Source organism: Patiria miniata, unplaced genomic scaffold (genome assembly GCF_015706575.1).
Source record: "Patiria miniata isolate m_02_andy unplaced genomic scaffold, ASM1570657v1 HiC_scaffold_3, whole genome shotgun sequence".
NCBI classification, from domain to species: Eukaryota; Metazoa; Echinodermata; class Asteroidea; order Valvatida; family Asterinidae; genus Patiria; species Patiria miniata.
The window spans coordinates 2,669,577-2,730,524 of NW_024037069.1; the positions used below are offsets into that span (position 1 = coordinate 2,669,577).

At 39.5% G+C, this 60,948-nt stretch overlaps 1 protein-coding gene across 1 annotated transcript; it reads right to left on the reverse strand.

Moving 5' to 3' along the window:
- Positions 1–15,825: 15,825 nt before the first annotated feature.
- Positions 15,826–60,247, reverse strand: LOC119737538 (prestin-like). The gene is made up of 16 exons (XM_038211970.1): positions 60,112–60,247; positions 53,463–53,804; positions 52,379–52,489; positions 49,214–49,377; positions 45,604–45,768; positions 43,585–43,788; positions 40,778–40,860; positions 37,810–37,957; positions 35,432–35,545; positions 32,656–32,733; positions 31,017–31,112; positions 28,922–29,098; positions 24,936–25,103; positions 22,609–22,822; positions 20,987–21,111; positions 15,826–18,844 (listed from the first exon to the last, which is right to left on the reverse strand). The coding sequence occupies exons 2-16, from the start codon at positions 53,776–53,778 to the stop codon at positions 18,737–18,739; spliced, it is 2,271 nt and encodes a 756-aa protein (XP_038067898.1). The 5' UTR covers positions 53,779–53,804; positions 60,112–60,247; the 3' UTR covers positions 15,826–18,736.
- Between the last annotated feature and the right edge of the window lie 701 nt (positions 60,248–60,948).

Here is a 60,948-nt window from a genome sequence, read left to right on the forward strand (position 1 = left end):
CATCCATTTTGGGTTAGGAAATACATGTAAATAAAAAGCCAAATTTCAACTGTTTTTACCCCAAATTTCGGCCAAATTTTCTTTTCAAAGGCACATTTGTTCCCAAATGGAATTGGAATGTGTTCAGGGTTACCTTAGGCATCTTTCTTCGAAGTTTTGAGGAATTTTATTTTTTTTGCCAAAATTGAAAAAAATACAAGGGGTTAGCCTTACATTTTAAACCAAATTTGGCCAAAAAATGACTTTTCTCCAAACAACGCAGCAATACCTCTGGAGACGAGTTGAGCATGAATCAATATTCAAACACCCAAACTTTGGCAGATTTTGACAAAAATCATCCATTTTGGGTTAGGAAATACATGTAAATAAAAAGCAATATTTCAACTGTTTTTACCCCAAATTTTGTCCAAATTTATTTTCAAAGGCACATTTGTTCCCAAATGGAATTGGAATGTGTTCAGGGTTACCTTAGGCATCTTTCTTAGAAGTTTTAAGAAATTTCATTTTTTTGCCAAAATTGCAAAAAATACAAGGGGTTAGCCTTACATTTTAAACCAAATTTGGCCAAAAATGGACTTTTCTCCAAACAACGCAGAAATACCTCTGGAGACGAGTTGAGCATGAATCAATATTCAAACACCCAAACTTTGGCAGATTTTGACAAAAATCATACATTTTGGGTTAGGAAATACATGTAAATAAAAAGCCAAATTTCAACTGTTTTTACCCCAAATTTCGGCCAAATTTTCTTTTCAAAGGCACATTTGTTCCCAAATGGAATTGGAATGTGTTCAGGGTTACCTAAGGCATCTTTCTTCGAAGTTTTAAGGAATTTTATTTTTTTGCCAAAATTGAAAAAAATACAAGGGGTTAGCCTTACATTTTAAACCAAATTTGGCCAAAAATTGACTTTTCTCCAAACAACGCAGCAATACCTCTGGAGACGAGTTGAGCATGAATCAATATTCAAACACACAAACTTTGGCAGATTTTGACAAAAATCATCCATTTTGGGTTAGGAAATACATGTAAATAAAAAGCAATATTTCAACTGTTTTTACCCCAAATTTTGTCCAAATTTATTTTCAAAGGCACATTTGTTCCCAAATGGATTTGGAATGTGTTCAGGGTTACCTTAGGCATCTTTCTTAGAAGTTTTAAGAAATTTCATTTTTTTGCCAAAATTGCAAAAAATACAAGGGGTTAGCCTTACATTTTAAACCAAATTTGGCCAAAAATTGACTTTTCTCCAAACAACGCAGAAATACCTCTGGAGACGTGTTGAGCATGAATCAATATTCAAACACCCAAACTTTGGCAGATTTTGACAAAAATCATCCATTTTGGGTTAGGAAATACATGTAAATAAAAAGCAATATTTCAACTGTTTTTACCCCAAATTTCGGCCAAATTTTCTTTTCAAAGGCACATTTGTTCCCAAATGGGATTGGAATGTGTTCAGGGTTACCTTAGGCATCTTTCTTAGAAGTTTTAGGGAATTTCATTTTTTTGCCAAAATTAAAAAAAATACAAACAAGGGGTTAGCGTTACATTTTTAACGAAATTTGGCCAAAAATGGACTTTTCTCCAAACAACGCAGAAATACCTCTGGAGACGAGTTGAGCATGAATCAATATTCAAACACCCAAACTTTGGCAGATTTTGGCAAAAATCATCCATTTTGGGGTAGGAAATACATGTAAATAAGAAGCCAAATTTCAACTGTTTTTACCCCAAATTTCGGCCAAATTTTATTTTCAAAGGCACATTTGTTCCCAAATGGATTTGGAATGTGTTCAGGGTTACCTTAGGCATCTTTCTTAGAAGTTTTAAGAAATTTCATTTTTTTGCCAAAATTGAAAAAATTACAAGGGGTTAGCCTTACATTTTAAACCAAATTTGGCCAAAAATTGACTTTTCTCCAAACAACGCAGCAATACCTCTGGAGACGAGTTGAGCATGAATCAATATTCAAACACCCAAACTTTGGCAGATTTTGACAAAAATCATCCATTTTGGGTTAGGAAATACATGTAAATAAAAAGCAATATTTCAACTGTTTTTACCCCAAATTTTGTCCAAATTTATTTTCAAAGGCACATTTGTTCCCAAATGGATTTGGAATGTGTTCAGGGTTACCTTAGGCATCTTTCTTAGAAGTTTTAAGAAATTTCATTTTTTTGCCAAAATTGCAAAAAATACAAGGGGTTAGCCTTACATTTTAAACCAAATTTGGCCAAAAATTGACTTTTCTCCAAACAACGCAGAAATACCTCTGGAGACGTGTTGAGCATGAATCAATATTCAAACACCCAAACTTTGGCAGATTTTGACAAAAATCATCCATTTTGGGTTAGGAAATACATGTAAATAAAAAGCAATATTTCAACTGTTTTTACCCCAAATTTCGGCCAAATTTCTTTTCAAAGGCACATTTGTTCCCAAATGGAATTGGAATGTGTTCAGGGTTACCTTAGGCATCTTTCTTAGAAGTTTTAGGGAATTTCATTTTTTTGCCAAAATTAAAAAAAATACAAACAAGGGGTTAGCGTTACATTTTTAACGAAATTTGGCCAAAAATGGACTTTTCTCCAAACAACGCAGAAATACCTCTGGAGACGAGTTGAGCATGAATCAATATTCAAACACCCAAACTTTGGCAGATTTTGGCAAAAATCATCCATTTTGGGGTAGGAAATACATGTAAATAAAAAGCCAAATTTCAACTGTTTTTACCCCAAATTTCGGCCAAATTTTCTTTTCAAAGGCACATTTGTTCCCAAATGGAATTGGAATGTGTTCAGGGTTACCTTAGGCATCTTTCTTAGAAGTTTTAGTGAATTTCATTTTTTTTCCAAAATTAAAAAAATAAAAACAAGGGGTTAGCGTTACATTTTTAACGAAATTTGGCCAAAAATGGACTTTTCTCCAAACAACGCAGAAATACCTCTGGAGACAAATTGAGCATAAATCAATATTCAAACACCCAAACTTTGGCAGATTTTGGCAAAAATTATCCATTTTGGGGTAGGAAATACAAGTAAATAAAAAGCAAAATTTCAACTGTTTTCCCCCCAAATTTCGGCCAAATACAAGTAAATAAAAAGCAAAATTTCAACTGTTTTTCCCCCAAATTTCGGCCAAATTTTCTTTTCAAAGGCACATTTGTTCCCAAATGGAATTGGAATGTGTTCAGGGTTACCTTAGGCATCTTTCTTAGAAGTTTTAAGAAATTTCATTTGTTTTGCCAAAATTGAAAAAAATACAAGGGGTTAGCCTTACATTTTAAACCAAATTTGGCTAAAAATGGACTTTTCTCCAAACAACGCAGAAAAACCTCTGGAGACGAGTTGAGCATGAATCAATATTCAAACACCCAAACTTTGGCAGATTTTGGCAAAATTCATCCATTTTGGGTAGGAAATACATGTAAATAAAAAGCAAAATTTCAACTGTTTTTACCCCAAATTTCGGCCCAATTTTCTTTTCAAAGGCACATTTGTTCCAAAATGGAATTGGAATGTGTTCAGGGTTACCTTAGGCATCTTTCTTAGAAGTTTTAAGGAATTGCATTTTTTTGCCAAAATTGAAAAAAATACAAGGGGTTAGCCTTACATTTCTAACGAAATTTGGCCAAAAATGGACTTTTCTCCAAACAACGCAGAAAAACGTCTGCAGATGAGTTGAGCATGAATCAATATTCAAACACCGAAACTATGGCAGATTTTGGCAAAAATCATCCATTTTGGGGTAGGAAATACATGTAAATAAAAAGCCAAATTTCAACTGTTTTTACCCCAAATTTCGGCCAAATTTATTTTCAAAGGCACATTTGTTCCCAAATGGAATTGGAATGTGTTCAGGGTTACCTTAGGCATCTTTCTTAGAAGTTTTAAGAAATTTCATTTTTTTTGCCAAAATTGAAAAAAATACAAAGGGTTAGCCTTACATTTTAAACCAAATTTGGCCAAAAATTGACTTTTCTCCAAACAACGCAGAAATACCTCTGGAGACGAGTTGAGCATGAATCAATATTCAAACACCCAAACTTTGGCAGATTTTGACAAAAATCATACATTTTGGGTTAGGAAATACATGTAAATAAAAAGCAATATTTCAACTGTTTTTCCCCCAAATTTCGGCCAAATTTCTTTTCAAAGGCACGTTTGTTGCCAAATGGAATTGGAATGTGTTCAGGGTTACCTTAGGCATCTTTCTTAGAAGTTTTAGGGAATTTCATTTTTTTTCCAAAATTAAAAAAAATAAAAACAAGGGGTTAGCGTTACATTTTTAACGAAATTTGGCCAAAAATGGACTTTTCTCCAAACAACGCAGAAATACCTCTGGAGACAAATTGAGCATAAATCAATATTCAAACACCCAAACTTTGGCAGATTTTGACAAAAATCATCCATTTGGGGGTAGGAAATACAAGTAAATAAAAAGCAAAATTTCAACTGTTTTTCCCCAAAATTTCGGCCAAATTTCTTTTCAAAGGCACATTTGTTCCAAAATGGAATTGGAACGTGTTCAGGGTTACCTTAGGCATCTTTCTGAGAAGTTTTCTGGAATTTAATTTTTTTGCCAAAATTGAAAAAAATACAAGGGGTTAGCCTTACATTTCTAACGAAATTTGGCCAAAAATGGACTTTTCTCCAAACAACGCAGAAAAACCTCTGGAGACGAGTTGAGCATGAATCAATATTCAAACACCGAAACTTTGGCAGATTTTGGCAAAATTCATCCATTTTGGGGTAGGAAATACATGTAAATAAAAAGCAAAATTTCAACTGTTTTTACCCCAAATTTCGGCCAAATTTTCTTTTCAAAGGCACATTTGTTCCAAAATTGAATTGGAATGTGTTCAGGGTTACCTGAGGCATCTTTCTAAGAAGTATTAAGGAATTGCATTTTTTTGCCAAAATTGAAAAAAATACAAGGGGTTAGCCTTACATTTCTAACGAAATTTGGCCAAAAATGGACTTTTCTCCAAACAACGCAGAAAAACCTCTGGAGACGAGTTGAGCATGAATCAATATTCAAACACCGAAACTTTGGCAGATTTTGGCAAAATTCATCCATTTTGGGGTAGGAAATACATGTAAATAAAAAGCAAAATTTCAACTGTTTTTACCCAAATTTCGGCCAAATTTTCTTTTCAAAGGCACATTTGTTCCAAAATTGAATTGGAATGTGTTCAGGGTTACCTTAGGCATCTTTCTAAGAAGTATTAAGGAATTGCATTTTTTTGCCAAAATTGAAAAAAATACAAGGGGTTAGCCTTACATTTCTAACGAAATTTGGCCAAAAATGGACTTTTCTCCAAACAACGCAGAAAAACGTCTGCAGATGAGTTGAGCATGAATCAATATTCAAACACCGAAACTATGGCAGATTTTGGCAAAAATCATCCATTTTGGGGTAGGAAATACATGTAAATAAAAAGCCAAATTTCAACTGTTTTTACCCCAAATTTCGGCCAAATTTCTTTTCAAAGGCACATTTGTTCCCAAATGGAATTGGAATGTGTTCAGGGTTACCTTAGGCATCTTTCTTACAAGTTTTAAGAAATTTCATTTTTTTTGCCAAAATTGAAAAAAATACAAGGGGTTAGCCTTACATTTTAAACCAAATTTGGCCAAAAATGGACTTTTCTCCAAACAACGCAGAAATACCTCTGGAGACGAGTTGAGCATGAATCAATATTCAAACACCCAAACTTTGGCAGATGTTGGCAAAAATCATCCATTCTGGGGTAGGAAATACATGTAAATAAAAAGCAAAATTTCAACTGTTTTTCCCCCAAATTTCGGCCAAATTTTCTTTTCAAAGGCACATTTGTTTCCAAATGGAATTGGAATGTGTTCAGGGTTACCTTAGGCATCTTTCTTAGAAGTTTTAGGGAATTTCATTTTTTTGCCAAAATTAAAAAAAGATACAAACAAGAAGTTAGCGTTACATTTTTAACGAAATTTGGCCAAAAATGGACTTTTCTCCAAATAACGCAGAAATACCTTTGGAGACGAGTTGAGCATGAATCAATATTCAAACACCCCAACTTTGGCAGATTTTGGCAAAAATCATCCATTTTGGGGTAGGAAATACATGTAAATAAAAAGCCAAATTTCAACTGTTTTTCCCCCAAATTTCGGCCAAATTTTCTTTTCAAAGGCACATTTGTTCCCAAATGGAATTGGAATGTGTTCAGGGTTACCTTAGGCATCTTTCTTAGAAGTTTTAGGGTATTTCATTTTTTTCCAAAATTAAAAAAAATACAAACAAGGGGTTAGCGTTACATTTTTAACGAAATTTGGCCAAATATTGACTTTTCTCCGAACAACTCAGAAATACCTCTGGAGACAAATTGAGCATAATTCAATATTCAAACACCCAAACTTTGGCAGATTTTGGCAAAAATCATCCATTCTGGGGTAGGAAATACAAGTAAATAAAAAGCAATATTTCAACTGTTTTTCCCCTAAATTTCGGCCAAATTTTCTTTTCAAATGCACATTTGTTCCCAAATGGAATTGGAATGTGTTCAGGGTTACCTTAGGCATCTTTCTTAGAAGTTTTAAGGAATTGCATTTTTTTGCCAAAATTGAAAAAAATACAAGGGGTTAGCCTTACATTTCTAACGAAATTTGGCCAAAAATGGACTTTTCTCCAAACAACGCAGAAAAACGTCTGCAGATGAGTTGAGCATGAATCAATATTCAAACACCGAAACTATGGCAGATTTTGGCAAAAATCATCCATTTTGGGGTAGGAAATACATGTAAATAAAAAGCCAATTTCAACTGTTTTTACCCCAAATTTCGGCCAAATTTCTTTTCAAAGGCACATTTGTTCCCAAATGGAATTGGAATGTGTTCAGGGTTACCTTAGGCATCTTTCTTAGAAGTTTTAATAAATTTCATTTTTTTTGCCAAAATAGAAAAAAATACAAAGGGTTAGCCTTACATTTCTAACGAAATTTGGCCAAAAATGGACTTTTCTCCAAACAACGCAGAAAAACCTCTGGAGACGAGTTGAGCATGAATCAATATTCAAACACCCAAACTTTGGCAGATTTTGGCAAAAATCATCCATTTTGGGGTAGGAAATACATGTAAATAAAAAGCCAAATTTCAACTGTTTTTCCCCCAAATTTCGGCCAAATTTTCTTTTCAAAGGCACGTTTGTTCCCAAATGGAATTGAATGTGTTCAGGGTTACCTTAGGCATCTTTCTTAGAAGTTTTAGGGAATTTCATTTTTTTTCCAAAATTAAAAAAAATAAAAACAAGGGGTTAGCGTTACATTTCTAACGAAATTTGGCCAAAAATGGACTTTTCTCCAAACAACGCAGAAATACCTCTGGAGACAAATTGAGCATAAATCAATATTCAAACACCCAAACTTTGGCAGATTTTGACAAAAATCATCCATTTTGGGGTAGGAAATACAAGTAAATAAAAAGCAAAATTTCAACTGTTTTTTCCCCAAAATTTCGGCCAAATTTCTTTTCAAAGGCACATTTGTTCCAAAATGGAATTGGAACGTGTTCAGGGTTACCTTAGGCATCTTTCTGAGAAATTTTCAGGAATTTAATTTTTTGCCAAAATTGAAAAAAATACAAGGGTTAGCCTTACATTTCTAACGAAATTTGGCCAAAAATGGACTTTTCTCCAAACAACGCAGAAAAACCTCTGGAGACGAGTTGAGCATGAATCAATATTCAAACACCGAAACTTTGGCAGATTTTGGCAAAATTCATCCATTTTGGGGTAGGAAATACATGTAAATAAAAAGCAAAATTTCAACTGTTTTTACCCCAAATTTCGGCCAAATTTTCTTTTCAAAGGCACATTTGTTCCAAAATTGAATTGGAATGTGTTCAGGGTTACCTTAGGCATCTTTCTAAGAAGTATTAAGGAATTGCATTTTTTTGCCAAAATTGAAAAAAATACAAGGGGTTAGCCTTACATTTCTAACGAAATTTGGCCAAAAATGGACTTTTCTCCAAACAACGCAGAAAAGCCTCTGGAGACGAGTTGAGCATGAATCAATATTCAAACACCCAAACTTTGGCAGATTTTGGCAAAAATCATCCATTTTGGGGTAGGAAATACATGTAAATAAAAAGCAAATTTTCAACTGTTTTTACCCCAAATTTCGGCCCAATTTTCTTTTCCAAGGCACATTTGTTCCCAAATGGAATTGGAATGTGTTCAGGGTTACCTTAGGCATCTTTCTTAGAAGTTTTAAGAAATTTCATTTTTTTTGCCAAAATTGAAAAAAATACAAGGGGTTAGCCTTACATTTTAAACCAAATTTGGCCAAAAATGGACTTTTCTCCAAACAACGCAGAAAAACCTCTTGAGACGAGTTGAGCAGGAATCAATATTCAAACACCCAAACTTTGGCAGATTTTGGCAAAATTCATCCATTTTGGGTTAGGAAATACATGTAAATAAAAAGCAAAATTTCAACTGTTTTTACCCCAAATTTCGGCCAAATTTTTTTTCAAAGGCACATTTGTTCCCAAATGGAATTGGAATGTGTTCAGGGTTACCTTAGGCATCTTTCTTAGAAGTTTTAAGGAATTTCATTCTATTGCCAAAATTGAAAAAAATACAAGTTAGCCTTACATTTCTAACCAAATTTGGCCAAAAATGGACTTTTCTCCAAACAACGCAGAAATACCTTTGGAGACGAGTTGAGCATGAATCAATATTCAAACACCCAAACTTTGGCAGATTTTGGCAAAAATCATCCATTTTGGGGCAGGAAATACATGTAAATAAAAAGCAAATTTCAACTGTTTTTACCCCAAATTTCGGCCAATTTTCTTTTCAAAGACACATTTGTTCCCAAATGGAATTGGAATGTTTTCAGGGTTACATTAGGCATCTTTCTTAGAAGTTTTAGGGAATTTCATTTTTTTGGCCAAAATTGAAAAAAATACAAGGGGTTAGCCTTACATTTCTAACGAAATTTGGCCAAAAATGGACTTTTCTCCAAACAACGCAGAAAAACCTCTTGAGACGAGTTGAGCATGAATCAATATTCAAACACCCAAACTTTGGCAGATTTTGGCAAAAATCATCCATTTTGGGGTAGGAAATACATGTAAATAAAAAGCAATATTTCAACTGTTTTTACCCCAAATTTCGGCCAAATTTTCTTTTCCAAGGCATATTTGTTCCCAAATGGAATTTGAATGTTTTCAGGGTTACCTTAGGCATCTTTCTTAGAAGTTTTAAGGAATTTCATTTTATTGCCAAAATTGAAAAAAATACAAGTTAGCCTTACAATTTTAACCAAATTTGGCCAAAAATGGACTTTTCTCCAAACAACGCAGAAATACCTTTGGAGACGAGTTGAGCATGAATCAATATTCAAACACCCAAACTTTGGCAGATTTTGGCAAAAATCATCCATTTTGGGGTAGGAAATACATGTAAATAAAAAGCAATATTTCAACTGTTTTTACCCCAAATTTCGGCCAAATTTTCTTTTCAAAGGCACATTTGTTCCCAAATGGAATTTGAATGTTTTCAGGGTTACCTTAGGCATCTTTCTTAGAAGTTTAAAGGAATTTCATTTTTTTGCCAAAATTGAAAAAAAATACAAACAAGGGGTTAGCGTTACATTTTTAACGAAATTTGGCCAAAAATGGACTTTTCTCCAAACAACGCAGAAATACCTCTGGAGACGAGTTGAGCATGAATCAATATTCAAACACCCAAACTTTGGCAGATTTTGACAAAAACATCCATTTTGGGTTAGGAAATACATGTAAATAAAAAGCCAAATTTCAACTGTTTTTACCCCAAATTTCGGCCAAATTTCTTTTCAAAGGCACATTTGTTCCCAAATGGAATTGGAATGTGTTCAGGGTTACCTTAGGCATCTTTCTTTGAAGTTTTAAGGAATTTCATTTTATTGCCAAAATTGAAAAAAATACAAGTTAGACTTACATTTTTAACCAAATTTGGCCAAAAATTGACTTTTCTCCAAACAACGCAGAAATACCTTTGGAGACGAGTTGAGCATGAATCAATATTCAAACACCCAAACTTTGGCAGATTTTGGCAAAAATCATCCATTTTGGGGTAGGAAATACATGTAAATAAAAAGCAAATTTTCAACTGTTTTTACCCCAAATTTCGGCCCAATTTTCTTTTCAAAGGCACATTTGTTCCCAAATGGAATTGGAATGTGTTCAGGGTTACCTTAGGCATCTTTCTTAGAAGTTTTAAGAAATTTTATTTTTTTTGCCAAAATTGAAAAAAATACAAGGGGTTAGCCTTACATTTTAAACCAAATTTGGCCAAAAATGGACTTTTCTCCAAACAACGCAGAAAAACCTCTTGAGACGAGTTGAGCAGGAATCAATATTCAAACACCCAAACTTTGGGAGATTTTGGCAAAATTCATCCATTTTGGGTTAGGAAATACATGTAAATAAAAAGCCAAATTTCAACTGTTTTTTCCCCAAATTTCGGCCAAATTTCTTTTCAAAGGCACATTTGTTCCCAAATGGAATTGGAATGTGTTCAGGGTTACCTTAGCCACCTTTCTTAGAAGTTTTAAGGAATTTCATTTCATTGCCAAAATTGAAAAAAATACAAGTTAGCCTTACATTTCTAACCAAATTTGGCCAAAAATGGACTTTTCTCCAAACAACGCAGAAATACCTTTGGAGACGAGTTGAGCATGAATCAATATTCAAACACCCAAACTTTGGCAGATTTTGGCAAAAATCATCCATTTTGGGGTAGGAAATACATGTAAATAAAAAGCAAAGTTTCAACTGTTTTTACCCCAAATTTCGGCCCAATTTTCTTTTCAAAGGCACATTTGTTCCCAAATGGAATTGGAATGTGTTCAGGGTTACCTTAGGCATCTTTCTTAGAAGTTTTAAGAAATTTCATTTTTTTTGCCAAAATTGAAAAAAATACAAGGGGTTAGCCTTACATTTTAAACCAAATTTGGCCAAAAATGGACTTTTCTCCAAACAACGCAGAAAAACCTCTTGAGACGAGTTGAGCAGGAATCAATATTCAAACACCCAAACTTTGGCAGATTTTGGCAAAATTCATCCATTTTGGGTTAGGAAATACATGTAAATAAAAAGCAAAATTTCAACTGTTTTACCCCAAATTTCGGCCAAATTTATTTTCAAAGGCACATTTGTTCCCAAATGGAATTGGAATGTGTTCAGGGTTACCTTAGGCATCTTTCTTAGAAGTTTTAAGGAATTTCATTTTATTGCCAAAATTGAAAAAAATACAAGTTAGCCTTACATTTCTAACCAAATTTGGCCAAAAATGGACTTTTCTCCAAACAACGCAGAAATACCTTTGGAGACGAGTTGAGCATGAATCAATATTCAAACACCCAAACTTTGGCAGATTTTGGCAAAAATCATCCATTTTGGGGTAGGAAATACATGTAAATAAAAAGCAAATTTTCAACTGTTTTTACCCCAAATTTCGGCCCAATTTTCTTTTCAAAGGCACATTTGTTCCCAAATGGAATTGGAATGTGTTCAGGGTTACCTTAGGCATCTTTCTTAGAAGTTTTAAGAAATTTCATTTTTTTTGCCAAAATTGAAAAAAATACAAGGGGTTAGCCTTACATTTTAAACCAAATTTGGCCAAAAATGGACTTTTCTCCAAACAACGCAGAAAAACCTCTTGAGACGAGTTGAGCAGGAATCAATATTCAAACACCCAAACTTTGGCAGATTTTGGCAAAATTCATCCATTTTGGGGTAGGAAATACATGTAAATAAAAAGCAAAATTTCAACTGTTTTTACCCCAAATTTCGGCCAAATTTCTTTTCAAAGCCACATTTGTTCCCGAATCGAATTCGAATATGTTTAGGGTTACCTTAGGCATCTTTCTTAGAAGTTTTAAGGAATTTCATTTTTTTGCCAAAATTGAAAAAAATACAAGGGGTTAGACTTACATTTCTAACCAAATTTGGCCAAAAATGGACTTTTCTCCAAACAACGCAGAAATACCTTTGGAGACGAGTTGAGCATGAATCAATATTCAAACACCCAAACTTTGGCAGATTTTGGCAAAAATCATCCATTTTGGGGTAGGAAATACATGTAAATAAAAAGCAAATTTTCAACTGTTTTTACCCCAAATTTCGGCCCAATTTTCTTTTCAAAGGCACATTTGTTCCCAAATGGAATTGGAATGTGTTCAGGGTTACCTTAGGCATCTTTCTTAGAAGTTTTAAGGAATTGCATTTTTTTTGCCAAAATTGAAAAAAATACAAGGGGTTAGCCTTACATTTTAAACCAAATTTGGCCAAAAATGGACTTTTCTCCAAACAACGCAGAAAAACCTCTTGAGACGAGTTGAGCAGGAATCAATATTCAAACACCCAAACTTTGGCAGATTTTGGCAAAATTCATCCATTTTGGGGTAGGAAATACATGTAAATCAAAAGCAAAATTTCAACTGTTTTTACCCCAAATTTCGGCCAAATTTTCTTTTCAAAGGCACATAATGTTGATCAAAGTCAATTATTAAATATTTATCGATTCATGAAATAGATCGTTGTATTGTTTTTAATACTACTGGAGACCTGCTGAGCAGATGTAAATATCAAATTAAACTAAAGCTTAAAAAATAGAGGCTTAAAAAAATCAAAAAGTTATGTGCTAGCTAAGCATTCAGGGATCGGTCTGAGCCATAACAATGCCCCAGCCAATCCCCTAGGACTCTTCCGGGATCTCAGCGTTCCCAGCCAATACACACTTCCTTCCCTGTCCATCCATGTAACCCGAGGGCCAGGCGCCATGTAAAAGCAAAGAGCTAAGGGAGGAACAGGGCGGCACCCTAAGCCCTGATCCTCCGAGTGGACCACATGCCCTGAACCTGTACGAAGACGCCAACCTGGAATTCGCGGACAGTACCAGCAGCAGTGCTTACCGATTAAGCTAAGGTACTGTTGGTGTTTTACGACGGGAAATTAAACATCTTATATTGACTGAATGCGTACGTTGAAAAGCAAAATCACATCGACGGGATTCGAACCCGGGACCCGCGATTTGTAGACGACGAATCTAACCACTCGGCCATTCGGCTTTCTTAGAATTCTGCTCAAAAACGATTTGTATGAATACAACGTTTGCAGAGAAACAAGGAACAATGCTGTGTGCATCTGTTTCAGCTAGCTCCATGGACGAAACTGAAGTCAACATTATACGGACGTCTTTAAGAATTAAACTAATTTGTTTTACGGATTTGTGTTTTGGGAAAATGCATCATGTGCGTTCTGGTGCGGACCAGGAATGTTTTCATCCGATTGTTGTCGACAGGCGGACAGGCATTTTTCGTGTGTGTCAGACCAGGAAGGGGGGGGGGGTTCGTCCCCGTCTGGATCCCGCCTACTCTTTGTATTTGGTCATCAGATACAGATTCTGAACTCCGTCACTACTATTTCAACATTTATTATACGGACGCCTTTAAAAAATGAACTAGCTTGCTTTACGGATTTGTTTGTTAACACTGTAAATCAGACTTCTGTTCCGTTCGACTTCGCTGTTTCCAACAGTCTTCTCATTGGCGTGTAATCAAACGTTTTTTTCCTAAAAAACAATGTGAGCAGTACGTTATCATACTCAATTTTATTATAAAATAAATTAACCCTTCATAAAAGGGCCGGGTTATTTTACCATGTCACAGGTGGGGGGGGGGGTGGTCCGGATCCCCCCCCCCCCTAGATCTTGGCCATAGAGTGACGAAACTCATGAAACTCGGTACATTTTTACATGCATATAGACTTATTATTCAGCACACTACGTTTTCACGACCCGCAGCGCCGGAAATTTTTCGCTTCGCGACAACCCGTGGTGCGAATTTTGTTTGTTTTTTCATCAAAAAGTGCGCAAGACTCATACAGAATGTCCCCCTAAAAAAATCGGGCATGGATTCAGAAAATTTGGTGGGGGGTGTAGTATTCAAAATTATGTCTAATTGCCGAGTAAAATAACTGGTTTCCCAAATTCAATGAAGTTAATTTCTTAATTTCCTAAGAAATTCATTTACAAAACTTTTCCTCCATTTTCTTTTTAATTTTCTGAGGCCCAACAATTGGGAACTGAAAATACCTGTAACTCTGTCCGATTTGTCTGATTCCCATATTCCATGCATCTCTGGAAAGCTTATTCAGCGCTCTTATTATTGAGCCCCAAATCCCAGTTTAAAAAAAAAAGGTCCATATGCCTGGTTTAGTGCTGGAGGGTCACATGTACTACAGGCGCGGTTCTAGAACCAATATTTTTTTTTTTTGGGGGGGGGGGGCTAGCACGGTGGATCCAGAATTTTTTCAGGGAGGCGTGCTGAAATGTAGACCGGTTATTTTTTCCAGACACTTTGGCCTCCGAAAATCAATAGGTGGGGGTGGGGGGGGGGGGGGGGGGGTCATGCCATATTATCAATGGGGAGCGCCAATAAAATCCTAAAATCATTCACACTATATTAACTAATGCACCCTTGTCACGGCTATTACTTCTTTTAGGGGGAGACCGTTCGCATGTACATCACAATCATTCTTTTTGCTAATGCAATTTTTTTTTTTACGGAATTTATTTTTGGGGGGCTAGACAACCTTTTGGGGGGGGGGGGGCTACAGCCCCCCCTAGCCCCCCCCCCCCCCCAGAACCGCGCACCTGATGTACTACATTGTGCTTGTCTTAAAAACAATTACATTGTACAAATGCATATTTTCTCACACACTTACTGAATAAAACATCACGATTTCAATTATCTCCACATCTACATGTACAGGCTAACCCACAAACAAACCTAACCGTTGTGTCGTAAACCAATTTATAAAGATATTGCATGTGAATTTCGGAGTATTTTCTAATTACCTCTTAAAATCAGAAAACCAGTCTACCATACAAACTTGATTTCATCGTCTTGGACCACTTTCCAACTGAGATTTCCAACTGATTTTGTGTTACAGTCACGTGACGTGACGAGGTGTATCAGAAGTTACACTGAGTGCTTAATCTCTCTCACACAGGTAAATCTATATGGAAAAAATAACCGATTCAAGCTGTTGAGTCTCATTCAGAAATGATGTGAAAAGCGATGAGTATATTTATTGTACAATGTACTTGTCGTAGATGCAACAATCAATTCAATTCAATTCAATATATTTATTGTCCATGGTTAAACAACATAGAAATTTGACATCCACTGGCCAAATACAAGTACACACAGTCAATATAAAAACTATATATGAATTACAAAATAAGAGGTTTGAAATACAAAGCAACAAAAGACCCGCACACTAAAAAAAATGCACCAGCCAAAACAACGCCACCGGTCACATGGAACACCCAGCCTTAAGCTTCCTACCCCGTAGTCCCCCGTGACCAATCAACGCTGCCCCGACCAATCCATTCCAAGAGTGCGAAAAATACATTACAAGACCATGGTAAAAATAGTTAGACCCTGCTTGCATTGTCGTTGAACATGTGAGTAGCATTAGGAACAAATGATCGTCTGGTGCGACATAGTGAAGTCCTAGGAACAGAAAGACGAATACCCGACCTATGGAATGTAAAACAACGGATGAGAGATGTCTTGCATTATTTTGTGTACTTTAAGCATGAGTCTTTTTTCATACAAGCATAAATTAATATTTTAGTTTATTTTTTGTTTTGTTTTTAATTCAGTTATAACTGTATACTATCTCAGGTTCCGATCGCGGACAGTACGTCCAATACCAAAATATAAGTATGAATGTCTTTTGTAAAAAAAACACCAAACGATTGTAGCAATAAAACAAATAATTATGCAACTGATTTGTCCATTTTTATTCTCTTCCCAACTTTGCTTGCAAAACCCAAGGCCTAGTAATGTACAGGCCAAATACTTCTCCAGTCCAGCAACTGATGTGGGGCCTCAAAGAAGTACAATTGCAAACATTATCCATTGTGAAATTCATAGAATTTTTTTGTGAAAAAAAATAATACAGGTTTTCCCGGCCAATGTCCTGACTTTTGTCCGTGCATTCGGTTTTGAGAAACAGACGGCCGATTACGTTACCTGTACCTTCATTTACGCCAGCAAACCTTTTCTAAATTGATTTCAGGTACAGCCAATTTGATTGATGCTTCATGAAATAGAAACTCATGGGTGCCGATGGCATTAAACTAAAAGTGAAATAGAATGGTGAATGTTTGAAATAGCCCTCTAAAAGCGAAAGAGAAGTCTTGTAAACGAATCTGAATGCACTTTAAAACGAAAGGTGCTGCTCAATCACTTAATTGATTGAACTGAAATGGAATCGAACGCTCTGGTAGCGAAAATGAAACGCGTGTTCAGAGTGATTCTCAAATTCAGACAAAAATGAATGACCAATTATCAGAAGTGAATGATCATTTTAGGAAATAGGCAGGGAAAACAATATATCGACCATCAAAATATCATTTTGTTGAGAACTTTACATCTTAATAAGTACGTAATGTTCAGACGAAATCAATGTTCAGACGAAATCATTTCTCTTGCAAATTACACAAACCACAGCAACAGCAAACGTTGAACAAGTAAGATATTTCCAAACTTATTACTTCTGGGTAAAATTATTAAGCGAGAATTGGTTATACAATTCATGCAAATTATCACACTTATGTAATAAATGAAGAAGAACCAGACACATTGTTGAAGATCACAAATTACATTTTAAACTCCAAACAAAAGTACAAAGTGAATTGAAAAAAAATGATACACATTAAAATCAAAGCCTAATCTTCTTCTTGTATCCTTTTAGAAACTGTTATTTCTAATTCTTGATTTCATACAGAGTTTGCACATCTCATTTCATCTTTATGGCACCTTACAGAATAAAACTGGCATTAAAGCAAAACCAACAGAGTGTTACCAATGTCCATGAAACCAAAGCAAAATTTCCCAGTTTTAGTTTTCAAAAGAATTTTTTTTTTCATACACAAGTATAAAAAGCATACATGTACATTCATGCAAAAACCAAAAAGGTATAAAACATTTTTTCCCCCCAGCTATTTAGCCATCAGATAAATGCCGAAAGAAGTTTAATTAAGGAGGGGGGGGGGGGGAAATGCCATGTAAAATTAAGAAACTGTTTTTGTACAATTTCATGCAATGTCTTAACCCCTCCCCTCCCCCATTCCCAATCGCAGAAAAAAAATTTCAGTAGCAAAATCACAGTTACTTTTGGTAGAATTTTATAATTCTTCTTTAATGAAATCACTTACTGCTCAAAATTACAGACAAGATACAGGAAAACTGAACAAGACAAAATAAATCATTGACTCATTTTTCGTTTTTCGATTATCTTTTAAATGTATAAAGTTATTAAAATACAGTGTTATTCAAAATTTGTAAGTACTGATCCAAAGCACCTTATGGTCCAAAGTCTGACATTTTTCCTGTCCCTGTTACCTTGGTACTTTGTAATTTACCATTTCATTATCATTACAAATGACTTCAAACGTTTTTTTATTTGCTGGGTAGGTAGTTTGTAATATATTCATTATCACTCTTGGAGGATGACTGCACTAATAAAAAGTACATCAGATTTATAAAATCGTCAATGTCAGATGTACCTAAAATGATTTGCTGGTAAAAGATAATACTTGGTGACCTCATTCTCGGTCTATGGCAGCATTTAGTATTGTGCAAACACTCCAATTATATGGCAGCATTTAGTATTGGGCAAACCATCCAATTATTAGGAAAATTCCATTCAAATTTCACACATAATTTACATCCTATTTTGGTAAAAACACTCCTTCTTTTTTTTAGAAAACCCTGCAAATATAGTTTTAACTAGGCGTATTTTCTTCATTCAATGCTTGTCCAATAAAACATAATTGCCCTGTCAACTACTAGCCCTGTCAACTTTTTTACTTTACATGCAAGGTAAATCTTATAAAAGGAAACTTGTACTGAGGTAAAATGCTGTGCATGAAAAAACTAAAAAACTTATTCTGTTAGATGATTTTGTCCCAATAAATTTGCATACTACATTTCGTCCTCAGCTTTTTGGGAACTTTTTGAGTGTTCTCCAGAGCTCTAACAGCCCATGCCAGACTGCTGTCTTTGATTGGTCGATTGGTACATGTACAATGTTAGACCAATGTCTCTGATTGGTTGACCGATAGACAATGTCTCTGATTGGTCAACTGCTAGAGTGATGTCAGACCGATGTCTCTGATTGGTGGGCTGTTGTCAGACCAATGTCTCTGATTGGTCGACTGGTGGGATGTCAGACCAATGTCTCTGATTGGTCAACTAGAAGATTGATTTCAGATAGATGTCTCTGATTGGTTAACTGGTAGGTTGAGGTCAGACTGATGTCTCGGATTGATTGACTGGTGGGGTCATGTCAGACCGATGACTCTAATTGGTTGACTGGAATGTTGATGTCAGACCGATGTATCTGATTGGTTAACTGGTAGGCTGATGTCAGACTGATGTCTCTGATTGGTCGACTCGCAGGTTTATGTCAGACTAATCTGATTGGTTGTCTGGTGGGTTGATGTCAGACCGATGTATCTGATTGGTTAACTGGAAGGCTGATGTCTGACCATTGTCTCTGATTGGTCGACTGGCAGTTTTATGTCAGACCGATGTGATTGGTTGACTGGGAAGTTGATGTCAGACCGATGTCTCTGATTGGTTAACTGGTAGGCTGATGTCAGACCGATGTCTCTGATTGGCAGTTTGAAGTCAGACCGATGTGTCTGATTGGTCGACAGGTAGGTTGACTGCTGATGTAGTACTGGTCTGTGTCGTCACTTGTGTAGTGTTTGGGTAACTAAGATCGGTTGCTGAGTTCTGTAAAAAAAAAAGTGAGACCAATGTTGAATTATTGCAATATTACAATACTGAAAAAGCTAGGGGTGAGTTTGCTGTTTCAATGGACTGTGTGTAGCCTCCTGCACTTACTCACCTACTGTTAAAATTGCACAATTAATGTTGAACACTGACTGTTGATGCTATTTTGCTAACATGGCTAAGGTCTAATGAATAGACCAATCTGGAAACCCCTGCCCATTGTGGTCAACAACACATGCACTTCTCCAATGCCACACTGCATTCCCAAAAGCATGCGTCATACTCGCACCCGTACCCAGTTAGACTTTTGTGCACCTGTGTAGGACATTAATCACCATCTTGATTGGTCAAAACATAAATGGGGGCGGGCCTCAATGGCTGGGTCTATTGTCTTGATCAATTGTGAGTACACCCTAACCCCCATCTAGTACTCTTCAGGCTCCCTGCTAAATGCAACAATTTCCAACTCAACTCAAATGAGAACCTAGCCCGACTGCGTCTGGCCGTACAGTACTATCGCAAGCTCTGTAGTACGGCCAGACGCTCAATGCTTCCACACACACTGAATTTTTTTTCACTCTGATGTAGCGATTTGCTACAGATTTTGATCGAGATTATCTTCTCGTCCAGGACAGAAATATCCAAAGTTAAGGTTCTTAGTCAGAGAGCAACTCATACCTTTTTGAAAAAACGTTCTTTGGTCCCAATATTTTCATCCATCTGGCCAAAAGACAACTTTTAGTCATCATCTTCCACAAATATCGTCCTGAAAATGTCCTCCATGCGATTTCAAAATGGCGGCCGCGTTGTAATGTATGCATTATGCAGGCGTGCTTGGGCAAGATAATGAATATGCATCATAGTTTATGACGTTTGTCGGGCGCGCGGCGCGGCTGGCCATACAAACACGAGGTCATGAACTAAATAATGAGAACCCTGCTAAATGCAACAAACTGCAACAGTGGATTATGTTGCATTGTGTAGTGAACCCAGTGCATCTAAATGAAACAAAATCGCCTTGGCACTATGAGCAGTTACCCTGCTAAATGCAACAAGATGCAGCAGCACAGTAACTTGAGTTGGCCGCTAAATGCAACAACTTGCAACAACTTTTGACCGCTGTTGCATTCTGTAGCATTTTAGCAGGGTTAGGGTCAACGGTAAGAAAGGGAGAGTCGGGGGAGACCACTGGGAGGAAATCTTGAACCCATTGCCGATGACACCTAACGCTCATGCGAAACACTTCAGGTTTGTGCACATTCGGAATCAAATTAGATGTGCGCGATTTGCCGCGTGCGCCAGCGAATTAGCATACGCATGTGGTGTGTCCCCTCCCACTGGGCTTCTCGAAAGTGATCAGATAGTATACAAATACTGAGTGTTCATGAGTGCAATGGTAAGAGTAATTCAAATTAGGTTTTGCCCTTCACAGACGTATAAACACTGTATACTCAGTGTGTCACCTCCCGAGTGAAAGTTGGAAAACACCACTCAGGTTGGACTTGAACCCACGACCTCCTGCTTTCTAGTGCAGTTGTCTTACCACTCGACCACCGAGCTAACGGGATCGGTTGGCTGGTTTGAATGGTAAGAATAATTTCATGAGGTGACAAATGGGTGTTCCATTGCACGAGGCAAAGCCGAGTTGAATGGAACATTCAGGGACGTGAAGTCTTAAAATTGGATGAAAAGTCTGAAAGATGTATTTCTTTCTATGATGATAATGTCTTTCTCTCAGATTCGAAAGTCTGAATTCAAACCAAAGTCTGAAAAATCTCATGCCTGAACGTTCCATTTGTCACCTCATGAAATTATTCTTTCCATTGCACGAATGTGAAACATTCATTATTTGTTATACAACACCTGAATATATCCTCCTTATCTGATTGGTCAGAGCCACCAATAATGTGACTGTGCAATGGAACTTCCATTTTATAATACCGCGGAATTGAACTTCTATTTTTGCCATGCGGCTGGGCCGTGATCAACGACCCACTGATCAGATGACGGGGATTTATTCCGGCGTTGCACAATACCATCTACCATTAGTCCACGGACTCCATAAGGTTGAGGGCATTTGAACGAACTTTGCATTGGATTTAGACAAGGAAATGACAGGAGCCGACAAGCTAGCATACGTACCGGTGAAGCTGGGAGGTGCTGGGAATGGAGGACAGCATCGTGCAGAGTCAGGTACATGTGATCCAAGCCCACACTGTGATCTTGACAACGCTCAAAGTAATTCAGTATGGAATTTCTTGGCGCAGCTGGGGACAAAATTGAGAAAGAGAAATACAAAGTTAACGCATCAATTGAGGTTTTTCTTTATTTTACAATTTACTTTTACAGCCAAAACTTGTCAATGGAATGTCCAAAACTTGTCAATGGAAAGTACAACAAACAGTATTGTTAGGAGAGTTTTATTCTCTTTCCTCATACCCGCAAAACCTCATTTGCACCTCTGCCCAGTTCTGTCTCATTTTGCCAGAACACCTCACATATATCTCCTCACTGTCGCCAGAACGCACAATTTCTCAGTAGTCTTGGCTCAAGACGCTAGTGATCGATAGTGAACGGTGCATAGTGGGCCCTCTTTTTGGCACAGCAAGTATACCAGCCAGGGATTTGATTGGTCTGTGACAAAAAAACCTGAAAACGTTATGCATGAAGTGCAAACTCTGGCGAGCGCGAAGCGCTAAGCCATTACGGCGTGGGGTCCGGGGCCCGCTTAAAATTTTTGATTTTAGATGCTCTGTGGTGCAATCTGAGGCTATTACTGGGCACTTTCCTCTGAAATTTTGGAGCAGAATTTGTTTTAATTTTAAGAAGAATTTTCCTTCATTTGTTAAAATGTACTCTTGTTCTTATAAAGTTTCTTCTGTACTCAAAGCTGAGAACCATGCATTTTCATGTTACCTCACCGTATTTGCCATGCTTTGGTGTGCTTTGGGTGTTTCACATGGGATGCGACTCGAGCGATTTCTATCCACTTGACGCGTAGTTGATAATGTCATTGCAAACATTGCAAAAAACCTTGCCAGCGCCGGGTTGCTATTTTATCAAAACACTCTTGAAATTCATGCTGATGCCCGTCAATAATAACGGAGTCCCGAAACCATTGCTACCGAAACTTATTTTTCACTTCTTTATCAAGCTCTCGCAGTCGCACTGACAAATCTCCTTGCAACAGTATCGACTTGTTGGGCGCAGCCATGTTGGAAGCAGCCACGCACGTAAAACAACGCAACAACGTGCATAATCCACATTGTACCGTATTAGTATGTACACCTGACCAGCGCTACACGTGCATCTCTCAAGTACCGAAACAGGAACTAGATCTAAATAATCACAACCTCGGACCCGCGCGAAAGATCACATGATCGCGCTAACGGCAACGCAAAGTCTTCAACTTCGTTTTCACATTGGGTATTCAATATGTGCGTGCGTTAAAAGATATATCGATCAACGAAGTAATGTTCGTAAGTAAATTTCGGATATTTCTGCAAGCAAAACTCATTATGAATAATTAATTAGCACATTCTACCCAGTTTTCTCCAATGATGGTCTGCCGACCTGCATTGGAAAAATACAGTTTTTCTTGAACATGACAGCACACCAGGAGCCACGATTTTAAAGGATGCTTTAGACTGTCATTCCCTAACAAGTGAGTAAGGTATTTTGTGATAATTTGATCATTTTGTTTTTTTGATGTTTGCAAATGTTGTATCTTCCCTTTAAGAACTTTTTCAATGTGATTCCCTCACCTTTGCTTCCAGCAAACACCACCCGGATGTCCCGCTTTGTACAGTAAGCAATGATGGTGTGTAGCGTCTTCAGTCCCACGGTGTCGATGAAGCCGAACATGCCACAGTCCAGAATGATGGTGTGGACGGGCGACTGGACGGCCGCTGTGGTCTCGGCTGGGCCTGCGGTTTCGGAGGGTTCAGTGGATGAGGGAGTCCTTTCATCATCCGCACGCTGAAGAGTGCGTGAAGACAAAGCGTGTGAAGAGTTTGAAGATTAATACTTTTAACACTGGGTTTGGCCCTTTGTTACAACTGATAATGTAGTAACCATCGAATAACGTATCACCAACCGATAATGTATCACAAATTGACCGATATTGTATCACTAACCGATAATGTAGCAAAAATTGACTGATAGTGTAGTAAAATTTGTATCCGATAATGTATCACGTGTCGACGGATAATGTAACTACAAAATAACTGTATCCGATAATGTATCACCACAGAACGGATACTGTATCAACCGATAAAGTACCAAAATCAACCGATAATGTATCAAAAATCAACCGATAATGTATCAGTATATTTGGAAAAGGTGGAAATATTGCAAATTAATTACAGTCTAATAAGTGTCTTTGCTATGATAAGTCCCCACTCGGGAAAGTTTATCATTAAGAATATTTTTAACTGCATTCGCACATCCGCGCCGAAATGTGGACAAGTTCTTTTCTCCGGACACTTGGCCTCCGTATGGGCTCCGTGCTCCAACCCAAGAGGGCGCGTTTTACCACTTTTGAGAGCACCATGTATGGAGATCAATGGACGGGACACAGCATGTGCGAACTGTACTGTACTGGTTCGCGCGCAAAGTTCAACGCCACTTCCAGAATGTGCCAAGGCTATTAGCCGCAGCGTCTTCGCATGATTGTCAGGCAACGTCGGCGCGCGCATACGTTCAATTTAACTTGCGATGGTCTCACAGACTATTCCCTCCCCCAATAACTTTGCATCATTCAAAATACGCAGTGGATGGACCGGGAACCAGTCTAGGTCCTCCCCCAACTCTCCGTTTCTGGCCGTTGAAGGGGCACTTGTGCACGGAGCCCATAGCTCCATGGTAAAATAAAAAAACTGAGGGGGGGGGGGGGGCTGGAGACCACATGACACTGGGGGCGCTGTTCATGATACAGATGTATCAGCGCATTTCAAGCTTTTTGTGCTTTTTCTCCCTATCTCAGTAGTATTTAATGCATTTCGGCGGTTGGGAAGTTTGAAAAAAACACCCCCAAATCTGCCCTTTTTTCTCTAAATACAAAATAATGGGGGTGGGGTGATCCAATAGCCCAGACCCCTTTCCCCGGTCAAAAGGTGGGGCGGGATACATAGGACATAAAACAAACATTTGTGTACACCTTTTCCCCGTACTGATACATTATCGGTTGATTTTTGATACATTATCGGTTGATTTTGGTACTTTATCGGTTGATACAGTATCCGTTCCGTGGTGATACATTATCGGATACAGTTATTTTGTAGTTACATTATCCGTCGACACGTGATACATTATCGGATACAAATTCTACTTCACTAACAGTCAATTGTTGCTACATTATCGGTTAGTGATACAGTATCAGTCAATTTGTGATACATTATCGGTTGGTGATACATTATCCGTTGGTTACTACATTATCAGTTGTAACACCCTTCACAGATGTAACTTTATAAGCAGCGCTGTCAAAGAAGACTAGACATATGTGATGCGATCAAGCTAAATGAGTCGTTTGTCGGGAAGTTTTATTTGGAGATACAGGCCAAAATAGAGCCACCTCATCACATCACATCACTTGGTGTTCCGAATTCTATAATTTGTGAAGTAAAGATGGTATCAGCATGAGGTTTTCACAGCAGTAATGCTGAGATGGTAAGCAGCAGGGGGGTAGTTCCTTGTTGACGAAAGTTGACCAAGGAAAGGGTTATGAAGTGTTTTTAAAATTACATCGCTTCCAACACAAAATTTCCATTCTATTCCAAAAGCGTAAAGCAAACTAACCCTGTTTATGTTAAATCATCATACTGGGACAAAGCTAGGATTTGTGGAAGATATTTCTGACAATAATGAACTCTAGCACTTACAGAATCCAATTAGGTTTTGCCCTTCACCGACGTATAAACACTGTATACTTAGTGTGTGACCTCCATCACGTGGGTGGGACTCGAACCCACGACCTCCTGCTTTCTAGTGCAGATGTCTTACCACTCGACCACCGAGCTAACGTGACGCAGGGCAAAACCTGATTTGATTTACATCCCCCCGGTGTAAAAAATCCCATCTTATGAACACTTACAGAAGGTTCCTCACTGGATACGACGTTCCCATTGTCTCTGTCTGGGTTGGCTCCGTGTCGCTTCTTCTTGAAGACTTTGGAGTAGAGACTGTTCTTGAAGTATTCGGCATTGACGAAGCAGAGACATGAGTGGGAGCGGAAGATCCTGATGCCTGGGATCTGCTCGGCCTGGTGGAGAGAAAGGATGAGGTGATACAAGGGAAATGGTGTCACATGAAAATTATGACTAACCCTTTCCTTACCAGACTGTTTATTGACTCGGCTCTCCCCAGTACAGAATAGATATTTATCAGGGTGTATCATCTTGAAAATCAGGGTGAGGCATATAACGTAAACCAACATTTCTCAAGTTTCACTGTACCCAGACTCGTTTCAGTGTATTTGGTACGAGCCCTACATGGGACATCTACACCGGTCTGCTGAACAACTTAGGGGTGTGAATAAACGGGTAGTACATGAACCGGGTACCCTATTGAAAAAAAAGTATGGGTACCCTGGTACCCGTTAAAGAAACCCGAGCCAAACTTCAAATCTTGGAAGTTGCTGTTCCGATTGTTCATAAAGGTCCGCATGATAATTACTATCACATCGGTGCGGCAATACGGCTAGATAGGGTGTATACAGTGAGCTCTTTAGGTACGTGTATGTGGTGAAAACTGCAACTTGGCAAGCATCATAAAACGTGAAATTGGTTTTGGTTTTCCGTGTATCAAGGTTTTCATTTTGAAATATTCCCACTAACATTCGAAACATTTCTTTTTCATTGACTGGGAAGTTACCAAGTAATTTGCAAAGCTGATTACGGGCACTCGATTCCATAATCTGGAACCGGTTCCTGACATTAACAGTCGGCAGAGTTGTAATGACTCGAGTCGATGACTCGACTCGAGTCCAACTCGAGTCACATTTTTTGGTGACTCGACTCGAGTCCCTAACGGTAAATGATTCGACTCGACTCGAGTTACTGCGAGCAATTGACTCAACTAGAGTCCCTCATCAGAAGACTCGACTCGACTCGAGCGAAGGCTAATAAGACTCAAGTCCCAAAAATAAAAGCAAAACTTTGCGAAAAGTATTTGCAATGACTTACGTTGCAAAATTTATGCTCACTTCGCTTTGCGAACAGCAGTAATGTATAAATATACAACTTGTCACAGACTCCCACCTCATGGTTCTAGAACGCATAATATATTATCCAGGAACCAGATTTTTAAACACATTTTCTAATTCGCTGTTTCATCATTGGCTTTGGGCGATTTCTTATTAAGCTCTTGGATTCGAACGCTGGTTAAACTTATTGCCTCCTTTTATAAATCTTGGTATATAGTGTTCAAATATTCGTGACTCGAATTGACACGAGCTAAATATTTGACTCGACTCGACTCGACTTGACCTTTTGACCTAATGACTCGACTCGACTTGAGTCACTGCTTTAAAATGACTTGACTCAACTCGAGTCACTTCTTTAAAATGACTCGACTCACTCAAGTCACAAAAATTAGTGACTCGTTACGACTCTAACAGTCGGGTAGTCGGGTACCCGATTCCAACACACAGCCCTAGAACTTGACTGGTATCTCGAAGGGCTCGTGCCATTTTGCACTGAAAGAGTCAAAGTACAGCGCACTACAGTTGGGAAGTGAAAGGAAAATTGTTCACTCGGTACAGGGCTGAAGTTTGTTTGTTTGAGGTTCGTGCAGTTCCCTCTTTATTTCTGGGGAAGGACAGGTCCTGTGTGTATGACAATTTGTGGATACTCTTACAAGTGTATAGCGTAAGTACATCCTACTTCTCCGACGCAGAAACTAGCCCTTTTGGGGACCCAATTTGGTTAATTACCTTAATTTAAAAAAAAATTCTAAACCAATTCCGGTGATCTTCCATCTAATCCTAGCCAGAGACACCCGCTACGGATATATGCAGTCACCTTTAGTGTGTGACCCCGAGTCGGGCATATCTGAGCCTGACAACCTGGGCTAAGGACCGACGCAATTTCTGCCCACCCGGGGACCCACCATATACACGTGCACAAACAAGGTCACTTGCGGGTAGACAGTGCACGGCTTGACCACAGACTATGTATACAATACACCGCCTTAGTCCACAGACATGGCAAGATTGTGTTCATGTGGATACAGTGTTGTGTAGCCTCAAACCCTGGCGCTAAATATTTGGGTCCCTGGGGGACCTCTTACTGTAAGTGTGTTAGTAAAAGGGCTTTCTGCGTCGGAGGGTTAACGGTGCAATTTCAGCTCAGAAAACATCACGGATGGAAAAGTGAAAATATAAAGTCTTTAGGTTTCTCTGACGGAGGTGGTACGCGCATTAAACCATAGAGGAATAAGAATGAACACGGAAACTTCAGTTGGTCCACTGGTCTTAGGATTTCTATTTATAAGATCCTTCTTCAAAATACGAGACGTGACCTTGATTGATGCTTCGGGGAATTTGAGCTATCCATTTATAAGTGTCAATCTGCTGTAACTTTGTGAGAGTTACTTGGTCACCGCACGCACTATTTTCTCCGCCATATTTGCTTGCGTTATTATGGTTCGCCTTAATTTTCAAGATGGCATACCCTGATAAAGGTCCATTGTTTCAGCAGGGATGCCAGTGGGTTTTTTGCTCCAGGGTCTGACAGATTTGACATGTGAAAGAAGGCGAAATGCACAAAACGATAACAATCCACCATAAAGACATTGCAACACAACACAAGTCGACTTTGAACTTACAATTGATACCACTGCGCATCAAGTCAGCATGGCGATTGCCATGCAGCATTGCATGCACAATATATTTTGCTCTGTGCCTGCTACCGTACATGAGGATTATTTTTTTTCGGCCTGTAAAGGGATGAAATGCCCGAATTTGTTTTTCCAAAACATGAAAAAGTCTGAATTCAGGCTACATAGCTTGAACACTGGTATCCTCGTTCCACACGGCAGTGATTTCCGCGTGACTCCACAAGTCATGCAGAAATTACTTACTAGAGCGTGAAAAAATGAATGGCATTATTCAGTCACTAGGCTGCTAGGTCACATCTAAATAGTCACTCCAAACACTCAGGGTGCATAGACGTGCACTAGTATCCTCACTGCCAGGCAATATGTGTATATTATAACACCTCACCCACAGATTCTGTGTCTTGATTGGCCGAGAGCAAGTCACATGACACTTTCTATTTTTGCTATCTTTCTGTGCACGGCCAAAAGTACTATACCATTAGCAACCAAAGTACTACTTCCACGGCGCGGTATTTGTGTGTAAATGCATGCTGGTGTGTGCATTGCGCGTTGCACGTAGCGCGTTTTGTTCCAAAGAGAGCGCGCCACAGAGTTGGGTTCAAACATTTCGCGAAGGGGTAGTCTGGAAGAGAGAAATACATTTTCCACCAAGTTTGTATTGAAATTGAAGTTTATTTCAACTGTCTGACTGTGTTCAGATTTAAATAATCAAAATTATAACACCTCACCCACAGATTCTGTGTCTTGATTGGCTGAGAGCGAGTCACATGTTACTTTCTAATTTTGCTATCTTTCTGTGCATGGCCAAAAGTACTATGCGCATAGCAACCAAAGTACTATACCATTAGCAACCAAAGTACTATTTCCACGGCGTGGTATTTGTGTGCAAATGCATGCTGGTGTGCGCGTTGCGCGTAGCGCGTATTATTCCAAAGAGAACGCGCCACAGACTTGGGTTCAAACATTTCGTGAAGGGGTAGTTTTAAAGAGAGAAATACATTTTCCACCAATTTTGTATTGAAATTGAAGTTTATTTCAACTGTGTTCAGATTTGAATAATTTAAAATATTAAAATCAAGCAGAATCTGTGGGTGAAGTGTTATAAAACAAATATTGAATGCTTTATCTCGTGGTGAAGTAAAACTAGCCAATGTCCATGGATCACCTCGGGAGGCTAGTTTTACTACACCACTCGAAGCATTCAATATTTGTATACTAGCACGTCTGTTTCTCTTGGCTTACCGCCTCATAGTAGTTGACGTCCCGGTAGATGTCGGTGCCCGGTATGCGGCCCATCAGGGTACAGTATGGCTGCTGCGTGCGTATGATGACTGTCATCAGTGAGAAGACCACGCCCAAGGCTAGGCCCACGTCCACGCCCAGCAGTACGACAGCTAGGAAGGTGACTGTCCATATCAACTAGTCAGCAGAAAAAACGATAAATTCCACAGTTACTCATTTCAGATATTGCGGGCCAAATGGCCCAATCTGCCTGTATGCCCTGAGCTTAAAGGTATAGTCCATCATTTGTAATTTGTGCATTTTGGTCGTTTGAAGCAACAAAAGTGCTCAAAATCTAAAGAAGGGTACTGAACAACTAACCTGATGAAGTTTCAGCTCAGCTTCAGCTGTATATTTCGAGAAAAACAACATTCTAGGATCTCGATTTCAAATCAAAAGTTGCTGAATCATGTTTTGAATTGGGCCTGAATTCAGCGTCCGAGACACGTTCTCACTGAGCCGATTGCAGGTACGTAATGTTGCGCACTGATCCGACGAATTATAGCAACCGCCCGCGCGTGTCCGTCATGCCAATGCTTGCGTGCGCTTCGCCGAATAACAAAACGAACTACTAATTTAAATTTTCTACGGTGCTTCTTAAGAAGCACCGTCGGATCGGAAAGGCATTCCTTTATGATTTCTTTAAAATAACTGCTTGCCAGAAAGAATAATTTCACAGGGAGTTTAGTCCTCTTACTATCTTTCAACCAAGTATGTTTTTCAACCATAATTACGCCGGTTACTTTTTGGATAGCTGCAAATGATGGACTCTGGCTTTAACTACGCAAAAGAATTACGCAGGGATTTGAAGTGTTATGCATACTCCACTAACGATTACCTCAAATGAATTTGACGTATGGGTGCTAACTGTGTGGGCAAAAGTGGTTTTGCAAAAACTTGAAAAGGTTGTGAAGTGCAAACAACCTGTTGGGTTAAAAGCTGTACATCATGTGTTTTCACGTGTTACTTCATGTTATACATGTGTTTTTCTGTTTACAAAACAAGCCCAAATTAGACTTGAAATATTGTATTAGTCCTTCATAAACATCGCAAAAAAGGAAAGTTCACACTCATTCGTCCCAGATTGACAACGATTTATGAAAAAACGTGCACTTTGAAAATTACAAATTTAAAGTGTAAAAACAATTCTCATAGGGATGTATGTGAATTGTTTTCGTTTTGCTGCAAGAACACTTAACTTTTTTTGTGATCAGTGGCCAGAACTTTAAAAAGGTGTATGTGTTCAAAATTCCGAAACTTGAAAGTGCATGAATGATTTGAATGATTCTTGTACTTAAAAAAATCTTAATGATTGGGCTTTCATATCCTAGATTTTGAAAGTGCTACATGCAGAACTTCATTCAAAAATTGGTCCCGCCATTTGGGTTTTGGTTATTTTTTACTCACCCTGTATTTCAATTGTAATGGTCTAGTCGTACTACCAATACATTAACCCTAACCCCCTAACGCCATAAAAGAAGTCTCCGGTTTCTGGTATGTGCGCGTGCCTCGGTAGCCATGCGCGTCGAATGAAAAAGTTTTTTTTTTCAATGAAAGATGATGTCTCAAATCTGCCAAACTCACTGGTTTGACTGGAATCCTGCTGCACAATTTTAACGTGTTTTTAGATGGGGTTACGATAGAGAATAAGCTTTATGTGGCCTCTCTGGACTCCCATATAATTGCACCAAATTTAGTCAAGCACCATTTGAAGTCATCAGCCGACATTTAAAGCCCCCCAAAAAAAGCGAAAAAAAAAAAAACGGTAAAAAAAAAAAAAAAAGCTGCGTCGCCACACCACTTATTGGGCAAGCTCCATACCAGAAACCGGACATGCCGGAGACTTTTTTTTTGGCCTAAGGCTCTTTGGGTGTCAAACTCCAAATACCAGAGAATACTACAAGTGTTGTCCATACTTGTATGGAAAGAAATGCATACTACAGTTACAACTCAGTAGTATTTTGTAGCTTATGGGGCGGTTAGGATTAATGCATGCTTAGTGTCATCAGGCAGTGTTCTGGGAATGTCATAAAGCTGAACTTGCTTGAACACTCACAAAGTCATAGGTAGAGACCTGCCACAGCAGAATCAAATCTTTGAGCTGGCGGAACATTCCAGCGAGAGCGACCACAATGATAGAAGCCAGACAACACTGCACAGGGGAACAATGGAAACAAAATGAACAGTGATTTGGCAGTTGAGAAACATACATTATTCATAGATGGATAATTTGCATAGCCCCTTCCCCTCCACCCCCCCAACACCATTTTTAACAGAACTAGAATCCTGTTGAAAAGTAAAAAAACACAACCTGCACGCCACAGCTAATCGAAGGCTGTGCTCTGATGCGACTCCAACATGAACATGTACACACATACCGAAATTTGTATTTTTTTCGAGACATTTCTTTGTTCTCGTGTAGTAAAGTTTTCGAGTTTGAAAGTGAAGTTTCAAAATGCTCTTATTTTAACCAGAATTAATTTCCTTGGCTAAAATTTGGACTTAATATCCCTTTTCTAAAACTAAACTCTTCCATTTGCGACAGATCAACCCACCTTGGAAATTCCTAGTTTTTGAGTAAAATCCATATATCTATTTCGTGAAAATTTTGTGGAGACGCATTCATCTATAGAAATTGTCCTGTGGAGACGTATGCAATCTTTTGTTCCCTATTGTACACACGTCTCTAGAGGGCACGGTGTATCAGATCAGTATAGTGTATAGGCTGCACATGGGGGGGGGGGAAAGGAAGGATTCGCCCCCCCCAAAAAAAAAATATAGGCCATCAAGCGACGAAAAATTATGAAACTTAGTACTTGCATAGAACAACAATATCATGAACATACCCAAGAAATTTCATGACTATAGGTCAAAGGGTTTTGGAATTATGGCTAATTAATTATTCATATGCATGAATGGTAATTCTGCTTTGTGTACACTGTGAATTCAGTTTTCACAGCACATATAGCCGGAAAATGTTCTGCTGCGTGGCAACCCGTGGTCCGAATTTTATGTCTCTGGTATCAAAAGATGCACAAGATTGGAAGCTAAAAAGTCAGAACAGCTCGGGTTGAAAAAGATTTTTTTAATATGGATATCGCGAAAAAGTTGATTCCGCCCGCCTACATGCCCTTTTATGGTTAAAGAGAAGATACATCATTTGCAAATATCAAAACAAAAAATGATAACATTACCACGAAATTCTTTTACTGGACTGTTAGGGACTGACAGTCTGAAGCATCCTGTACAATCTTGGCTCCTGGTGTGCTGACATTTTTAAGTGAAGTGGTACTTTTGTATCAATTTCTAACGCTGGTCGGCTGACAAATGTTGGAGAAAACTGCCTTTTTTCAGAAACTGCTCCTAATTTTAAATATTGAGTTATTCTGCATTTTCTTTGCAATTGAAAACACACCTGTGAAGGGGTACAAGTAAGCTAGACTGATTCTCTGATCTTATAATTCCCCAACGTCTATAAATTGCTTTGTTTCATCCAAGTTGGGTCAGGGAACCAGACTACAAGAACATGATTGGTTTTCGTGGTTTTTCCAGCATCTACGAACCCAAAACGTGAAACAAGTCAGTGTAATAATGTTTGCCTTAACATACTATTCCTCCAAATCCATTTATTTATGAAAATAACAGCAAAAGCAAATCTTGTACGTACATTCCCTTTAAAGGGACACATTCCTTACCTTTGGCAAACTTGAAAAAAAGGGACCGATAAGAAACAAGACCAGCAGTACGATAACACTGGATATCAGGCCAGCAAGCTGCAAGAAAAACAAACATGGCGGTAAAAATTCAAAGACAACTGTTCCCTGGAAATACATATGCAATGTATTCCCTGCCTCAAAAATTGTAAACTTTTCCCGAGCACAAAAAAAAGAAGATTGACATGAAAGTTAACCTAGTTCCCCATCGGTATGATCTTGCTGCGCCATGTCAGTGCCCTTCATATCTTATGTGTTCTTAGCCGCTGAAATAAGCCTCTGTACTAATGAGTCACACTTTATTTATGTGTGTGCTTTCCTATGGTGCTCAGTGGACCGTGGACCCCAACTGGCTCCACAGCAAAGTGCACATGCAAACAAAGTGTGAAGTCATAAGTAGTACAGAGGCTTATTGTCAAATGTGTCACTATTTGGCACATTTAAATTAAGACTGCAGATGATGTGTTTAACACCCGACGAAGTGCTTAAACCTTTGAAACACATTTTTTTTCTTTGTGGAATCAATCATTTAAAACATGAGATTTCGACACTGCTCTAAAGAGCAAGGATTTCTATTAAATGTATGTATCTCTGTCGTCCCTTTACAACACAAGATACAGTTTTTTGGGGGACAAAAAAAGACGAGGCTTCCAGAATCCATACCATACAGGCGTCCTGCAGTCTTGTAAAAAAAGCGACAATACTACGAGTGCATATATAGGGTGTGCGGTCTTTGAAATACGCTCGCAAAAGCTCTGATTACATAACACCCAAGTAAATCCTTGTCATTTGATTGGAGAATTGTAGGTCACGCGGCATTCATTAATTGAACCATTGCACAGCTACGTCATATCCGTGCATTTTCATCCCATCTCTTTTGATCTATTGCACGCCAGGTGCACGCTAAGACGCGCAGTGTACAGGCCGGTGCTACACGATCCTTGCACTATATTTAGACCTTATCATGTGTTTTTGCGGTACAAAACTTGCCTTTGAAGCTGAAACAGTTACCTTGTTGATTTTTTGGCAGTATTTTAAGAACTACATGTAGAAATGTTAATTTTTCATTATTGTCAATGATTTGACTTTTAAACCTTGGTTACTCTTGAACAAGCTGAAAAAAAGAAGTTGACATGATACAATTTGGTGAGTTTTGTTTGTTCTTAAAGTTTTATCCTCCAATCGAATGACAAAATTTACATGGGTCATTCCACCGGGTTGGGGAACATATGACCAGTGTGACATATGACCATATTAAGAAAAGCATAAATGCCTTGCTAGCAGTTGCTCTACATAATATTTGTTGTTGGGTGTTTCACTACTGCAGAAAGTTTGAAATCATTTCAATGTATTTTACCAAAAATATGAGCAAAAAATGTCATTTTGGACGTAACATTGACACCATGTCAGTGTTACGTCCAAATATGACATTTGTACCTTTAATTTTAAATTTCTGCGAAACATCACCGAACTTCACTTTGCGTACTTCTTACTATACATGCAACACAATAAGAACAGCTTTTGTTACGGTAGTCAGGTATCAAATGGAGCAGAAATGATAGCTTGGTTGTGTGGATGTAACATTGACACGGTGTAAAACTCAATGTCACACTTCCATTGAGTGATTTTTACACCGTTACATCCACACTTGAGGTATTGTTTCTGCTATATTTGAACCCTGACCAAACCAAAACAAAAGCTTTTCTTTGTGCTTAGGTGTCCAGTTGTAAATATGCAATGTCAGTTTGGGTAATATTTTACATAGGTGTAAAAAATGGCAAAACAAAATAATTTTTGGATGTAACATTGACACGGTGTCAATGTTACGTCCAAATTAATACACTTTTGCTCATATTTTTGTCAAAGTACTTTCAAATGATTTCAAACTTTCTGAAATATTGAAACACCCTAAGACAAATATTGTGTTGAGCAATTGTTTAGAATGCATTGATACTTTTAATAATATAACCAAATATATGGATGTAACATGCACTGCTTCCCAACCCAGTTGCATGACCCATATAAAACAAATAATGAATGTTTAGCATTCGTGCAATGGTGAGAGTATTTTCATGAGTTGAGGGATGGAATGTTCCATTCAACTCGGCAAGTCTTTCAACTCATGAAAATATTCTAACCACTGCACTCATAAACATTCATTATTTGCATAATAGTCAATCAGTGTCGTTACATATTCCACACAGCAAGGGGTTGGTGAAGGGACGCGCACGCACCCATGGAGTTGAGGCTGGACGGTAAGTATGTGTCATAGAGCTATATTAAATTACTAGAGCGCTAACTTCGTGTATAAAGTAATGCCTGCTGGGCGCATCCATGTTTGTGCACAAACCTATGGAGACCTAGAAGTTTTGTACGGCTTTTGTACGGCTATTTACATATCTGCGTTTGTATTCCAAACCGGTGCGTCATCGAAGCCGATACGCCCAAAACCGAAATGCATGATAAGCAAATGAGCGTGTCATTTTGCTCTTTTTGCCGTAACGTTTTTTTTAACCGTCAATGACGCGCTTAAGTTGCTTGCGTGTGTTCTACTTGCGCGTTGCATGTAGAGTACACTTTCAAAATTCAGTCCATCTAATTTCATTATGTTCTACAAGCACGCACATGAATTGAAAATGTCTGCGCCCAGGACGGCTTCAAAGCGTCTCCGCACCTAGAATGAGGAGTTAGCGCTCTAGTAATTTAATACAGCTCTATGGTATGTGTACAATGTACATGTAGCTCGCAGTCAGTTTACCTGGGTTTTGCCGCCGGACACCTCTTGGACAAGTGAACGCGACAGGGAAGTGCCCACTGGGAAACAGTTGAAGAACGACGAGAAGATCTGGCACGTTCCAAAGGCAAGTAGTTCCTGCAGCACAGAAATCGGGGAAAAGGATGTGTGGACTAAATCGACGAACAAAATTAGAAGCCATTTTTGAGGTTGAACCATGTCCGCATGCATGCATATTAAAGACAAGACACGCGCATTTTGGTAACCCTATTGGTCAACCCTATGTGGCCTAGTGGCTAGGGTTTGTGACTCATGATCAGAGGGTCAGGGGTTCGAATCCAGCTGCTGACCACACATTGTGTCCTTGGGCAGGCCACTTCATCCCCATCTATAAATTGCCCGTGTAATCTTAAGTGGGGTCAGGGAGCCAGACTACAAGAACATGGTTGTTTTTCTTGGGTTCCCCAGCATGTAACAACTGATAATGTAGTAACCAACGGATTAAATCACCAACTGATAAAGTCGCATAAATTAACCGATACTGTATCACTAAGGGAATAAATGTGTGCTTGAGAGGTTTTTATCACTCTGTTTAAGACCGCTTAGAGTCTGGGTGCTGATAATTACCCGAGCCGGAGGCGAGGGTAATTATCAGCACCCAGACTCTAAGCAGTCTTAAACAGAGTGATAAATACCGACCGAGCACATATATTAATTCCCATTCATAAATACCTTTTCGGTAAAAAAAAATCAAATAATTCGTTCAAACAATCCCGGTTTTGTTCAACAAGTTTACTTAATGCTTTTTGAAACATCCCTCTAGCAAAATAATGAAGTGTTCAGCTGGCGAGTAAGATGTAAACAACCCTTTTATGGAGATTGATAGCATGATAGCATGTTCTGCGCGATGTCACGCAGAACGCACCTGGGGCGTTGCGTTTTGAATTTAGAACTATAAAATTCTGACTCGCTGGTAGTGTTGCGCATGCCTACGTGAGGATTGTGAACGTTCAACCAATAAAATGGTAAGAGGCACTGGATTTTTAGGAGTCCACATTTCATGTGACACTGGAAAAGTGTTTAAGACCAGCTAGCCATGTCTTTATCATCCGTTTAAGACCAGCCACGTGACGGGCTCTCGACCAATAGGAATAGCTAAACTATCTGAGGTATTTATGAATAACCGATAATGTAACAAAAATTGACCGATAGTGTAGTAACATTTCCTACACTATCAGTCAATTTTTTGTTACATTATTGGTTAGTGATACAGCATCAGTTCATTTTTGTGACATTGTGAAATTATCGGTTGGTGATACATGTACGTAATCTGTTGGTTACTACATTATCAATTGTAACACAGCATCTACGAACAGAAAACTTCAAACAAGTCAGTGTAACAATATAGTGCTATAAAATATACAACCTCCCCCCCCCCCCCAATCCATCCATTTCTGAAAATTACAGCAAAAGCAAATGTTGTATATTCCCTTTAAGCGAGGATTCCGTGCTTACATGTACATGCACAGAATTTCAAAGAAACTCACTGGCTACCTTTTATCAAACCATTGCTATGACGTCACACTATTGTTAAAAGTGTGGATTCGGATCTACGAATCTCTTACACTGGTCACAAAGTGTGGATTTGGAACGACTAATCTTTAGTAAAGTGTGGATTCGGAATTACGAATCCACACTTTGAACACGTCGGACAATTGTTCTCCATAATGAGCATGAATAGGACCGTCTGCGTGAAAATTTGCTTTCCGAAAATTACCAATGCATCTTCACTGTCAGATTCTCCGCCGTCACTGCAAAATCTACTCTTACATGTAGTCATAAAGAAATCGTCGTCTGAACTATCCATTTTGACGTAAGGAGCCTATACACACAAAATGACTTGGTTGTACGGGTGTACGTGTGGCATACACATGCTAAACACGCCAGGAAAAAATGTTGCAACCTGACGCCACTTCCGCGCTCGTGTACAAAGTCTATGGAGAGTCATTTCAAGTATTTCCTAACAAAATTAGAAACATTTCTCAGTCCCAGATTCATGTCTTATCATCATTTTTGCAACGAATGACCTTCATTGAGATGATATATGAAGGAAAAAGTGGCAGGTTGCAACATTCTTCTTTTCAATACTTCTGTTGACGCAATGGTTTAAGTCGAAGAATACACTCGCAAGTGAGGATTCTTAATTTACGAATTCACAATTCTTAAATTACAAATCCACACTTTCTTGTGTATTCTCCTTAACATACGAAATGGTTTTGGGGCGATTTGGTTGGTCCTCCGCCCTACTTTAAATTGGTGAGGCAACGCCCATGCTTGTGATGGACTTTTGAGGGATTGTAATGGACACAACTACATGTACAACACTAGTACTGCACCTGTACCTGGTTTGGGTCCACTTCGTATTTGTGTTTCTTGGCAAACATCTTGGCCAGGGAGATTGACACGGCATAGCCCACTATGGCAATGGCAATGGCATCAGTAATGACAGAACTCAGGTAGCTGAGCTGAGGCAGCCTAGGGGGAGGGATGCTGCAGAGAGGAATATAAATTTTGGAAAGTTAGCAATTGAACGCTATAGACTGTGTGAGCAATAGATGCACTCCCATAATCAAATGAAATTGATAATATACTGCAGTAGCTGGGCAAATATTCCACATTGGGGTACTTACTGAAGTGCATATGTGACCCACTCCAGGAAAAAATGATATAAGTCATAAAAAAATAAATTTCAAGTAATATACACGACTGGAAAGACATCAATGTAAGCTTTCATTTAGTATATGACACAGCTCTATATTAATTAGTTCCATGGAGTTCAAATTACACAACTGAGAAAACAGGCTTTGAAATAGCTGGCTCTGTTGTAGATTGGGGCAAGAAAAACTCACTTTTAATATCTTAATAACAAACGTGTTCCTGTTTTACCATCACTTTCAAACTTCGGATATTGATTCTACAACGATTATTTTCAATGATTTTTGGCAAAAAAGAGACTTTTTGAAACCAGATTACTATCTTTTGGCTAATTTGCATATTGATTAAAATTATAGTTTTTAGATGTAAAATAAAGAGAAAAATGTACACAAAATAAGGTTTTTTTCATCGAAATCAACATTTCTGTGAATGAATCCTTAAACTTTAGGTATCAAAGATGTCATTTAAGACAAAAAAAGGAATTTGGATTTTGATGGAAACTTTCACCCTCTCAACACTCAGCAGGCCATTACACGAAAAGGCATAAAGCGACTTATATTACCTTTTCATGGAGCAGGTCACATATGTACAAAAGCGCATGTGTACAATTTCACACTGGTCAAAAGCTTACAACACAGTCCTTTCATTGGCTCCGACGGCCACTGTGCAAAAACACGTGTAGTTTTTTTTTGTATCTCTTGGAGTTTACCTCAAAATCAAAGCTTCAAATATCTTGTAATGACCTCAGACTTTCAAGCAGACCCAGGTAAAAAAAAAGTAGAACAGTACGATCAAACTTAACTCTTTCGCTACTGAATTTAATTTCCCGATTTTTTTTCACGTTTGTACGTAACAAATCGCTGGAAATTCCGCCGTGTGTCGATGTGGACGCCGCAATCTTTAAATGTCTCTCTGTAAACAACCTGCTCAAAATAACCTGCAGCAGACCCCTTTGGCGCGACAGAGAGCTGCTGGCAGCGGCTCAAACGTGGGTCAGAGGTCATCATATAAATTATGTAAATAAGGCACACGTCATGGGGATACCCGAGCCGCTGCCAGCGGCTTGCCGTACGACATGTGCAGTTTTTGTACGCTGCTGCCAGCGGCTCGCCGTAGCGAAAGAGTTAGTTTTCGTTGATACTCACCCATGTACACAGCACCATAAGCCTCTTTCGCATGTTCTGTACTTACAACACTTGTGCAAACCTTTCATGATATGACATGCATGAGCCATATCTGAAATGTTGCGCAACTTTAAATCATGTATGCAATGAAATGTGACGCACGGCAAGTGCAGCTTTCAGTATCATGAAATGTGTGGTGTTCTGGCAGAGTGAAACGGAATTGGGCATGGGCTGTAGTGAAAAAAAAATGCCCCCCCCCCCCCACCCCGAAAAAAACCCCGACTTTTAGGCCAAAAAAAAAAAAAGTCTCCGGTTTCTGGTATGGAGCTTGCCCCAAAAGTGGTGCGGCGACGCGGCTTTTTTTTTTTTACCTGGTTTTTTTTTTTTGGCTTCAAATGTTGGCTGATGACTGCAAATGGTGCCCGACTAAACTTAGTGCAAATATATGGGAGTCCAGGGAGGCCACATGAACCTTATTCTCGATCATAACCCCATCTAAAAACACGTTAAAATTGTGCAGCAGCAGGATTCCGGTCAAACCAGTAAGTTTGGCGGTTTTGAGACATCATCTTGTATTGAAAAAAAAACTTTTTCATTTTGCCGACGCGCATGGCTACGGCGATGCGCGCGCATACCAGAAACCGGAGACTTTTTTTTTTTGGCCTTATTTATTCATAATGTGTAGACTTTGCTGTATATTTTAAAGAAATAGAATAAAAAATCATGAGGAAAGAAGTGTTTTTAGGGGTAAAAATAGGCATCTTTCATTTTCACGACTACAAAACTAGAAACTTTAAAGACCTTTTTCTCAGTATTTTACCTTTTTGACATGTTGATAAATGTGAAATTTATAAACAGCCATAACTTGCCAACGATTAGTCTAGATGTGCAACAAACGTTACTGTAAGGAGCATTTTAACTTTTATTCTCTTTCCTAAAATACCTGAAAACCCTCATTTTGACCTCTTTCCAGTTCTGTCTCATTTTGCCAGAACGCCCCAGAAATTTGCAAAATTTCTCAGGCTTCGGCCAACTTTTGGTTTACAAAACAAATGTATACGTGAATACAGTGCTCTAACTCAAACTCCCTTGGCATCTCTGTTCAGATGCAACATCAATCCTGCAAAATCCTTCAACTGCCTCCGTGTACAAATTGCATACAACCTCAATCCTGCAAAATCCTCTGTTATTTCTGGAATGTGGTCCCCGGAGAGGTGACCACTGCCTCAATCCTCCAGCAATCGCTGTCAACATGTTGAGGCAGAGCCAGTGACATCCTGGAGCAGTGCGGAGGATGTCAAGTATAATCTAAGCCTAAATTTATGCAAGGCTGAGCATAAACAACACGTGGTCCGGCCTAATTAGACCTGGACACAGTGCATCCTCCAAAATCAGCCTCACGTTTTTGCCATATACGGTAACCTCAATCCTGCAAAATCCTCCATTTTGCAAAGAGGATTTTGGAGGATTTGGGAAGGTTAGCGTTAATCGTACAATAGCTTAAGAACTAGAGATGCGAGCAGTGTTTTACCCCGTCGGGATGTCTCCCACCACGGCCACGCCGTAGTTATCAGCAAAATGTGCAGCAGATGAGATGGCCGTCCCTAGGATAATCTGAAAATGACAGATGGCGGGGTGGAAAACAGCAAAGCAATAGTGAAAAGTGATTGGCAAAAGGCAAGCAAAATGAGCAATAACATTAATGATTTGTTCAGATGTGACGTGCGCTGTCAAAAACAGTCTCTTCTGGGCACCGAGCTGGTCATAATAAGATTTTAAAAATATTGTTAAAAACTATGTATCACCTTTGGACAAATGGTTACATTTCTGTGGACCGACTGTCCTTGGCAAAATTGAGCCTATTTTAAATTGTGATGTGACAAATGTGAACATGGAGAAGATGCTGGTTACAATTTCATATGCATTTCTCAAGCCTCTACAAATATGATGCGACCAAGCTAAATGAGTCGTTTGTCGACCCTGGTCAATTTTTTTTTTTTACAGATTTGAAAAGAGCACAATCTTAGCATTACTGCTGTGAAAACCGCATGCGCGTACTATCTTGAGTTAAAAAAACTATGGAAGTCGGAAAACACCAAGAAATGTGATGAAGTGATGTGATAAAGTGGTCCTATTTCGGCCTGAATCTCCGAATGAAAATTCCCGACAAATGACTCATGTAGCCTGATCGCATCACAAATCATCAAAAAAATCACCTCTATTGGCAAAAATGGTCTTAAACTTTTACAGTACATTTTCGACATGTACTCAGAATCACACATTTGCAAACAAACCTGAACATTCCCCCCCCCCAATTTTTATTTTTTTTCTGGTCTTTTCAAGCTCTGGCCAGAGGTACCCGGTATCTGGTTTTGACAGAACACATAAAAATAGAAATGTGCGTATAAAGAGGTCAATTTGGGCTTTCTACCGGTATATACTTGTCTTGCATCTACATAAAGTCGCAAAATGGGAGTAACTTGTACCAACTGTAAAGGAACATTCAAATATGGCATGAAAGCAAGCAAAATATGCAAACATGAATTCATGTCGACCTGCCAACCCACATCAGCTGGAAGCATTTCAAAACTGGCAACTGTTGCTGTGATTGTTCTCCGTCAAATTTCTTTCCTTTTAATGAAGTGCGAACCGTCCTAGTGACAATAAGCGGATGTGTGTGAATCATGTTTGGGCGATTCTGGCGTTATGAAAGGAGGTGTACATTGTCTGTGACAGAGAGCCAATTAAACCATGATACCCCGGTATCTCAATAATGATTTATAGAAATGATCCGAAACTCCTAGTCTGTAATCTCCTTGACCCTTATTTGATGATGTATATGAAAGATTCGAAAAAAAACGCACTTACAGTTTCATTCACTGAGATTTAAAAAGTTCTGTGAGGGACACTACATAATGTTGGAATTGAATATTTTCAAAAGAAGGGAAAAGCCTGAAAAAAAAAACTCTGGGTGGAATTTCAAGGGTCATTGTAACCCAACTACAAACAGAATGCGTCACAAGTTGCCAGAGTTAATTTGGAGATCAGTAGGAACATCCAATCTATTTATCCACACACTATTATGTACATGTACATTCTTATATCAAACAGAGTGAAATGTTTTGGTACTCATACTCCTACTCATACTGATACTCGTACTCATGAGAATGTACTCCTTGTCAAACTTATACCTGCAAGAAAAAAATGACCTGTACTCATATTATATTCGTACGTGTACTAATCATACTCGTTGCAAAGTACCGGTACTCGTACTTATATTCATGACAAGGTACTCGTATTTGTACTCATGACAAGGTACTCATACTCATACTCACCACAAAGGTACTTGTACCCTTGACAAAATGCTCATACTTGTACCTATGACAAGTTACTCATACTCGTACTCATACTCATGACAAGGTACTTGTGCTCATTCTCATGACAAGGCATGTGCACTTGTACATGTACTCATGGTAAGGTACTCCTACTTGCACTCATGACAAGTTACTCATACTCGTACTCACGACAAGGTGCTAATACTCATACTCACTACAAGGTACACGTACTCATACTCACGACAAGGTACTCGTACTCATACTCACGACAAGGTACTCGTACTCATACTCACGACAAGGTACTCGTACTCATACTCACGACAAGGTACTCGTACTCATACTCACGACAAGGTACTCGTACTCATACTCACGACAAGGTACACGTACTCATACTCACGACAAGGTACTCGTACTCATACTCATGACAAGGTACTCGTACTCATACTCATGACAAGGTACTCGTACTCATACTCATGACAAGGTACACGTACTCATACTCATGACAAGGTACTCGTACTCATTCTCATGACAAGGTACTCGTACTCATTCTCATGACAAGGTACTCGTACTCATACTCATGACAAGGTACTCGTACTCATACTCATGACAAGGTACTCGTACTCATACTCATGACAAGGTACTCGTACTCATACTCATGACAAGGTACTCGTACTCATTCTCATGACAAGGTACTCGTACTCATACTCATGACAAGGTACTCGTACTCATACTCATGACAAGGTACTCGTACTCATTCTCATGACAAGGTACTCGTACTCATTCTCATGACAAGGTACTCGTACTCATACTCATGACAAGGTACTTGTATTTGTACTCCCGACAAGGTAGACATACTCATACTCATTTTAATGGATATGCACTCGATTACAACACTGCTGAGTGATATGTCAAAATGAAAAGCAGAGAATGTCTCTTTGCACTGCACGTGAAAAACTGAAAAAGGGAGTTTTTGTACTCAAGACTCATTTTGCGAGAACCTTACCACAACAAGCTCTGAGGGGATGGGGATCTTCTTCCTGGGTTCCCGCACCTGTTGTCTCACCCCGTCTACCACCCTGTGTGTCCCGCGGTGTTGGATGAAGTCCTGTATTGTGCTGACCGTCACCAAGAATGTGATGGTGATGGCTGATGTAATGATGGCAGTTACGTTGGCCTGCGACAGATTACTGAAGAATGCTACGTAACTCTGCAAATGTATTGAAGAGAAAAAAAGCATTTCTATCATTTTAACCATAACGAAGATGACATTTGAGCTTTGAGGTCAGAAATCGATAGCAAGCTGGGAAATACACTGGCAAGTATTGAATAACTGTAATTGTTGATTGAAAATACAAGAAAGTTGTAACAGTTTACTGAAGACCAAAAAAAAAGCTGTCAACCATATAACCAGTTCACATTATAGGACGTGATAACAAGCACTGGCTGTTTTTATACACAGGCACAACTGACGGGTTAAGACGTCAAGATTGCCTGGACTCGCCTTCGGGTGACGTCTTAACACGCTAATCCCTCGTGCCTTTTGTACATAAACACAAAGTCCGTGAAGTCTGTGCAGGCGGGCCATGTGTTGATCTTGAATCGGTCGTTGTGCACAGCCTATTGTTGATTGTTGTACAATTTACAAAATGTATGCTCCAGTGCACACCCCAGAGTATTGAAGCATATGAGGTTTCGGCAAAAACATCGTATAAATACTGTTGAAATTACTCTTGCAAATCAGAACTTTTTCGCAACAGCTCTCATTGGTTTTGTACACGTTTTCCAACCGAAGAGTCCTCGATTTGGTTTCTTTCCTCGATTCATCGATGATGTTGCACGTGTGTGTCCTCGATTAACACCATAAACATGCACGCAGTCATGTTTTACTATACGTCTGAGGACAACCTGTTGTGTTTCCCTTTGTCCCTGTACTTTAACACTTTTCCATAGACTAAGCACGTAACCGTACGATCAAGGACAGTTTGGAACAAAAGAACCGTCGTTCGAGGACTGAAAGGATCGTTTGTTCTCCCTTTGTGTGTCTGTCCTCGAGCGTAATACAAGACAGGAACACGCATACACGTTTGTTTGTTTTGCATACCTAGTGTGGACATTCCTTTGTTTTCGTGTAGTTAAGAAAACCTGGTGGAAAAAAAACTCATTTTACTCAAACTGTGAAAACTCTTTCAACCCAATTTTTTTCTGTGATTCCCTTTATTGTTTCTCTTCATTTTGCCATGGATAAACCAGGCTAACCCCAAAATGCCTCTAAATCTGTTTTCCAGAGAGGGGAAAACCTTGTGTGGACGTGGGCAAGTCCACACAACGTTGCTGCTACCTGGTTTATGTGGACATCTTTTGTTCAGAAGTCCACACAGTGAATGTAATGCTTGTACACCCAAACAGAAAGACACACTAAAGGAATCGCAATATCGCAATAACACGTTAAAGAGGTTGTGGAATGCTCGAAGACATTTCCGTCATTTTTCGGGTATATGTAGCCTAAGGTGTGATGAAATAAAAACGACTATTGTTTCAGTCATGAAATGAGTACAAAAGGTACTTTTGAGAGCTGTTATTCAGGTCCAGTTTCGACCCGAACGTGCAACTGTGTAAAAGTCGTCGTTGCGGGCAGCAAACAAACACAGTAAATCGTGACGTAATAAACAGGACTCGTGTATGCTACTGTGCATCGGGAGTCCTGTTTATTACGTCACGATTTACTGTGTTTTGTTTGCTGCCCGCAACGACGACATTTACACAGTTGCACGTTCGAGTCGAAACTGGACCTGAAAAACAGCTCTCAAAAGTACCTTTTGTACTCATTTCATGACAGAAACAATAGTCGTTGTTATTTCATCACACCTTAGGCTACATATACCCGAAAAATGACGGAAATGTCTTCGAGCATTCCACATCCTCTTTAAATGCCATGTATGTTTACAGAATTACCAGTAACCAATTTAAAACTGTTTTCCCATTAAAGTTATTACAAATTTGACACCGCGATATTTCCACGAACCTTAACCAGGGAGAAAAAGCCAGTCGACCTTTTGACACTGACCCCAAACAAGTGTCTGAACTGACTGGTGAAGACGTGGACCGCAGCACCGGTGGTGAAACCTCGGACTAGTGGCTCCGACAGGTAGATGGTGACAAAGCCCAGCCTGAATAAGGCCATAAGGAGCTGTGCATAATGGTTAAAACCAGAAGTGAGATTCAACTACATGTTCAAACTGAGTCAGGAAACTACATACACCTGTACACGTTCTGGTCAGTCTGTTCCGATGTAAAAATGATTTCTTCCACTTCATAAGAAACAGTAAGAAATACTCATTTGCAGCACAAATCAAATGTGAAAAACAAAAAACATTAAAAGCAATGAATTCAATACACAGAAGAGAGAAAGATCTTTTTCCGTCTAAGGCCAAAAAAAATAAGTCTCCGGTTTCTGGTATGCGCGCACGTCACATTAGCCATGAGCGTCCGCAAAATGAAAAAGTTTTTTTTTCAATAAAAGATGATGTCTCAAAACCGCCAAACTCACTGGTTTGACTGGAATCCTGCTGCTGCACAATTTTAACGTATTTTTAGATGGGGTTATGATCGAGAATAAGCTTTACATGTATGTGGCCTCTCTGGACTATCATATATTTTCACTAAGTTTAGTCGGGCACCAATTGCAGTCCTCAGCCGGGAAATTGCACCAAGGCAAATGATCGAGAGCACCAAGGCAAATTATGGAGGACACCAATGTACATGAGGACACCAAAAAAGCAAAATAGTACCCCACCTTGTCTGTACAATCCAAGCTTGAAGAAAGAAAAAAAAAAGCCAAAAAAAAAAAAAAAGCTGCGTCCCCGCGTCAATTCCCGAACTTTGGTCTGACCAGAGACCGAATATTTTTTTTTTGGCCTAAACGTCATCACATCTTTATTTCAGTCCAGTCCATTGGCCTGTCCAAAGAACTTATATTGGCATCCAGATACTCACTGAATTATTTAATAATATCACTATTTCAGAACAATGCTGTGATGACAATGTATCAGTGTTTCTATGCCCCTTTTGATCTTGAAAAGCAATGACTAATTGTTGTGAAATTTGACATGCCAACTGGACTCTAATATGTACAGCGCGTCCCGAAATCCAGCAACATTTTTTACGAGGCTCTGGCGTCACCGCGGAAACACGTATCGCCATTATTTTGATTTCATTTTAAAGCTTGGAATCTTAACGTTATCCCTGGTAAGTATTGGCTTGATTTTCAAAAGGGTTTTGAAATGATTCGTGTTCAAATAAAGGCATGTCGAAAACAAGCTCAACCGATTTCTTGGAAAGTCAATCGTACGCATTTTTTCTAATGTGGATATGCTTCATCATATTCATGATGTGACTATCTTGTTGCCTTTTACTTTCTGTGTTTCCTTTTCTTTTCGATCCACGTTGACTACGCCTTAAATAAATTCACAAAATTGTTCTTCGTTTCAAGTTCAACATGTTTTTAATATAAATCAACTGATTTTATTTATTTATTTTTATCTCAACAGCTTGTTAACTCGAGTTTGCATCTGATGTACCGCATCATAGATTCTCCTTGAAATCGGTGTGAGTTTTTATGCATCTATTTGATCACGAATAAATAAAAAGTCTTTTAAATATCAAACCAATACTCGCCAGGGATAAAGTTAAAATTCCAAGCTTTAAAGTGGTATACAAATAATGGCCGTACGTGTTTCCACGCCAACGCTAGATCCTTGTCGCTAAAAAAGTTGTGGGTAGTTTGGGATGCACTGTAGTACATAATGCCAAGTTTTGCTTAATGTGTACATGTACATGCATGCACTCACTGGTTGGTGCCCTAATTATCCTCCGCAAAGGAATGCACCTTAATTAACCCTTGTCCCCTAGTACTTCCTCAGGACTACCCTGCTAAATCCAACAGAGTCCAACCGGAGTGTCCTGCTCAATCCACTGTGCCATATTTTCAATTATTTGCTAAATCCAACGGAGTCCAACTTGGCGTTATAATGCGGTTCACTTGCCTGCTGAATCCAACATTTTACATCAGGAATGTACACAAGCATGACAAGGGGTTTACTGCGCCATCCAACAGGCTCCATTGGGTATACAGGGTTTGACCTTCACTTTTTTATTCATTAGCCAGCCTGGCTACTGAAACAGCCTCTTAACTAGCCCGCGGGCATTTTCACTAGCCCATATTTTATTTTTGTTGCTCAAATACAAAATGGCGCATTTTCAGGCTCAATTCGGAGGGAATTTTGTTAGTGTTTTTAATAGACAGATCTAATAATTTTTAAAAACAGTTGAAAAAACTTGACACAAATTGATGAGGTTTACTTCCTGAATTAATGATTTATTTCTTCCTGTCCTTTCATCTTTGCCGTGTCCCAATAATATTTTGACTCGCCAGCCCGGCTACTTAGGGAATAGTTTGACTAGCCCGCCGCTGTTTTGACTAGCATTTGGCTAGTGGGATACCGCTAATTTCGAACCCTGGTATATGACATAGTTGGATCCTATTGGATTCAGCAGGGTTAGGGTTAATAGCGCTGTCCTTGTCCCAATGTGAAGTACTACACAATTTTGATCACAAGTCAAGTCACGAATAATAGAGGATGAACACTAACAAAGAAATGTCATAGTTCACTTGAGAACCTCGCGAGTTGACTTGGGACCGGAGGACTTGTCTTGGACTTATCTTGGGAGCCACCACAAGTACCATGACTAGATTGCTTTGTCCTCTCTATTTTTCACCAGAGGTGTTCCGCATATAAAGGTTAATGGGTCATTCCACCGGGTTGGGAAACAGTGCATGTTAGATCCAAATATTTGGTTATATTATTAAACATTTCAATGCATTCTAAACAATTGCTCAACATATTATTTGTCTTAGGGTGTTTCAATACTTGAGAAAGTTCGAAATCAATTGAATGTACTTGGTCAAAAATATGAGCAAAATTGTATTAATTCGGATGTAACATTGACACCATGTCAATGTTACATCCAAATATTCTTTTTTTGCCATATTTTACATGTACATGTATGTACAACATTACCCAATCTGACATTGCATATTTATAACTGGACACCTAATGCACCAAGAAAAGCTTTTGTTTTGGTATAGTCAGGGTTCAAATATAGCAGAAACAATACCTTAATGTGGATGTAACGGTGTAAAAATCACTCAATGGAAGTGTGACATTTGGGGTTGACACAGTGTCAATGTTACGTCCACAACCAAGCTATCATTTCTGCTCAATTTGATACCTGACTTCCATAACAAAAGCTTTTCTTATTATAGTAAAAAGTACATAAAGTGAATTTAAGTAAAGATTCACAGAAATTTAAAAAAAGGTACACATGTCATATTTTGGACGTAACATTGACATGGTGTCAATGTTACGTCCGAAATGACATTTTTGCTCATATTTTTGGCAAAATGCATTGAAATTATTAAAAACTTTCTGCAGTAGTAAAACACCCCCAAAAATATTACGGACAGCAACCTCTAGCTAGGCACTCATGCTTTTACATAATATGGTCATATGTCACACATTTTTCCCTAACATGGTGGAATGACCCTAATCTGTTTGTATCTTACATGTATTTACCTGGACAATCCCTACTGCCACAGCTAACGCTGACGCCACATAGACCCTCTGTAGGTCACTGTCCTCGTCTGTCTGCTCAATAGCTGATGATGCAGCATTGCTTGGGTCGCTCAGTACCCGGTCCACTGCATTGCCCGTCATGATACACACCACAGCAAATGTTCCTGCAAACATTAAATAAACAACTCTGCTTAAGTCTCATAGTGCTTTTATACTGCAATACAATACAAAAATAGGGGGGAGTGTGTGGCCTAGAGGTTAGGGTTCGTGACTCATAATCAGAGGGTCCGGGGTCCGAATCCAGCTGCTGGTCATGTATTGTGTCCTTGGGCAAGGCACTTCACCCCCACTTGCCCCTCTCCACCCAGGAGTATAAGTGGGTACCGGCATTAGCTGGGGAGTAACCTGCGATGGACTAGCATCCCATCCAGGGGGAGTAGAAATATTCTCAGTCGTTTCATGCCACTGAAACCGGAGATAAATGCCGGCCTGATGAGCCACATTGGCTCGCGACAGACTTTACTTTACTTTACAATACAAAAGGATTTTCTGTCCCCTTCCTTATTTTAAATACGGTGGAACATCGCTATACAGTGGAACGTCGCTATACCGAACACCGCTATACCGAACATTCGGCTATACTGAACATCATCCTTGGCTCCTGATTTTTGTGTACAAAACCAACCGAACATTGTTGTTGAAAACCGTCAACAGAAGAGCGAAAGTGGCTATTATTTCCCCAGGGCATAGAAGGGGAAAGCCACCCATCGATGTAGGTAGTAAGCTCAAAACTGTGAAATTACATAATTCAATAGTCGGCACGTGTTCGAATGAAGTTGTCTTTCAGTAACTACCAGGGCGTGCAGGGTGAAGTTATGAAGGGTGCTATTTATTGAAAAGTGAGTACCGGAGCATCGGCAGCTTAAAATCGCTATACCAAACTATCGCTGTTACGAACATTTTCTGTGGATCCCGCGATGTTTGTTATACAATGTTATAGCGGCATTCCACTGTACCAAACATTCTGCTATACCGAACATCAGCCTTGGCTCCTGATTTAACAGTATAATGGAAAATGTCAACAGAAGAGCAACAAATGCATGGCTAGTATTGTTTCAGTTATTTTCTTGACGTGTCCGTTAACCCTAACCCACCTCACTCCTCCCAAATCCTCCTGGCGGTTTTGGAGGATTCTAGAGGATTGAGGATGAATGGTGATTGAATCAAATGAGGATTCTGGAGGATTGAGAATGAATGGTGATTGAAGCACATGAGGATTTTGGAGGATTGAGGATGAATGGTGATTGAAGCACAAGAGGATTTTGGAGGATTGAGGATGAATGCATTTTGAGGCAGGACTGTCTGATGATCTTGAAGGATTTGGCGTTGGTTATCCTTCATTTAAACACGAGTGCAAAGTTTTGGGCTGAGGAGGATTTTGGAGGATTGAGGATTAATGCATTTTGAGGCAGGACTGTCTGACAATTTTGAAAAATTTAGGCGGAGTTGCAAAATTTTGGAGGATTTTGGAGGATTGAGGATGGTTGTAAGCAACAAGGGCCTAGGGGGTTAGGGTTAAGGTTTGTACAGGAAAACTTCCCAAGGACTTGGCTCGGGTCCTTGGGGTTATTGTAATCACAGAAAACCCATTGTACGGCTATGCGGAATATACAATGTACCAAATACATGTACTCGAATATTCAATCATCAACCGAATAATCAAATACCTTCGTGCCGGTTTGAATATTTGAAAACAAAGCAAAATACGCACATACGCACGACTGTGATGTTATTTTGACCGTAAAGTTGCAGGGCTTTATTGTCAGGTGCCACTTTTTGTCGCCGATAACTTTTTTGTCGACGCCGATTTATTGTTCCCCTCTTTTTAGCAGGGTAAAGCCCTTTGTAGTCGTATAATACTTAGTGCAAAACACTCCAGCGCCCTACATCGATTGCCAAATGCAGATTTGAACTGGCGTGCTCTGTGCGCAACTTTTGACCGCCGCAGCAGGCAGATGCAGCTGGCAATTTTGAATATCCAAATATTCGGTCAAACGCAGTTTCGAGTAATCGAATATCAAATAATTTGAAAATGGACAGCCCTAACCCATTGTCTCTAGTCTAGAGTTTAAAGGGAATGTACATTTGCTTTTGTTGTAATTTTCAGAAATAAATGGATTTGGAGGATTAGTATGTTTATAATGATTTGTTTCACGTTTTGGGCTTGGAGATGCTGGGAAAAAAAACAAGAAAACCAACAATATTCTTGCAGTCTAGCTCCCTGACCCCACTTAAGATGAAACGGAGTAATTTATAGACTTTGGGGAATTGTATGGTCAGAGAATCAGTCTAGCTGGCTTGTACCCCTTCACAGGTGTGTAATCAATTGCAAAGAAACTGCGGAATAACTAATTATGGAAAAATAAGGGACAGTTTTTGAAATATAGCCAGTTTTCTCCAACGCTGGTCAGCCGACCAGCTTTGGAAAAATACAATTTTTCTTGAAAATGTCAGCACACCAGGAGCAACCATTTCACAGGATGTACTTTAGACTGTCATTCCCTAGCAATCAAGTAAGGTATTTTGTGATAATTTGATCATTTCGTTTGTGATATTTGCAAATGTTGTATCTTCCCTTTAAAGGGAAAATACAACATTTGCAAACATCAAAAAATAAAACACCAAATCATTTTGAAATATTTTGCTGGACTGTTAGTGAATGACAGTGTAAAGCATCCTGTAAAATCATGGCACCTGGTATAATGTCATTTTCAAGAAAAGTGGTATTTTTGTATCAAAACTGGCTTTTTTTTCAAATACTGGCCCCAATTGACCATCGCACTTGTTTGCAATTGATTACAAACCTATGAACGGGTACGAGCCAGCTAGACTGGTTCCCTGACCTTACAAATCCCCAATGTATGTAAACTGCTCTGTTTCTTCTTATATGGAGTCAGGGAACCAGACTACAGGAAAATGATTGTTTTTCTTGGATTTTATAGCATTTTCGAACCCAAAACCTCAAAAAAAAAGTGTAACCATATTTGCTATATATTTCCAACCCCCCAATTCCATCCATTTCTGAAAATTACAGTAAAAGCAAAGGATGTATATTCCCTTTAAGTAAGGAACAGCTTTCATTTTGCAAATTACTGAAGAACTTACCGGCGGATATGTGGTGTGACGTTCCCATAATGCTGTAAATTATCACCGCGAAGAAAGCCACATACAGACCGTAGACAGGCGGCAACGAGGCCAGGAGGGCATAGGCCATAGCTGTACCAGAAATAATCATTCAGATAATGGGATAAAGAGAAACAAGTAAATGATTAACACTGTTGTAGAAATGTTAGGACCCTTTTGAGGGGCAAAAAATGTTCTGCTGCCATTTCAACGGAAATTCTCTTCTTGCACCTATTCATAAACAGTCGACTCTCATTAATATAAATAACAGAAGTTGTGGTTATAGCAAACATGAAGCCTTGGTCCCGACTGAGCATATACACACTGTGTGCACACCGAATGGAATCAGTGCTCCTCATAACCCTAACCGCCCTGAATCCTTCAAAATCCTAAGTTGCCAAAGTGGAGGAATTTGGAGGATTGAGGTTACATGGTAAAAGTGTGCTACTGATTTCGTAGGATGCACTTTGTCAAGGTCTTGGGCCGGACCTTGTCTTGTTTTTGCTAAGCCGTGCATAAATATAGGCCTGGATTATGTTTGAAATCCTCTGTACTGCTCCATGATGTCACTGGCCAAGCCTCAGCATATTGACAGTCACTGTCGCAGGATTTTGCAGGATTCAGGCAGCGGTCACCCCTCCGCGGACCATATTCAAGAAATAATGGAGGAATTTGCAGGATTCAGGCTATATGCTATTTTTCCATGAGGCCAATTGGAGGATTTTGCAGGATTGAGGCTACATCCTAGCAAAAAAGGCCTAGGGAGTTAGGTGTTAACCCTAAAAACCCTGTTCAATCCAACAGGATCCAAATATTTTACACATATCCATTGGTCCCTGTTGGATTGATCAGTCACATCCACCAGAATCCATTAAAATTAAAATCCACCAGAAATTTAGGTGATGGATTTTGAAGACTCTATTGAGAAACATACTGTACCTATTCTATGCCCGCATGGTGTCCTGAATCCATCAGAATCCATCAGACTTTTGCTGGTGATTTTGACAGATTCAGGATACATCCAGAAGGCCTATCTACAAAATATCCAAGGGGTTAAATACGGTACCTTGGGGAATCCTGAGTGTTCCCACAGTCAAACCACAGATGACGTCGCTCAGCAAGTTACGGCGAACCTCATAGGCCGGCAGCCACTTCAGGATGGGAAACCGACCAATCAGGCACCTCTTGACTCCCTGCAGGGTGCATCGCTGCCGGCTTACAAACTTCCGTAGCCGGGCAGAGAAGGACTGGTCCAAGTCCATCTGCTCGTAACCTTCCTGGAATGCCTGCTCCGTGTAAACCGGGCGCGAGACTTTCATGTTCATGGGCTTGTGCCTTCGCCGGCGTGCATGGTTGGTTTCGTTGCCTTCGTCAGTGGCCATTGTTTGCTAGTTTTGTTCTGGACTACCTGAACAATTGAATAGAAAGTTCAAAAGTGTGAAAAATACTATTAGTTTATAAGGCTCAACTTTTTTATTGCATGGGGCTGATGATATTAACCTATTAGCACCTAAATGTACATTGGATTACATTAAATATATTCCCTGATACATCAATAAAACCATACATGTACAGTGCTCGGGCAGTTTTGGGCATCGCAGTTAGTCACAGCAGGGTGGTTTGGGGCACTACAGGGACTAATTCATCATAGACACTACCGACTACCATTACCGACTGGAGGTTGACGAAGTGATTGTTGTAAAGGCTGAAGCAACTCTGCTTTTGTTTCATGACTTGAGTTTAATTATGCTTCTTTTTTTAGGGGGGAGTTATTTTCTGGTGATGGGAGAACCGTCCCACCTTAAAAAAAAAAATCCCTTTTTGACCACATAGTTCCTAAGGCCAGTAAAACACTGTATATGCTGTATCAGCTGAAACGTGCAGGTGTGTATCAAGCTGACCTACTAAAAATTTACTTGTCAGTGGTAAGACCAGTCCTAGAATATGCCTGCCAAGTATGGCACAGCAGCTTGCCTAACTACACTTGTCCAGCAAGATAGAAATGATACAGAAGAGAGCCATACGGTGTATACATCCACTTTATCCAGGTCAGAGTTATAACCCTACATTAGATTCTCTCGGCATCCAATTGCTGCATGAAAAACATAATGAATTGTACATGGCTTTTGAATACACCCAAGGTGGAGACGGCTGAAAAGTCAGTTGTTTAGAATGTGTACGTTTCAGCCATCTCCACCTTGGGTGTATTCAAAGCCCATACTGTCTTACGGCACAGATCGGAGCATGTATCATTACATGAAACAGTCTTTGATAAAGCGTGACTTGTTTTTCTTCGGTCGACGACGGTGACGTCACACACATGCCCTCAACAGAAGAGTTGTGAAAAGAACTGAGCAACTCGGCAAACCCTTCATAAGTTTCAGACTACATTGTAGTTTGCTCTTTTTTCAAAATTACTACTTGTTGGGAACAATTTAAGGGGTCTTTACATGTATATTAAATGCTATGAATGTGTAGATCAATACAGGGTTACCATCTTTCTCATTTGTATTCTCTATACTGTTTTTCGGGAGGGCCATTTGTACCTAGCGTGGGTATGTACAAAATGCTACCGTGCACCAGTCACCAAAGTATGCCTAATCGGTGGAGTGCTTGTACGGAGGGTACCGTAGTTTTAGCGGCCGTCTCAGTATCTACATGTAGTCTGTCTGATGCTAGCCATGGGCTAGTCTGGTTCTAGCCCCATAAATGTGGCCTATTTACTGGACTGCCTCCGTAAACATAGGCCACACATCCACATGTACAAAACGTGTCGCACTTTGCCAAATTTTGATTTTCACATTTATGCTTACTTTGTAGGTTTTTTTTGCTTAACAAGCATTCTCACCCTCTTTAAAGGCTAATCAGAAAGTGCTGCCTTTTTCAGATGTCTAATTTTTGTGAAATTGCATGTTGAAATTTTGATACGCAAACGTGTGCAAATGTATCTGGAAATTTCACGAAAAATGGACATCTGAAAAAGGCAGCACTTTCTGATTAGCCTATAAAGAGGGCGAGTATGCTTCTATTTAAGCAAAAAAAACCTACAAACTAAGCCTAAATGTGAAAATCAAAATTTGGCAAAGTGCGACACGTTTTTGTACATGTGGATGTGTGGCCTATGTTTTACGGAGGCAGTCCAGTAAATAGGCCACATTTATGGGGCTAGTCTGGTTCCTGTTCCCCATTGTCCTTCTGTCCCCAATATTCTTTAGGAGGTCCAGGAAATAGTCTAGCCAGACCCCGTGCAAAAATTTTTCCTGAATTCAAAATGGTATTGGTATAGCCTCAAATATGGCGAGTCAGATGTCTATTTTTTGTGACATTTCCAGATTCATTTGCACACGTTTGCGTATCAAAATTTCAACATGAAATTTCACAAAAATTAGACATCTGAAAAAGGCAGCACTTTCTGATTACATGTAGCCTATAAGAGGGTGTGTATGCTTAAAGCAAAAAAAAATACAAACCAAGGCCAAAAAAAAAAGTCTCCGGTTTCTGGTATGGAGCTTGCCCAAAAAGTGGTGGGGCGACGCGGCTTTTTTTTTTTTTTACCTGTTTTTTTTTTTTGGCTTCAAATGTCGGCTGATGACTGCAAATGGTGCCCGACTAAACTTAGTGCAAATATATGGGAGTCCAGAGAGGCCACATAAAGCTTATTCTCGATCATAACCCCATCTAAAAACACGTTAGAATTGTGCAGCAGCAGGATTCCAGTCAAACCAGTGAGTTTGGCGGTTTTGAGACATCATCTTGTATTGAAAAAAAAACTTTTTCATTTTGCCGACGCGCGCGCATACCAGAAACCGGAGACTTTTTTTTTTTGGCCTAAGCCTCTAACTTCTAAGGCATGTGAAAATCAAAATTTGACAAAGTTCGACACATTTTTGTACATGTGGAACTGGAAGTGTGGCCTATGTTCACGGAGGTAGTCCAGTATATTGGCCACATTTATGGGGCTAGGACTCTACTATCGCCCGACCATGTCCAAATGTTAAAAAAGAGATCCGTAAGAGTCCTACGACTCCTAGTCATGCTAGTTACTCGGACTAATCAACAACATAGCCTAGGCTTAGCCCCACTAGTGTGGCCGCGGTATGCTGCGCTGAACCTCTGGCCACACACCGTGGTACCGCGCACTACTGAGGGCGTTTTCATAAAATTTACAGGCACTTTCTTACATATGGTTGTATTCTATGATGTCCCATCTATCACTTCTGGGATGCTTAGGTGTAATGATGTTCAATTTTCCGAGATATTCTTGAATCTTTCTGGAGCCCATATGCACTCGTGAAACGTCTGGTGATGGCAGCCATTTTGAATGTGACAAGAGATGACCTCAAGCTGTGACGTCGCATTTATGCAAATTGCTTGTTGAGCGAGGGCGCGAGTTGCAAATGCGACGGCTGTTTCCTGTGTCGCGCGCGTCGTCCAAGCCGTTGACATCAATGCCCGTGCAGCGCATGCGCAGGGTATTATTTTCATTTTTAATTGGATCAGGAAACAGCCGTCGCATTTGCAACTCGCGCCCTCGCTCGACAAGCAATTTGCATAAACACGACGTCACAGCTTGAGGTAATCTCTTGTCACATTCAAAATGGCTGCCATCACCAGACGTTTCACGAGTGTACTCCTAGAACTATGAGGCTCCACGTATCACGAGTGCATATATGGGCTCCAGAAAGATTCAAGAATATCTCGCCGGAAAATTGAACATCATTACACCTAAGTAGCTACCTACTGTTTCATGCACTATCGGTTGCAGTTCCAGTACCGCAACTGTGATGCGAGTGGTAAACCTCATATTAGTGCATGAAACAGTCATTGGAAGTTACGCTTCTGCGTGACGTCATGCGCCAACAGCCAGCGCAGCTGGCAAAAACGACTAGTTGACAGCTCGCTGTGCCTGGTAATCGACCGCCATTCATTGTACACAATTTTTTTTGTGCACAAACCAATTGCGGTCCTGGCCATGCCTGCAAGGTTGTCGGGTTAGCGGTTATTCCTCCTTTTTTCACTGCAATTGTAGGCTGAATCTTCATCGTGGATCGTTTTTTACTTCAAGGATCTGTGTAATGGTTATTCCAGGCAAGTTTGGGGTGAGTTGCAGTTGCAATTAGTGTGTAACGGGGACGCAATTTTTTTTGGGACCTGCCTACGCTGCTCGGTCACGTGAAATACTAGCTCCAGCCCTAGTAAATGACAACCCAATGATAACATTTAGGGCTGGGTAACTCCAGCTAACACCTAAGCATCCCAGAAGTGATAGATGGGACATCATAGAATACAATGTAAGAAACTGCCTGTAAATTTTATGAAAACGCCCTCAGTAGTGCGCGGTACCACGGTGTGTGGCCAGTGGTTCAGCGCAGCATACCACGGCCACACTAGTGGGGCTGTTGTGCCCATTCTTGAAAATCACGCAATCTTAAGAATGTGCGCGCATTTTTAAGAATGAGCGCCCATTCTTAAGAACGAGCACGCGTTCTTAAGAATGAGTGCTCATTCTTAAGATTGGGTGGGAATCTCACGTGCACAATTTATGAATTTTGCCCAATCTTAACAAACATTGCACGACATAATTATGCTAAATGAAATGTATAGCGGTTAAAAGGGAAACAATTTATATAAAGAGGAAAGAAAATGTTCTATGCTTTTGTACTCGTATAGAGCTCTACGATAATTTGAATCAAATTAAACCTGTTATTATTGCTTTTTTCTGCCCACTATGGGAAGTTTTGTAATAACGGAGGACTGGGAACTAGTCTGGGAAGTGCTTTGTTTAGGCTAGACAAGTTACAAGTCCCTGTATGTATCATATGCATGTCACGAAAAAAAACCCGATGTCCAGAAGCTGCCAAAATTGCTCTTTTGACTAGATAGAATCCAGCTCTGCGACGTAATGGTGGGGTGTGAACAATAAATTGGTGGCAATTTAAAGGGGAAATAGCATTAGCACTATGGGATGTCGCAGTATTCATTCTCATTCTTCACATTCTTCATTCTTACGTTCCCCCCCCCCCCCCACTTTTATTATCCCAAAAATCAGAATTCTTTCCACTAGTATTAACTATTATTATGTCTCTTATTTTTTCCCGGTCCCACCCCCCATATCAATACGCCTATACTTATCATATCCACTCTACTTTTCAGGGCCTTGCGTTGCAACAGTATAATTATTAAGAATTAGTGAACGAGGATGCAGCTAGACTTGCCAAGCGCAGCCGGTGCTCGGCATCGACAAGACCGTTATCTTGTCGCGCATTCTTAAGAATGTGCGCTCAATCTGGAAGAGTTATTTTTTGCGAAGATTGCGCAAGGATCCAGTTGCACATTCTTAAGAATGTGCATGCACATTCTTAAGAATGCGTGATTTTCAAGAATGGGCACAACAGCGCTAAGCCTAGGCTACACTAGCTGGAGTTACCCAGCCCTGAGTTTTATCATTGGGTTGTCTATTAATAACCCTTACTCTCTGAGGGTAGTTTACTGCATGTCAGTTGGTTATGCCAATGCCCTCCAGCTGCAGTTATTTGGCAGATAACAAGTCTTAGCAGTGAAGGCTCCAATTGGCAGGAGTTGGAGGCCCTGGAGGGTGCCTGATACTGACCAGCTGGGGGCACTCACTTTGTTATCAGAGGACTCTCATTGTTCTCTGTGGCATGTATTGGAGTGCCTGTCCAGTTACCCTTGAAATGACATGGCAGATATTGGAGGGCCATGCAAAAAACATAGGAGATTTTCTTGAGGCACATATTGGCATGCGTTGGAGGGTCAAGTAGGGTAAGGGTTAAGGCTGGAGTAGTCCGAGTAACTTGGACCTAACTTATCGCCTTTTCAGACCATGTCCGAATGTTAAAAAAAGGCGATAAGTTAGGTCCAAGTTACTCGGACTAAGGCTGGAGCTAGTTTTTCTCGTAACTTGTAGTATAGGCAAACATTTTTGGAAAATGTTCAATTTTGTCCCCGTTACACACTAATTGCAACTGCAACTCACCCCAAACTTGCCTGGAATAACCATTACACAGGTCCTTGAACATGTTGAAGTAAAAAACGATCCACGATGAAGATTCAGCCTACAATTGCAGTGAAAACAGGAGGAATAACCGCTAACCTGACAACCTTGCTGGCATGGCCAGGACCGCAATTGGTTTGTGCACAAAAAAAAATTGTGTACAATGAATGGCGGTCGATTACCATGCACGTACAGCTCGCAGGTACTCGGCGTTTTTGCGGTCGGTGCATGACGTGACGCGGAAGCGTAATACCCGATGACTGTTTCATGCATTAATAAGAGGTTCACTCGCATCACAGTGCGGTACTGGAACGGCAACCGTCGAGTTGGCCAGCTATCGTGCATTCATAGTGCAGTGTTACTTGACGGTTGCCGTTCCAGTACCGCACTGTGATACGAGTGAACCTCTTATTAATGCATGAAACAGTCATCGGGTATTACACTTCAGCATTACGTCATGCAAAAATTTTTTGCCTATACTACAAGTTATGAGAAAAACTAGCTCCAGCCCTAATAGACAACCCAATGATAAAACTCAGGGCTGGGTAACTCCAGCTAAGGCTACACAATGATTTACAACGACTGTGAACGTGGCTAGCTAAACGCCACGTTAACAACGACCAAGACAACTGACTTGGATTTTTGGTGCAGCCACTGTATACAGTGTATTTTACCGTCTGGTACTTCTTGACATACTTACGTTTAATTCACAAAAAGTATACGGGTTGAATCGATCCCGATGGTGCAAAAAATGATGGGAAAAAAATCCCCTTTTCCGCATATATGCGGTCCGAATAACATCCAGACATCGCCGTCTGTCATCATTTGGTGTCGACTGAGGGCGCTTTAAATGTAGTCAGGGGGCGTGTCTATGAGTCGAGTACACCATGTGGAGCTGAGCTAGCTACGCGTGGTGGCCGAGGTGAATCCCGGAGACATACCGTTATTTCGTTTTACCGTTTTGCATTTCCTCAAAACAAAAACAGTAAACGGACCATTGACCGTTTTGTCGTTTTACAGTTTTGTAAAACGGGTCAAACGGTATTAAGTCACAAAAAACAATTACCTTTTTATTGTTTTTGTAAATTGGTTAAAAGCGATAAACGGTTAGTTGCTTTATTTTTAGAGTGTTGTTTACTAAAACATGACAATGCCAAAACGGTCAATAGTCTTGTCGACAATGCAATCTTATAGCAATGCACCTTGGAATGTTAATGTGTCCTTGGGAGGGTCACTGCCTGTGAAATTGCCCTCCTTACATTTATGTCGTTCTAGTTCTCACGACACTAGAATTTGAGAATATTGGCTTTGAAGAGCCGCGGTGGACTCCCATTTCCTCCAACATATCTGCAACTTCTTCATACGTCTTACCATCCTGTAACCATTTAATGTCCCCCTTGAAATTTCCCAGCGCCATTTTTGCTTGCAACTCTTCAAGCCCCACCAATTAATCTCAGTAGATGGGGGTCAGGGTTACGCCAGGAATCACACCACGCATTAATTATGCCGAGGTAACACTTCTTCGTGCACGGCATGG

What these genes read in the sequence shown, in the direction of transcription:
- LOC119737538 (XM_038211970.1), bottom strand. Translation starts at nt 53,778, where the DNA reads ATGGCCACTGACGAAGGCAACGAAACCAACCATGCACGCCGGCGAAGG. An exon ending in TCCCCTCAGAGCTTGTTGTG is followed by an intron (nt 40,861 to 43,584) that starts GTAAGGTTCTCG and finishes TGTCATTTTCAG; the next exon opens with ATTATCCTAGGGACGGCCAT. An exon ending in ACGAAGTGGACCCAAACCAG is followed by an intron (nt 35,546 to 37,809) that starts GTACAGGTGCAG and finishes TCTGTGCTGCAG; the next exon opens with GAACTACTTGCCTTTGGAAC.